The 72,089-nt window shown below is 46.7% G+C and overlaps 1 protein-coding gene across 1 annotated transcript; it reads left to right on the top strand.

Moving 5' to 3' along the window:
• Nucleotides 1-34,107: 34,107 nt before the first annotated feature.
• On the top strand, nt 34,108-67,205 carry TBC1D14 (TBC1 domain family member 14). Its single transcript, XM_075332620.1, has 4 exons — nt 34,108-34,150; nt 40,130-40,273; nt 63,545-64,259; nt 66,959-67,205. The coding sequence occupies exons 2-4, from the start codon at nt 40,228-40,230 to the stop codon at nt 67,203-67,205; spliced, it is 1,008 nt and encodes a 335-aa protein (XP_075188735.1). The 5' UTR covers nt 34,108-34,150; nt 40,130-40,227.
• The last annotated feature ends 4,884 nt before the right edge of the window (nt 67,206-72,089 follow it).

Below are 72,089 nucleotides of genomic sequence, written 5' to 3'. Positions count from 1 at the left end.
TGTTCTCTCTCTTTCTCTCTCTTTCTCTCGTTCTCTCTCTTTCTCTCGTTCTCTCTCGTTCTCATCCTTTCTCTCTCTTTCTCTCTCTGTCTCTCTTCCTCTCTCTCTCTCTCTGTCTCTCTTCCTCTCTCTCTCTCTCTCTCTCTCTGTCTCTCTTCCTCTCTCTCTCTCTGTCTCTCTTCCTCTCTCTCTCTCTGTCTCTCTTCCTCTCTCTCTCTCTGTCTCTCTTCCTTTCTCTCGCTCTTCCTCTCTTTCTCTCTCTCCTCTTTTTTTCCCCAGCAGCATCTGAATTTCCAGTCTATCACGTTCAGTTACACTGACTCCCGATCACATGACTCGAATGCCCGCCCATAAACTTCAAGTGGCAGGATCCTGTAAAGTAACACTTGCGTTTGCATGCGTTTTTCTTTAGAAAAACAGGATCCAGTTTTGCAGCAACAAAATATGTTCATAATGCATGTTAAAAAAAGTAGTGTGAAAGCAGCCTAAGAAAAATTCCAGAAAATCACATTGTATGATTATTAAATAATTTGCATGACATAAGTATTTGATACAATAGGAAAGAAGAACTTAATATTTGGTAGAAACCTTTGTTTGCAATTACAGAGGTCAGGCATTTCCTGTAGTTCTTGACCAGATTTGCACAGACTGCTGCAAGGATTTTGGCCCACTCCTCTATACAGATCTTCTCCAGATTTTTCAGGTCATTCCTCCATACAGATCTTCTCTAGATCTTTCAGGTTTCGGGGCTGTCACTGAGTAACATTGAGTTTAAGCTCACTCCAAAGATTTTCTATTGGGTTCAGGTCTGGAGACTGGCTAACTTTCTCCAGTGAAAAACTTGAAATGCGTCTTACAGAACCACTGCTTAGTTGCCCTGGCTGTGTGTTTTGTGTCGAAGTCATGCTGGAAGACTCAGCCACGGCCCATCTTCAATGCTCTTAATGAGGGAAGGAGGTTGTTGGTCAAAATCTTGGGATACATGACCCCATCCAACCTCCTTTTAATAAGGTGCAGTTGTCCTGTTCCCTTTGCAGAAAAGCACCCCCAAAGTATGAGGTTTCCACCCCCATGCTTCACGGTTGAGACGGTGTTCTTGAGGTTGTACTCATTCTTCTTTCTCCAAACACAGCGAGTGGAGTTGATACCAAAAAGCACTGTTTTTGTCTCATCTGACCACCTGCCTTCTCTGGATCATCCAGATGGTCACTGGTGAACTTCAAATGGGCTTGGACATGTGCTGGAATGAGCAGGGGAACCTTATGTGCCCTGCAGGGTTTTAAACCAGAACGGCGTAGTTTGTTACTAACGTTAATCTTTGAGACTGTGGTCTTAACTCTCTTCAGGTCATTGAACAGGTTCTCACATGTACTTCTAGGCTGATTCCTGATCTTTCTCGGAATCATCTTTACCCCATGAGGCGAGATCTTGCACCGAGCCCCAGTCCGAGTAAGATTGAAAGTCCTCTTGTGTTTCTTCCATTTTCTAATAATTGTACAACAGTTGTTGTCTTCTCACCAAGCTTCTTGCCTATTGTCCTATAACCTATCCCAGCCTTGTGCAGGTCTACAAGTTTGTTCCTAGTGTCCTTAGACACAGCTCTTTGGTCTTGGCCATGGTGGAGAGTTGGCGTGTGATTGTTGACTGAATGTATGGACAGGTGTCTTTTATATATGTAACGAGTTCAAACAGATGCAGTTAATACAGGTAATGAGAGCAGAGTAGGAGCTTCTTAACAAAAAAATATCATGTCTGTGAGAGCCATTACACTTGCTGGTTGGTAGGTGTTTAAATACTTATTTCATGCAATAAATTGCAAATTAATTATTTAAAAATCAATGTCATTTTCTGGATTTTTTTTATTCTGTCTGTTACAGTTGAAGTGAAACTACGATAAAAATTACAGACCTCTCCATTCTTTGTAGGTGGGAAAACTCACAAAATTGGCCATGTATCAAATATATTATTATTCAGATTATAAAACGCACTTTTCCTACCAAAAATTTAGGAGGAAAATGAGTAGTGCATCTTATAATCCGAATTTAGTTTACTGGTGGAGATGGAGAGGAGTCACAAGAGACTCGGGCGTGGGCTCTGTGCTCCAGGCTTACTGCAGGCGGCTGTGCTGCGGCTGCGGGCTGTGCTGCTTCAGGCTGTGATACAGGGCCCACCATTCTAAAAATGTCGACGGTGCAGGCTTCAATTAATGGCGCCCAGAGTCGGCACGTGCGCAGCTGGAACTGTAGGCTCAAGATATCATCTGCGCACGTGCCGCCTCTGGTCTATTGATCTCTCTGAAGCTTAAGTTAAATGGCGCCCGTAGGTGGGGCGTGCGCAGATGAGATCTTGGCTTGTCTTTGAGCTGAGAGCTCCACCTGCGCATGCGCCGTCTCCAGGCACCATTTCTTTGAAACCCGCAGTGCCAACAGTTTCTGGATGCTCCTCCTTCCTCAGAGTGCCTACAGTGAGCATCCGGGACACCCGCCACACCGCCCTGAGCATCGTCTTATTCCAGCACCACTCCTGCTTCCTGTGACCCTGCTCCATCACGCTGCCGCCCCCCCCTCAGGTAAAACATCACCCCTTTTTTCCCCACTAAATTTGGGGTGCGTTTTATAATCCGGTGAGTCTTATAAAATGAAAAATACAGTACTTATTTTCCCAACTGTATATAGATAATTTTATAAAGAATGAAAAGCTCCGAAACTTTGAAAATCACTTTATTAGGGTGTGACGACATGGTCTCTGAGTGCCTTGCATGGGTTAACTTTCTTAACATTCAGCCAGACATGAAGACAGTTTGTTTATAGATGGGGGATAATTCCTCATTGTTCTACAAGACTCTTGGGAGTTTAGTATTGAAGTTTTTGTTGACTCATGTAATTGTTTTGGCCACTGAAGGCCAGACACCCAGATAACTCAATTATGCAAACTTCCCATTGTATTACTAAGTGAATTGCTAGATGTGATGTAATTTACCTGTCTTACCCTTGTCTCTGGATATTTGAATATAGCTTGAAATTCATCTAATAAGAGAAGCAACCTTGTACAACCAATCCGATAAGGGCACAGTATATCCGAAGGGAAGGCTATGGCTATATAAAGGGACTTCTTTAAAGGTCCAGTCACACTAAGCAACTTACCAGCGATCCCAACAACGATAGGGATCGCTGGTAAGTTGCTAGGAGGTTGCTGGTGAGATGTCACACTGCGACGCTCCAGCGATCCCACCAGCAACCTGACCTGGCAGGGATCGCTGGAGCATCGCTACACGAGTTGCTGGTGAGCTCACCAGCAACCAGTGACCAGTCCCCAGCGCCTTGTGGAAGATGCTGTGCTTGGTAACTAAGGTAAATATCGGGTAACCAACCCAATATTTAGCTTGGTTACCAGCGCACGGAGCTACACGTGCAGAGAGCAGGGAGCAGCGCACACTGAGCGCTGGCTCCCTGCTCTCCTAGTTACAGCACACATCGGGTTAATTACCCGATGTGTGCTGCAGCTACATGTGCACAGAGCAGGGAGCAGCGCACACCGCTTAGCGCTGGCTCCCTGCTCTCTTAGCTACAGCACACATCGGGTCAATTAACCCGATGTGTCCTGCAGCTACATGTGCACAGAGCAGGAGCCGGCACTGACAGTGAGAGCGGCGGAGGCTGGTAACAAAGGTAAATATCGGGTAACCAAGGACAGGGCTTCTTGGTTACCCGATGTTTACTGTGGTTACCAGCCTCTGCAGAAGCCGGCTCCTGCTGCCTGCACATTTAGTTGTTGCTGTCTCGCTGTCACACACAGCGATCTGTGCTTCACAGCGGGAGAGCAACAACTAAAAAATGGCCCAGGACATTCAGCAACAACCAACGACCTCACAGCAGGGGCCAGGTTGTTGCTGGATGTCACACACAGCAACATCGCTAGCAACGTCACAAAAGTTGTTCGTTAGCAGCAATGTTGCTAGCGATGTTGCTTAGTGTGACGGGGCCTTTAGTCACCAGTTGTTGTTGGTTGTTGCATGATCCAGTCTAAGCTCTTAGGAGCTGGCTCCCTGTTCAGAACCAGGATGCCTTGTGGACTCGGTCTAGGGACTTTGGCTCCGACTACAGGATCACTTGGCTACATGGCTTCAATCTAGGGACTTCAATTCCGATTGGAGACCATATCCACAGTCTGGGGATTTCGACTCCAGCTTCCAGGATTATATCACATCATCACACCAGAGACTACTTAAGGAAGAAACCCAGGTTGGGACAATTTGCTCACCTGGCTACAGACTTTGCAGACCTCAGCCAGCTTCCTAAATCTGGCGTTATTCCAGTCTCGGTGGGTGCCCGCTGAAAGCAGGGTGCTGCTGGATTGGAGTAAGTAGCCCTCGAAGCTCTGAGGCACGGACATTCTAATCCCTGGTGAGCCAGCGGAAGGGTGAGACTCTGTTGCCTGTTACATTTGTGTGTTTTGCTGGTTATGTGTTATGTGCCGTTAATTGTTTGGGGATCCAATAAAGTCTTAATATTGAAATTCCCTCATCCTGTGTTGTCTGAGTAGTGTTCCGCCCATGGTTAAGGAGGTCGGCGTTCAGTTGGGATGAGCCCTGGGCCATACTGTCTTTCTAAAGGCGGCCGGGCCAGCGGACGAGAGCACCCACTGATCCCCGTGTCTCTAATAGGGGATTTGTCTTCATTCCTTAAAAAAATTGCAAACAAGTGGCTTCCAAACGTCGGCTTTTCTTCAGTTTCTTCCTACCTTCAGCTGCATTGATGTCAGAACTTATTCATTTGGAGTACAGATGATGGCAGTGATGGGTCAGCTCATCATTTAAGTTTTCCTAAGGACTCATTCCAATGTCTGTGCACATCGTTCTCATCTCAGACCGCAATGCACAATCTGGCGGTGACTCTTTTAACCTGAGCGAGACAGCCTCATTGAAATATATGAAGCTTTTATGTTCCTGTCTGGAGACCTGCGGCCAGTCCACATATTGTGGTTCGAGACAGGTTTCACATGTCACTTTTTCATATGTTATGGAGTAGGAGAAGCTGACAAGTTGATTCATAGTTTTAGGGAAAAAGTTTTAGCATTGAAATCCCAGCTCATTTTGGGTTTAGTAGTCAAGTGAGCGGTCCTAATATATAATTGATGTCTTCCCCATATACATTTACATAAAGATCTGTCATTCACTGGTTAGGACTGCCCACTTCACTCCAAAGCCCAGAATAAATAGGAATTTCAATAATTAAGTACAGGTTGGGCCTCCTTTCCTTCTGCAACTTTCTCCAACATGTTCTCATTATAATTATGGGTTTTTTCAGGTGTCATTTATTTTTTGACCGACTGCAAAAAAAAAATTGATTTGTGGATTTCAAATCACCCACTCAAGTAATTAGATCCACGTATAAAAGGGAAATAACATGGATTAAATCTGAGCATCATCCGAGTGCTAATAGTTGGGTTTTTTTTACATTAAATGGGAATTTGTCACCCATTTGAGGTTTTTGAGTTATTAACATGGGCATACAGGTTGTCCAAAGCTGAAATTAGTCATACCTGACTCCTGGATGATGGCTTGTTTGATAAAAGTAATCTTTTATAGTTTTGAACTTCCAGGCTATGGGACCCTCGCTGCCCGGAAAGTAAGACTGCCTCCAGTCTTCATAATACAAGATTTCACAATTTATCCTCCCTTTCTCTTCGTTAGTGTCCTTGTGACTTCAGGTGCACGGGAGGAAATTATGCGCCTGCGCATTCTACTCACCACCTCTCCTCTGCACTGTTTCTTCCCACTAAAAGTATACAGTTAGGTCCAGAAATATTTGGACAGTGACACAATTTTCGCGAGTTGGGCTCTGCATGCCACCACATTGGATTTGAAATGAAACCTCTACAACAGAATTCAAGTGCAGATTGTAACGTTTAATTTGAAGGTTTGAACAAAAATATCTGATAGAAATTGTAGGAATTGTACACATTTCTTTACAAACACTCCACATTTTAGGAGGTCAAAAGTAATTGGACAAATAAACCAAACCCAAACAAAATATTTTTATTTTCAATATTTTGTTGCGAATCCTTTGGAGGCAATCACTGCCTTAAGTCTGGAACCCATGGACATCACCAAACGCTGGGTTTCCTCCTTCTTAATGCTTTGCCAGGCCTTTACAGCCGCAGCCTTCAGGTCTTGCTTGTTTGTGGGTCTTTCCGTCTTAAGTCTGGATTTGAGCAAGTGAAATGCATGCTCAATTGGGTTAAGATCTGGTGATTGACTTGGCCATTGCAGAATGTTCCACTTTTTTGCACTCATGAACTCCTGGGTAGCTTTGGCTGTATGCTTGGGGTCATTGTCCATCTGTACTATGAAGCGCCGTCCGATCAACTTTGCGGCATTTGGCTGAATCTGGGCTGAAAGTATATCCCTGTACACTTCAGAATTCATCCGGCTACTCTTGTCTGCTGTTATGTCATCAATAAACACAAGTGACCCAGTGCCATTGAAAGCCATGCATGCCCATGCCATCACGTTGCCTCCACCATGTTTTACAGAGGATGTGGTGTGCCTTGGATCATGTGCCGTTCCCTTTCTTCTCCAAACTTTTTTCTTCCCATCATTCTGGTACAGGTTGATCTTTGTCTCATCTGTCCATAGAATACTTTTCCAGAACTGAGCTGGCTTCATGAGGTGTTTTTCAGAAAATTTAACTCTGGCCTGTCTATTTTTGGAATTGATGAATGGTTTGCATCTAGATGTGAACCCTTTGTATTTACTTTCATGGAGTCTTCTCTTTACTGTTGACTTAGAGACAGATACACCCACTTCACTGAGAGTGTTCTGGACTTCAGTTGATGTTGTGAACGGGTTCTTCTTCACCAAAGAAAGTATGCGGCGATCATCCACAACTGTTGTCATCCGTGGACGCCCAGGCCTTTTTGAGTTCCCAAGCTCACCAGTCAATTCCTTTTTTCTCAGAATATACCCGACTGTTGATTTTGCTACTCCAAGCATGTCTGCTATCTCTCTGATGGATTTTTTCTTTTTTTTCAGCCTCAGGATGTTCTGCTTCACCTCAATTGAGAGTTCCTTAGACCGCATGTTGTCTGGTCACAGCAACAGCTTCCAAATGCAAAACCACACACCTGTAATCAACCCCAGACCTTTTAACTACTTCATTGATTACAGGTTAACGAGGGAGACGCCTTCAGAGTTAATTGCAGCCCTTAGAGTCCCTTGTCCAATTACTTTTGGTCCCTTGAAAAAGAGGAGGCTATGCATTACAGAGCTATGATTCCTAAACCCTTTCTCCGATTTGGATGTGAAAACTCTCATATTGCAGCTGGGAGTGTGCACTTTCAGCCCATATTATATATATAATTGTATTTCTGAACATGTTTTTGTAAACAGCTAAAATAACAAAACTTGTGTCACTGTCCAAATATTTCTGGCCCTGACTGTAAGTTTGCTAAGAGAAATACTGTACAAACAGGCTGTAATTTCAAGTAAAGTCCACTTCAGAAATATTACAAGCAAAGAATAGAAGAGAGGCTTTAAATAGTTACACCCACCGGGTGATAGGGCAGACCAAATACATTATAGGAAACACTTGTTGATAAAAAGGCAATGAATACAAAACGTGTAAACACAGAAGACAAATTGTTCAGAACCTGGACAGCAACCAAACCTGACTGTGGTCCAGTGGAGAGGGAAACAGACCACAGTAGAGGAGGCAGCTGAATCAAATCTGAGGCATGACAGGATGCTACACTGAGGGTAAAAACAGATCCTGTGTGTTGCATGGATCATACTTCCCTAGTGTGCCAACACACAATGGAGAGGGGGGGGGGGGCAATTGATGCCACTGTCCTGCTTCCTGCCTGAATGGTTTTTAAATACCAAGACTCCAAGATGGCTCTCTAGGTTGTGTCTTGCCTGTAATGCCAGGGTTCTGGGAGCAAGAGGCCTATGCCTGTCACTCATGCATCTCTTGATTGTTAACATGAAAATGCCAGTCCACATCCTGTGTGTTGCATGGACCATACTTCCCTTCTGTGCAAACACACTATTAGGAAATGGGGGGGAGGTGCAATTGATGCCACTATCCTGCTGTCTGCCTGAAAGGTTTTTAAACTTCAGACTTCCCAAAATAAGTCTCCAAATTGTCTTTTGTATGTATTGCCAAGGTTCTGCGACCAAGTGGGACCAAAAATTAAAGTAAAAACACTGATGAACAGATTAACTTTTCTCTCATGCAACCCACCTAAGGGTATGTTCACTTGTCGCCTTTTTCACAGTGACAAAGTCGCCGAGTTTTTCTGCTTTATGAGAATGTTGGTGGTCTTTTTCCTCAAGTGACGTAGGCTAGTTTCACACTTGCGTTGAACGGTATCCGTTGCATTGCGTTGTGTAACGGATGCAACAGATGTGTTGCATATAGTAGCACAACGGATGCAACGGATGCTGCAAAACAACGCAATTCGTTTTGATTTTTTTTTTTTTACAGTTTTACCAGCGGCAGACTATTGTGAACGATCAGCTGATCGCTCCCTGCAGCCGGCCCCCGGGTGATCAGCTGATCGCTCCCAGTAGCCGGCCGCAGGGTGATCAGCTGATCGCTCCCTGCAGCCGGCCGCAGGGTGATCAGCTGATCGCTCCCAGTAGCCGGCCGCCGGGTGATCAGCTGATCGCTCCCGGCGGCTGGGTGATCAGCTGATCGCTCCCTGCAGCCGACCGCCGGGTGATCAGCTGAGCGCTGTCACTTGCCGGCGGCCGGGCGCTCAGCTGAATGTTCGGCCACCGCGAGCCAAAATAAAGTTTGATGTAAAAAAAAAAAAAAAATAAAAAGAGCATGCGCAGTGAAATCCAGGGGATTCCGCTGCTCAAAACAACGTTACATGCTGCGTTCCTCCCGCTGGGCGGAAGCAACGGAGCGTCGCCCAGCGGAAGCAACGCAGGTCCTTTTGGTACAATTTGTCATCCATACAAGTCTATGGGAATCAGCGGAATCCGTTAACGGATTCCGCTGTTTTCCAAAAGGGAGGATTGTAACGGAAGGAAAACAACGCAAGTGTGAAAGTACCCTTAGCTGGCGGTTTTGCAGCCGATTTTAGCGGCAAGCGGCTTACTAAAAGAAACCCCATAAAGAAAGGGCATGATACTTCTTTTAAAAATTCATGATTTCCTAACCCTGGAGTTGTAAAATTAGAGAAGATGTAAATAGTAATGTCATTTTTACATTACTGTGCATTATGCTCATTTTTAGCTGCACTTTTTCAGACAATTTCCAAATAGAATCTGCCTGAAAAAGACATAACATACACATAGCCTAACACCAAACATTTTCCCTCTAAATCATGGTATATAGCAGTCTATTCAGCTTTTCCTGTGGATCAGACTGCAGGTTTCGGGTTAGGAAAACCTGGCTACTTTATTTCAAAAACAGCTATACCTTTCCCCTGGTTTTTATTATCCAGTTTGAGGCATGGCACCTCACTCACTTTAAAGGGGGCTTTACACGCAGCGATATCACTAGCGATGTCGCTCGTGAAAGCACCCGCCCCCGTCGTTTGTGCATCACGGGCAAATCGCTGCCTGTGGCGCAAAATATCGCTAGTCCCCGTCACACATACTTACCTTCCTAACGACGTTGCTGTGGCCGGCGAACTGCCTCTTTTCTAAGGTTGCGGTTCGTGCGGCATCACAGTGACGTCGCACGGCAGGCGTCCAATTGAAGTGGAGGGGCAGAGAGCTGCCGCAGGAAAGTGACGCCCTCCTCGTTGCCGGAGGATGCAGGTACAGTGTTGTTCGTCGTTCCTGGGGTGTCACACGTAGCGATGTGTGCTGCCTCAGGAACGACGAACAACCTGCGTCCAGCACCAGCAACGATATTTGGGAAATGGACGACAACGATTAGGTACTTGTGATCGTTAGCGGACGCTCGTAGGTGTCACACGCAACAATGTCACTAACGAGGCCGGATGTGCGTCACGAATTCAGTGACCCCAACAACATCTCGTTAGCGATGTTGTTGCGTGTAACAGGGCCTTAACCCCTTTATGTGCCACAGTCATGGTGAACTTGCATGAAGCAGGATAAAAATAACATAAAAAAATATTTGGTACCGTCGTGTCCATAAAAGTCTGATATAGTAAAATATAAAATTATTTAACCGTACGACAAACATTGTGAATGAGAAAAAAAAAATGGAAAAGTCAGAACTGATGTATTCTGGTAGCAAAACTTCTCTTAAAAAAAATAACAAAAAGCGATCAAAATATAGCAAATAGCAAAAAATGCTATGCGTAGAAAAAGGGAAGTTGGCAAACAAAAAATAAGCTCCATTAATAGAAAAACAAAAAGTTCCGTGTCTCGGAAAATGGCGACAAATTTGTTTAACTACTAAAATATAAAAAAGGATAAGTTTGGTATCAACGTAATTGTACTGTAGAATCAAAGTATTGAAGCAAAACTTCAAAAACAAAAAAATACGTATTTTTCGGATTATAAAACGCACTTTTCCGCCTAAAAATTTGGGAGGAAAATGAGGGGTGCATCTTATAATCCGAATGTTGCTTACTGGGGATGGTGGAGAGGGGTTGCAGGAGCAATGCCGTGGGCGCTGTGCTGGGGTTACAGGCTGATGGTGCTTTGCTGAGCTGAAGCTGCGTGCGATGTGCTGGTGCTGTGCTGGGGCTGCAGGTGCCATCCTGAAAATGTCAGTGGTGCGGACTTGAAAATAATGGCGCCCGTAGTATCCACGTGCGCAAATGGAGCTCTCAAGTCACCACCTCCGGGTGTAATTTTCCTTAAGTCTGCTGCTCGGAGAGCAATGGGCCAGAAGCGGTGCGTGCACAGATGAGATCTTGAGCCGAGAGCTCCATCTGTGCATGTGCTGAGTCCAGGCGCCATTATTTGAAGACCGCACTGCCAACATTTTCAGGATGGCTCCGCAGCCCCAGCACACCACAGCGCTCTTGGCCTGCAGCTCCAGCACAGCGCAGCTCCAGCACATTGCCCGCAGCATCGCCCTATTCCACCACCGCCCCTGCCTCCTGTGACCCCTCTCTGCCACCGCTGCCGCCCACTCCTGGTAAGACACCACCGGATTGGAAGACGGACCCCATTTTTTTTTCTTTTTAACTTTTTTTTCTTCTAAATTTGGTGTGCGTCTTATAATCCGATGCGTCTTATAAACCGAACAATCCAGTACTTTTTTTTTTTACCATCATTATAATTACTATTGCATTATTTCACTATATTATATGGTATAATAATAACATATTTTGAATGGTGACATTCAATATTACAACTCGTCTCGCAGAAAAAAAAGCCATGTGTATGTGTCGCGGGCAGAGGGGACGCGCTCGCCACGCTCGGGTGCGGGGCTTCTGCTGCTGCTCGGTGGCTCGAACGGTGGACCGGACCCGGGGACTCGAGCAGCGCTCCTCGTCCACGAGTGAAAAGGGGGTGGTTTGTTTAGGGAGATAGTTCGTGACGCCACCCACGGGTCGTGGTGATTATTAGCACCACCGCTGCTGGTGACGGGGATCCCGGGAAGGATGGTAGGGATCAGCTAGGATGTTGTCCCCTCCGTGGGTAGGGGTTGGTGATCCCGGGGCCCGGTGGTGTAACGGGGAGGCTGGATGGCTGGGATGCAGGGTTGCAGGGGCAGCGCGGCGCGATGCCGGATGGCACTGGTGTACTCACTCAGGCAGTCAATGACAGAGTCTCTGGTAAACCAAACGGCTGGATGGACGGGTCCTGCAGCCGGCTGCAGTGTCTTTGCTCTCCCTGGACGGCTGATGGTGGCTGTCTTTCCCTGCACCTGTTAGAATGTTCTGACTCCTGTGGTTGCCCACCGGTAGTCCGCTCCCCGGCGTATAGGTGCCGTAGGAGCCCGTTTTGCCCGCAGGCGCTGGCCCTTGGATCTCTAGCCTATGGCGGTGGCTGTATATCCTCTCGGTGTGGACTGTTGCCTTCTATTGGGTCTTGGTTGTTAGGAAACCCCTGGGGTTCCTGTCACACTCGGATTTGACTATTGTCGGCGGCTCCAAGCTTGGTCGGGGTCCGATGGACCTGCCTGTGTGCTTAGCTTCACTCCGCTCCCCGGTTCAGTACTGGCGGGCCAACGCCCGACCCCGGTCCTACGGCTCTGCAGAGATTCACTAACTCCTGCAGACGGCCACCACCGTCTGCCAACCTTGCTGTTTGTGTCTGGGCCCCTACCCAGACACCGACAGTTTCTGTCTCCTCACTTTCACCTCCAAAACTAAGCTGTCTGTTTTCCCGCCTCCAGACCTGTGAACTCCTCGGTGGGTGGGGCCAACCCCCTGGCTCCGCCCCACCTGGTGTGGACATCAGACCCTGGAGGGAGGCAACAAGAGTTTTTGTTTGACTGTTGTGACTGTCTAGGGAAGGGGGTGTGTATGGTGTTATGTCTGTGACTACCTGACTAGTCCAGGGCGTCACATTCCCCCTTGGTAAAATGCAGACCGTCCGCAGGCTGCCCATCCATCACCGATTTTGTTTTTTTTCTGAAAAAGATAATTTAACATGTAAACCATTTAACACAAGCATATTTTTAGTTCTTCCCTTACGAGAGACTTTTATTACTAACGGACGGGTTCTTGGTCATCCGCTCCCCCACCCAAGCAACCTAAACCTTGATGCTGCCCCTAAGAAACGGGCAGCACCCCTTTACCCCAGTCCTGGTCCAGGTTACCCGAGTGGGAACGGGTACGGTATCTCGCACCCGGCTGTCACTGCAGGGGACCCCACGTCCTGGGGGACCCCTGACTCCCGGAGGATGGCCACCAATCCTGGTGGTGGCCGGGCCCCAGACTACTCTGCTGCGGGCCCTTCCTCCAATCTGCCTCTCCGGAGGCGGCATGGAACGGAAAACGGCCCACAAACTATTTACAAGCCCACAAGTTCGTGGGTGTCCTGCAAGTTCTCGGCCATGTTCATGAGAAGTTCCTCATGTGGGCGGTGACACGGGGACAACTTGCCGGCAACGGCCGGGATAATCAACTGGTTGATGATCAGGTGATAAACTCATGTGATTAGTGTTCATTTATTCATTGGAAACACGGTGCTGGGGGTCCCAACGTGGACAACTAGGTTGCAACGGAGGACTGCTGCCATCATTTGAGGTCGCCATCGTACGCTTCCTCCGGATCCATCTTGGGACTGTACGGCGGAGGAGGCAACTGAGGCTGCTCGGAATCACTGCAACTCACCCTTCTCTGGACATCCAGGGCGAACCAGCCTCTCTCTCCCAGGTGGCAGGTGTAGGTGACAAACTCACCCGCACGTAGGTCACGCTCCGGATGTCCTAGGGGCAGCTGGCTGTGCACGTCTCGCCGTGAGAAGAACCCCTCGACCTCCAGGCTTGGCTCATAAATAAACCCCCATCCACGCCACCGGGGGTAGAACTGCCGGACTTGGCCTTCAAAGGTCAGGCCCCGTGCTTTTGGAGGGGATTTTCGGAGGGCGTCCTTGGCCTCGATGGTGCGTGCCAACTTAGCAGCCTTTTCTCTCTCCCGGCCCATCGGGTGCCGCTCCCAACATGGTGGCTCCTTTAGTGCGGGGGTCAAGCCCAGCAGGTACCCCTCCGATGCGGGCCACGACCGGGACCATCTGGGTTGGGGAGCACCGCTGTGTCGCGGCCTGCATTGCTGCCCTGCAGCGGCAACCCTCCGCAGCCTCAGCCGAGGCCTGGAGCTTGGGGGCGGTCAGCGTCACCTTCCGGGCCGGAGGCGGGCCATCCTCCACCTCTGTACTGGCCGGGTGGACTGCCGGGGCCTCCTCGGGTATGGCCGCCTCTGAGTCGGGTGGCTCCCTTCGGGGAGTGGGCACCCTCCATGGGAGCGGGGTCGGTGCTGGCCAGGCAAGCTGTTGTTCGCGGGCAGCGCCCGCGGGTGGATCTTCGCGGGCGGGAGCGATGTCATCTGGGTTCGGGAGCAACGGGTCGACCGGCGGGGTGGCGACGACCAATGCGGGCAGCGGGGGACGCAGCAGGCTGAGCGAAGGCAGACCGGGCCCCTCAGCCGCAGCGACCGGTCCATCCGGGACACAGGGGTGTGGGTCACTCACCCGCTCCTCCAACTCTGCTTCCGCCTCATGGGCCCACACAGCCACCACCACTTCCACCATTCCAGCCTCCCATTCTTGCTCGAGGAGTTGGAGCCGGGTCTGCAGTCTGCGGCTTAACTGTGCCACCCGAACTTCCACCCACGCCGCTGTTCCGGGCGTGGGCCTGCTGTACGGAATGGACATCCTGCTTGCTCGGCCTCCAGGAACGGAAAGGTTTCAGGGTCCTGGCGTCCCTGCTTCTTATGCCCTCGGCTACATCAGGCAGGCCTTCACTCGCCCCCCCTTGGTTCTTTCTAGCACTTCCTCTTTGGGGGCGGGGCTTCACTTTCGCGCCTTCCCTGCTCGGGGAAGATGCTCTAGCGGGAAATATTCGCGCCAAAGATGGCGGCACTTCAAATTTTTCGGCCGAACGCCGCCGGCGGGGACTGCAAGGCACACTTCTACCGGTAGGTAGATTGGTTCTATCCTGTTCGTGACGCCAAGTTGTCGCGGGCGGAGGGTTTTTGTTTGACTGTTGTGACTGTCTAGGGAAGGGGGTGTGTATGGTGTTATGTCTGTGACTACCTGGCTAGTCCAGGGCATCACATATGGAGAAATAATAATGGTATGGCTCTTCTTGGAACAAAGGGAAGAGAAAATAAAAAAAATTACAAAACCATAATTGTATCTAAGAATAAATCGTTATGTTTTTCTTTTATCGTCCACCTAAACAAAAGCCGCGCTGTGAAAACATGGCCGTGTAAGAACGTCTCTGCAGGAGCACACAGCAGGACGGGAACATTATTTACCCTGAGCCCTTTGTGTATTATTGTCTTTGTTTCTTCCTTCTGTTTTTATAACCATGAAAAAGCCAGTCCGGGGATAGTAATTATGGATTAATTTCCATGACTACGTTTAATGATGACCTAATCTCATTTTATTCTTTATCCGACTTTCATGACTCATTAGGGATGAAGCTGGAAGTCATGACCCACCGGCATCTGAATGACATTAGATTACACTCATACATTGTAGAGCTCTCGTGGACAGCTGTGATCAGCTACTGTTATTCAATACAGCTATATAGAAATATATATATATATATATATATATATATATATATATATATATATATATACATATGTCCTATATATATATATATATATACAGTTAGGTCCAGAAATATTTGGACAGTGACACAATTTTCGCGAGTTGGGCTCTGCATGCCACCACATTGGATTTGAAATGAAACCTCTACAACAGAATTCAAGTGCAGATTGTAACGTTTAATTTGAAGGTTTGAACAAAAATATCTGATAGAAATTGTAGGAATTGTACACATTTCTTTACAAACACTCCACATTTTAGGAGGTCAAAAGTAATTGGACAAATAAACCAAGCCCAAACAAAATATTTTTATTTTCAATATTTTGTTGCGAATCCTTTGGAGGCAATCACTGCCTTAAGTCTGGAACCCATGGACATCACCAAACACTGGGTTTCCTCCTTCTTAATGCTTTGCCAGGCCTTTACAGCCGCAGCCTTCAGGTCTTGCTTGTTTGTGGGTCTTTCCGTCTTAAGTGTGGATTTGAGCAAGTGAAATGCATGCTCAATTGGGTTAAGATCTGGTGATTGACTTGGCCATTGCAGAATGTTCCACTTTTTTGCACTCATGAACTCTTGGGTAGCTTTGGCTGTATGCTTGGGGTCATTGTCCATCTGTACTATGAAGCGCCGTCCGATCAACTTTGCGGCATTTGGCTGAATCTGGGCTGAAAGTATATCCCGGTACACTTCAGAATTCATCCGGCTACTCTTGTCTGCTGTTATGTCATCAATAAACACAAGTGACCCAGTGCCATTGAAAGCCATGCATGCCCATGCCATCACGTTGCCTCCACCATGTTTTACAGAGGATGTGGTGTGCCTTGGATCATGTGCCGTTCCCTTTCTTCTCCAAACTTTTTTCTTCCCATCATTCTGGTACAGGTTGATCTTTGTCTCATCTGTCCATAGAATACTTTTCCAGAACTGAGCTGGCTTCATGAGGTGTTTTTCAGCAAATTTAACTCTGGCCTGTCTATTTTTGGAATTGCTGAATGGTTTGCATCTAGATGTGAACCCTTTGTATTTACTTTCATGGAGTCTTCTCTTTACTGTTGACTTAGAGACAGATACACCTACTTCACTGAGAGTGTTCTGGACTTCAGTTGATGTTGTGAACGGGTTCTTCTTCACCAAAGAAAGTATGCGGTGATCATCCACCACTGTTGTCATCCGTGGACGCCCAGGCCTTTTTGAGTTCCCAAGCTCACCAGTCAATTCCTTTTTTCTCAGAATGTACCCGACTGTTGATTTTACTACTCCAAGCATGTCTGCTATCTCTCTGATGGATTTTTTCTTTTTTTTCAGCCTCAGGATGTTCTGCTTCACCTCAATTGAGAGTTCCTTAGACCGTATGATGTCTGGTCACAGCAACAGCTTTCGAATGCAAAACCACACACCTCTAATCAACCCCAGACCTTTTATCTACTTCATTGATTACAGGTTAACGAGGGAGACGCCTTCAGAGTTAATTGCAGCCCTTAGAGTCCCTTGTCCAATTTCTTTTGGTCCCTTTAAAAAGAGGAGGCTATGCATTACAGAGCTATGATTCCTAAACCCTTTCTCCGATTTGGATGTGAAAACTCTCATATTGCAGCTGGGAGTGTGCACTTTCAGCCCATATTATATATATAATTGTATTTCTGAACATGTTTTTCTAAACAGCTAAAATAACAAAACTTGTGTCACTGTCCAAATATTTCTGGATCTAACTGTATATATATATATATATATATATGTATATATCTTTTTGTTGTGTTTTTTTAGGGAATTTTCGTAAATCCTTTTATCCTGAACAACTACGTTCACCATAAAGAAGAACAAGGAGCCCTGGAAGTGATGATCTGGCCCTTAGGCCTCCTTCACACCTCTGTGTCCCTTTACGTGCAGTGTCTGTTTTCGCACGTACGTGAGAGACTTTTCATACAGACAGCGTAATCCACCTGTGTGTCCCTGTGATCCACCGAGAGACATGTCCATTTTTTTCAGCAGCACAGATGAAATATGCAAAAAGGAGGGGAGCCAGCACTGCTTATGAGTGGCATGCAACAATGAGAAAGTAAAAAGTGTAATATTCACAAATTCATTCCTACTGTGACAATTCAATGAGATTTTTGGCAAATAATTGATCAATGATTTGAGCCCCCCTGCCCCATCACGGCAAATCTCTATAAGGGGGGTCCCTACACTATATTTATAATTTATATACGTACCATAAGGTCTCGTGTAATGCGCAGGACTGTATAAGAACATCACCTACCTGAGAAGTGTCAGAACCGCTCCCATGCTGCAAGGGCTGACAACTGCGAGTAAACGGGCAGTCCAGGTGCCAGCGTGTGCGGCAGAACCACACACACCAGCACAATGTCAGAACTGGCCCCCACAGTGCCAGACCAGCAAACATGGATGAAGGGCGGAATAGCCCCAGGCAGGTGGTGCTTAAGTAATCATGCCTATGGAACAGGAGGCGGCGGCTGTGTGTGAACAGGCACCAACATAAATTTTGATGGCAATAGAAGGAATTTGCAAACCACACTGGGCGTACACGGCAAGGTGGCGGTCAACCACCAACCAGCTAAACGCAAAAAGGAGAGGAGCCAGCACTGCTTATGAGTAGCATGCAACAATGAGATAGTAGTAAAAAGTGTAATTTTCACAGATTCATTCCTACTGTGACAATTCAATGAGATTTTTGGCAAATAATTGATCAATGATTTGAGCCCTCCTGCCCCGTCACGGCAAATCTCTATAAGGGGGGTCCCTATGTGGCGCCCTGGACAAGCCAGGGGCCACAGAGAACAACACCAACACACCCCACACTCCCGGTCAGGCACACCGAAGTCAGACAAAACCCTTGTTGACTCCCTCCAGGGGCTGATGTCCACACCAGGGGGTGGGCCAGGCAGTTGGTCCTGCCCACCGAGGAGTTCACAGTCCTGGAGGCGGGAAAAGGAGACAGTTAGATCAGTTTAGGAAGCGAAAGTGAGAGGAGTAAAGTGGCAGCTGAGCAGACTGAAGTGCACCTTGTGTGACCGCCGGAGGTGTCCGGCCGAAAAATTTGTGAAGCCGTCTTGGGCGCAAAAAATTCCCGCTCGAGCATCTCCTCGAGTAGTGGAGGCGCGAAGGCCAAAACCCCGCCCCTGTAGAGGAGGAGCCGGAAAGAGACTAAGGGGGACTGATGGCGTCTGACCGCATGTAGCCCGCGGCTATAAAAGCAGGGACACCAGGACCCTGCGGCCATCTTGTTCCTGGGAGAGGCCGCCAGCAAGATGTATATGCCGTCCCGTGGCACCGTGGCCCCCGCGCCTGGAGCCGCGGCGTGGGTGGAGATCCAGACCGCGCATCTCCAACAACGGCTGCAGGTCAAGATGCAGCTCCTCTTGGAGGAGTGGGAGGCCGACATGGCGGAGGTTATAGCGACCGTACGGAGACGCGAAGAGGAGGGAGCTTCGGAAGGGAGGGTGAGTGACCCACGCCCCGGTACCCCTAGCGGGTTGGTCATCATGGCTGTGGGACCCGGTCTGAACCCGCTCGCCCTGCTACCTCCCGGCTGCCGTGACCCCGCCACTAGGCCCGCTACCCCCGCAACCGGTAGCGGTACCCTGCATGTCCGGCCAGGCGGATCGACCTGTAGCCGGAGCCCGTGACCGACCGGAAGTGCTACCATGGAAGGTGCAGAAGCCTGAGTCGGAGGCATTCCCCGAGAAACTTCCCGAGCCGGAGCCGACAGACCGCTCCGTGCCGAAAGCCCAGAGGAGGAAGGCCCCTGTGCCCGTCCCCCACACCTTGGCTGAGGTTGCGCCAGGTTGCCACTGCAAAGCAGCACCCCAGGCCAAGTCACCGCGGGACCTTCCACCCAGATTGCCAGTGGTGGGCAGTGTCCAGAAGGTCTCGCGGGGCCCGACCCGTGCGCCGGAGCTCGCAGCAGCACCGTATTGGGACAGGGAGCCGACACCGCTGGGCCCGGAGATCGCGGAAAGGGAAAGGAAGAGGGCGGAGTTGGTGGCCCATACGATCCGGGAGAAAGAGAGCCTCCGCCAAGAGACCTTTCGTGTCCGGGGCCCCCTGTATGAAGGGCAGGTGAGGCGATTTGATGTCCGCTGGGGCTATGGCTTCATATATGAGCCGGGTCTGCAGGCCGAAGTCTTCATAGCTCGGCGGGATGTTAATGCCCACCTGCCGGAGGAGCACCCAGGCCGCAACCTGATGCCGGGCGACCTGGTACAGTACACCCGCCACTGTGGGGAGAGGGGGTGGTTTGCGCTGGATGCCAAGCTGAGGGGCAGCCAAGAGGCCCGGGTGTCCACCGCGTCCCCTCCCCCAGCCGACACCGAAGAGTCGGAATAATGGCAGCGGAGTACTGTTGCAAGTTGTCCCCCGTTGGGACCACCAGTGTTGGAAGTACCATTTAAAATGAATAAAAAGAATGATTAACCGAAGATTCACCTGATTTACACCTGATTGTCAGCTTGGTTGAAACCGGTCGTTGCCGGCAACTGGTCCCCGCTGGGACCCCTCTATTGCGTAGAAACTACTACAAACAGGCCCGAAAACTAGCAGGGCAACCACAAAATTGTGGCTTGTAAATAAAAATCTTTTATGGCTTTCACCGTTACCGCCTCCGGAGAGGCAGATTGGAGGAAGGGCCCGCAGTGGAGCAGGCTGGGGCCCAGCCACCACCGGAACCGGTGGCGATCCTCTGGGGGTTTCAACGGTTCCCCATGGACGTGGGTCCCCTGAAAAGGACAGAACCCGCTCGGGCAACTTGTGCTGGACTGGGGTCAAGGGGTGCTGCCTGTTTGCTTAGGGGCAGCATCAGGGCCAGGTTGCTTGGGTGGGAGAGAGCGGAAGCCGTAACCGTTACGCAACGTTTAAATAAGAGTACCTCCCGATGTGGGAAGATGTTATTTTACTTGTAATGTGTTTACCGTTTTATCCTGTTTTCCAGTTGTGAAAATAAAACCGTTGATGGACGGGCAGCCCGCGGACGGTCTGCATTTAACTAAGGGGGAATGTGGCGCCCTGGACAAGCCAGAGGCCACAGAGAACAACACCAACACACCCCACACTCCCGGTCAGGCACACCGAAGTCAGACAAAACCCTTGTTGCCTCCCTCCAGGGGCTGATGTCCACACCAGGGGGTGGGCCAGGCGGTTGGTCCCGCCCACCGAGGAGTTCACAGTCCTGGAGGCGGGAAAAGGAGACAGTTAGATCAGTTTAGGAAGCAAAAGTGAGAGGAGTAAAGTGGCAGCTGAGCAGACTGAAATTGGTTCGGGTGTGTGGCCCGGACGGATCAGCAAGGTTGGCAGACGGTGGTGACCGTCTGCAGGAGTGGCCTATCGGAGTTTACCGTAAGGACCGTGGACGGGCGGTGGCCCGGCGGTACCGAACCGGTACGCAAAGAGAAGCCAGCACCATCCGGCAGGGGCTTACGGACCCCGGCAAGGCTAGGAGTCGCCGTGAATTTGCCAAATCCGTTAGCGAAGGGAACCTCCTGGGTTTCCCAGCAGCCAAGTCCCGACAGAAGGCAACAGTCCAACCAAGAGAGGGAAACACAGTCACCGCCAAGGCTAAAGTTCCCAGGGCCAGAGCCTGCGGGCAAAAGGGGCTCCTCCAGCCCATATCCAAGCCGGGGAGCGGGTTACCGGTGGGAACCAATTGGAACCGTTTACAGTACATAGGTGCAGGGAAAGGCAGTCATCACCAACCTGCCGGGAGGAACAACACCGCAGCCGTCTGTGGGACCCATCCATCCAGCCGTGTGTTTTACCGAGAACTGTGTCCTCATCATTGGCTGAGTGAGTACCACCGTGCCGTACGGCACAGCGCTGCCCCCGCGACCCTGCACCTCATCAGGCCCCGTAACCCGCCTGCCATCCATCCCTACCCCATCACCGGGCCCCGGGACAACCAACCACCTACCCACGGAGGGGAGAACTAACATCAAAGCTGCTCCCTGTCATCGCTCCCGGGATCCCCGTCCAGAGCAGCGGTGGTGTCACAATCTCACCACAACCGTGGGTGGCGTCACTGACAATAACCAAATCCCCACAATCAAATCCCCACCCTTTTCACTCACGGGCGAGGAGCGCCGCTCGAGTCCCCGGGATCCGGCCCACCGCTCGAGCCACCACCGAGCAGCCGCAGCAGCCGGACCCGAGCAGTGGGAGAGCGCAGCATCCCCTCCTCCGCCCGCGACACCTACACTATATTTATAATTTATATACGTACCATAAGGTCTCGTGTAATGCGCAGGACCGTATAAGAACATCACCTACCTGAGAAGTGGTTGACCGCCACCTTGCCGTGCACGCCCAGTGTGGTTTGCAAATTCCTTCTGTCGCCATCAAAATTCAGTTTGGTGCTTGTTCACACACAGCCACCGCCTCCTGCTCCAAGGCATCATTATTTAAACACCACCTGCCTGAACCTTGTTCCGCCCTCATCCATGTTTGCTGGTCTGGCACTGTGAGGGCCAGTCCTGACATTGTGCTGGTGTGTGTGGTTCTGCCACACACACTGGCACCTGGGCTGCCTTTATTCGCGGTTGTCAGTCCTGGCAGCATGGGAGCGGTTCATACATGTCTCAGGTAAGTGGTGTTTTCATATGGTCCTGCTCATTATATGAGACCTTATGGTACATAATAATTTATAATATAGCGTTAGGGACCCCCCTATAGAGATTTGCCGTGACGGGGCAGGGGGGCTCAAATTATTGATCAATCATTTGCAAAAAATCTCATTGAATTGTTACAGTAGGAATGAATTTGTGAAAATTACACTTTTTATTTCTTCATTGTTGCATGCCATTCATAAGCAGTGCTGGCTCCCCTCCTTTTTTCACAGATGAAATATGGGCAGCATATGGATGGCATCCTTGTGACACGTACCAGAAAAAAATGGATGATATTGAAATGAATGGTTTATTATGTGTAAAAGAAGATAGATAAATAAATAGATAGATATAGATAGATAAATAGATAGATACAGAACAGGTACATAGATATAGATAGCTAGATAGTTAGCTTATACAGCTATTTAGCCAAATAAATAAATAAAGGGAAAAAAATGGTGTGTGCTCCCCCTATTTTTGATAACCAGCACAGGTTAAGCAGACAGCTGAGAGTTGCAGCCCACAGCTACTGCTTAACCTGTGTTGCTTAAGCGGTCACACCACTTTCTCTGCTGGAGAAGGAGCAAGCACCATATGATCCAGTGACAGCAGCCCAGGCGATGACGTCATCGAGAGCCGCGGAGGAGGCTGCCATCAGTGCTGACGACTGTCCCCAGGTACTGTGCCCAGTCGCTGTTGGGGTTCTGGCAGCAAGCTACCATGATCCAGGTAGCAGGAAAGCAGCGGTCGTCACCTGGGAGTGGGCCCGTGTCGAGGAGGACACCCGTGGAGGCTGCCAGGCCATCATCACCCAGTTGGCCCGGAAGCGGTAGGAGTGGGAGGCGCGGCAAGCGCAGGCGGAGGCCAGAGACCTCCAGGAGAAGCAGCACCTGCGGCTTGCCACCTACCGCGCCTAGGCCTGATGCACCAGGGTGTTGTTGAACGGTTCAGTATCAAAAGGGGATGGGGGTTCATTGCGGAGCCTGGCCTGAAGAAGGGAGTGTTCATCTCCCGCCGGGATGTGAGACCCCATCTCCCCAGAGGACAACCTGATTGAGACTATGGAGAGCGGGGCTGGTTTGCCCTTAATGTGGAGGTGCTTGCTGAAAAGCCAGTCCCCGGTCCCACTTCAGCACCCACTTCAGCACCAGTCCCTCAGCTGCCGCCAGGAGGCAGTGCAAGTGCACGGAACCAGTGCACTCAGACTCTAAGTGCTGATCCCAGGAGGCCAAGTGAACGTGATAGCCCCTACCCCGCACCATGGTAGCCATGACCTGATATGCCACCAGTTAAATAGAAAATTGTTTGTTGTTTAAACATTGGACTGTTCCAGATTAAAAAGTTACCAGTTTAATGTGTTTATATAAAAATGGACCCAGGCTGCAGGACTGTCAGCAGCCAACACAAACTTGTGTCTTTGTAAAAAGTTGCAATAGTTGTGCCCCACCAGGGTACACCAATCCAGCGGACATTGCTGTGAGCACCGCCACCAGGAGAGGCCGGGTGCAGAAAAGGTCTGGGACAGAGATGGCCTGGACTTGGTCACTAGTGAAACCGGTGACTTGCTTCCTCAGAAGGGTTCTGGGATCAGGATCTTTGGGTGGTGGGTGCAGGGAGGGATACCCCAGGTTGAAACGTTTAAAGTAATGAACCTCCCCTGCGTGATATGACCAGTTATGTTTACATGAAAAATAAAAAATTTAACCAGTTTTACCTTGCAGCACGAGGACGTGCTGGAATTAACCAAGGGGGAATGTAGCGCCCCTGAAACCATCAGGGTGCTACAAGGTTCTGCATCCCCAGAAGGATGCAGGGCCTTCCCCCTTAGGGACCCAGAACCCCAGTGCCGGTACCACCAAAAAGGGAACATTATCATATTCTCCCCTGTAAATATCCCCATTACAAAAAGGGCCCAGGGCATGGAACCGGGTAATGGCCACCACCGTGATATTCCCAATAGAGACTCTGCCCAGAACCGAGTACCCCATATCCCTGGGTGCTACACATCCATCTATCTACCTTTTATCTATCTGTGCGCTATCTATTTATCTATCTATCTCTGTTATCTCTCTATTTACCTTCTATCTATCTATCTATCTATCTTTCTATTAATCTATCTATCTATCTATCTATCTATCTATCTATCTATCTTTCTATTAATCTATCTATCTATCTATCTTTCTATTTATCTATTATCTATCTACCTAAATATTGATGTTATTATAAATATTGATGTTATTTAGATTTCTCTTTTGTTCATTCACGTTGCATTTTTTTAATTGATAAAAAAATAAATGACAAAACCTTCTATTTTTTTTTTTTAAATCATTCTTAATTTGTATAATGCATGCCAGTGGTGAGGTGACGAGCAGGAGTGGATTCACTGGACTATGGGGGGACTCGGACTTACCTTGACGTGGGAAGGGGTAGGTGCCAGGTGCCACTCCCAGGGCAGTGTCCGGGACTGTGGCAGCTGACCCTCAGGACAGGAATGGGCTCATATACGGACTGGCAGAGTCTCTAGTGCAGACAGGTGTAGGCAGGACGGCTGAGACAGACAGGACAGCAAGGTACATATGGCATGGCAGATACTGACAGATAATAATAATAATAATAATAATAGTAATATTTATTCACTTATATAGCGCCATTAATTCCACAGCGTTTTACATACATCAGCAACACTGTCCCAATTGTGGCTCAGAATCTAAATTCCCTATTTGTATGTCTTTGGACAGATATGAGAAGGCACAGGTTAGTGGGCATGGGTGAAGGTAATGCACAGTGGACAGACGGGACCTGACAACTAGCTAGCTAGACGGACAATAACTGACTAACTGATCACCATATTGCTCAGGCACCTCCCCTAGTGGGAGGATGCCTTAAGTACCTGGTGCCTCTCAGCCATAAGTTGAGAGGCACTTCCGGAAGTAGGTACACTCCCAAAGAATGTGTACGGGGTGCCTCGGGTCAAGGAGCAGGAGGCAGGGGAGACACATGTGGAGGACCGCGTTGCAGTAAAGAAGGGCGCAGTCCTGCCATGGCGGTGAGTGAGTCGGCACCCCCTGTTGGGGAGAGGCAGAGCACTGGAGGGACATCGGCGCTACACTTTGCAACATTTTTTCCACACCTGCCTAAACCTTTTGCACAGTACTGTATATGGGAGAGAGAGAGAGAGAAAGAGAGAGAGAGAGAAAAAACGGATCCGGATCGTGCACCCCGAATCCCGGGTACTGGTCGGACTCGGATTGGAATCTCAAACTGTGCAGATCCGGATTTTGCGGATCCGGGTCCACTCAACACTAATGACAGGTTTCCAAAGGATCCAAAAAATCCTGTGAAGACTCCAAATGCTCCAATCTAAAAGGCCTTGCTCTGTATGTAGGCAAGTTACCTTCAGCTTAAAGGGTAGGTGATACTGTGATACCTCCTGTTCTCCGAACTGTACCATGGTTGGGTTATTACCATATAAATTCACATAATTTTATGAGTGAAAGCCCAGATTTCAATGTACATATTCCTATTATACACCCAAACTCCAGAGTTGACTATAGGTACAATCCTACTATTCATACAGGTGTATCTGGTCCTAATTCTCTGTATATCAGGCATTGTAAGACTAGCTGCAAACGGCCATATATTCTCTCATCCCATAGCATCGGGCCGATTATACAGTGTGTCCACCCATATCCTGTCCACCGTCATTAACTTGAGAACGGTGGCAGCTATAGACATAGAAGTGGTGTCTAGGTATAGTAAAGTAGCCATGCGCTAAGCAATAAAACCACCTATTGCGCCACCTGGTGGAAAACAACGGAGTTAGCATTTTTATCTCGAAAACGGAACGAGATAGAGAAAAAAAGTGAGTGCTGCGCTGACTTCCTGCTCAAATATCTGAAGTTGGGGAGACAGATGCTATGCACTGACTGGTCGCGGGGCCCAGGTGTCATAACAATGTCACCTGGGCCCCGTGAATGCGATTTCAGACATCACTAGAACCCCGGCTGAACGGGAGGTGAGTATATGCGTATTTATTTTTCTGGAGTGAACAAGGAGGAAGAAAAGGGGTTGTCCAAGTGGTGGACAACCCCTTTAATCCCCATTTTGCTTCCTTTTTATTTATTTTTATTTTTATCTGGGCTTCCAAACCCGAACAGTAACACGGACTTCCCTGAAAACTCCATTTTCGGGGTCCGTGCACGGATACTAGCTCATCACTACTTGCAACCATTTCTCAGAGCTGAATGTGGCAAGAAAGATTGGGGATCACAGTTCTAGAGTGACCCCACCACTATCTCCAGAACCCCTTTAGGTGCTGAGTGAGCGCTGGGCGTCCGTGCATTACATTAATGTTTCCCACTCCGAGCTTCACTGGCAATAGCAGCTGATTGTGCAGGGATGGGTTGTCTTCCACATACCACAATAGTATGTTACAGCAGACGAGCCTCCCATCTACCAGCAGCAATCTAATTAACATGGAGATGAAAAAATGACAGGAAGTGTTGCCAAAAGTACACTGGTGACATCACTGTGGCTCGTTCTGCAGGGAGGACTGGATGGTTAAATCTTGCAACATAGAAAAAAGCAAAGCCCTGACCTGAGGCTTTCACAATCAGGATATTACAACTGCTGCTTACAGTCCCAATGAAACTTTTCATGAATTTACTGACACCGTCACAACACTTTTATATTTCCATCTTTTACTACATGATCTTTGTATTATTGGTATGTTTAGGCTGAGGCCACACAGAGATTAGTGCGAGTCCTCGCATGACACTCGGCTCACACTCACAGCACAGTGCGAGCCGAGTGTCATGCGACTGTGGTCCGATCGTTTGATCAGACCACAGCTGCGGAAGGGAGGGCTGCTGCTGAGGAGGGGAGGGCCGGCGCTGTGGAGGGGAGGGCTGCTGCTGAGGAGGGGAAGGCCGGCGCTGCGTAGGGGAGATCTGCTGCTGAGGAGGGGAGGGCCGGCGCTGCAGAAGGGAGGGAGGGATTTATCTCCTTATCTCCTCCGTTGCCGGCTGATGCAATTCTCGCACTGCACTTGCGTTACACGGGTGTAATGCGAGTTTAATGCGATGTTTCTTTCGCACCCATAGACTTGTATAGATGTGAGTGAAACAGGATCGCATTCCACCCGCAGCATGCTGCGACTGTTTTCTCGATCCGATTAGGGCTGAGAAAATAATCGCTCATGGGAGCTTCCCCATAGAGTAATATTGGTCCGAGTGGAATGTGATTTTTTTTTATCGCATTCCACTCGCTCCGTATTACTCGCCATGTGTGCTGACCCTTACTAGTTCAATAGCTGAGCCAGCCACCTTCTCTCGGGAACAGAAAAGGGGCCTTACCTGCAACAAGAAACACTGTTCTGAGTCATACACAAGGATTTTCTGCCTGTACCACATGCACAAACTGTGCTTTACTCACCCTCCCTGGGTCGAGTGCTCAGTCTTGTGGACAGCGCTGCAGTCAATCAGTGACGTCAGCTCCTATGAGCGGCTGGTGGTGTAAACTCTGGCAGTGTTCAGCGTTCTGAAAAGCTAAAATATCTAAACATATAACAAAGGATTTTGGCACTGCATTACTGCTATTGGAAAAAATGAGACACTTGGTTTACAAATTGGCCAATTCGTGTAAGCTTTTTAGAGTGCTGCTGTACATATTTTTGTAGCTTTGCTGAATTTTCAGCGTGCACCTATTCACACCTAATGGATGTGCCGGTCAGTCTTTTTATATTAGCATTGCATTCCTTTCTAACTGAGCACTCCGCCCTTCAGCAGCCAGAGCGTTTTCATTTAGCTGGATCCTACCTCCCCTTTACTTATTTTTTTTTAACCCTGATAGAAGCATGTTAGCATAGGGTCCCGAGTGGAATGTGACAGCCTTGTTGGTGGCTGTCGGGCTTACATAAATTGGCCAATTTGTATACCAAGTATCTCATTCCTTCCAATAGCAATAATGTAGGGCCAAAATTGCTATATTTCATGTTTACATACTTTAGCTTTTCAGAGTGCTGCTGTACATATTTTTGTAACTTTGCTGAATTTTCAGTGTGCACCTGTAGACACCTAGTGGATGTGCTGGTCAGTTTATATATATATGTATACATATATATATATATATATATATATATATATATTAGAAGGTGGCTCGATTCTAACGCATCGGGTATTCTAGAATGTATTGTGTGGTTAATGTATGATTTTTGTTACATATATAGATGTTGTTATCTGGGTGTTGTCTGGGTGTGGGGGGGGGGTGAGAGCGGTGTTGTTTGTGTGCTGCGTTGTGTGTGTTGCAGTTTGTGGAGCGCTGTGTGTCTGCAGCGTCGTGTGTGTGTGGTGCTGTGTGTGTTGCGTGGTTTGTGTGGGTGTGCGTGTGTGGCGGTGTGTGTGTATGTTTTGGGGGGAGGTGTGTACCCCCATCGTGCTCCATCCCCCATGCTGCGCACCCCCATCATGCTCCATCCCCCATGCTGCACACCCCCCATCGTGCTTCATCCCCCCATGCTGCGAACCCCCGATCGTGCTTCATCCCAAGTTGTGCACCCTGCATCGTGCTTCATCCCCCCATGCTGCGCACCCCCCATCGTGCTCCATCCCTCATGCTGCGCACCCTTCAGAGAGGAGTATAATAGGAGGAGTAGTCCTGGGGGTAGAGGAGTATAATAAGAGGAGTAGTCCTGGAGGTGAGGAGTATAATAGGAGGAGTAGTCCTGGGGAGAAAGGAGTATAATAGGAGGAGTAGTCCTGGGGGGAGAGGAGGATAATAGGAGGAGTAGTCCTGGGGGGTGAGGAGGATAATAGGAGGAGTAGTCCTGGGGGGAGAGGAGGATAATAGGAGGAGTACTCCTGGGGGGAGAGGAGGATAATAGGAGGAGTAGTCCTGGGGGGAGAGGAGGATAATAGGAGGAGTAGTCCTGGGGGGAGAGGAGGATAATAGGAGTAGTCCTGGGGAGAGAGAAGTATAATAGGAGGAGGAGTCCTGGGGGGTGAGGAGTATAATAGGAGGAGTAGTCCTGAGGGGTGAGGAGTATAATAGGAGGAGTAGTCCTGGGGGAGAGGAGTATAATAGGAGGAGTAGTCCTGGGGGGTGAGGAGTATAATAGGAGGAGTAGTCCTGGGGAGAAAGGAGTATAATAGGAGGAGTAGTTCTGGGGGGAGAGGAGTATAATAGGAGGAGTAGTCCTGGGGGTAGAGGAGGATAATAGGAGTAGTCCTGGAGAGAGAGGAGTATAATAGGAGGAGTAGTCCTGGGGGGTGAGGAGTATAATAGGAGAAGTAGTCCTGGGGGGTGAGGAGTATAATAGGAGGAGTAGTCCTGGGGGAGAGGAGTATAATAGGAGGAGTAGTCCTCGGGAGAGAGGAGTATAATAGGAGGAGTAGTCCTGGGGAGAGAGGAGTATAATAGGAGGAGTAGTCCTGGGGAGAGAGGAGTATAATAGGAGGAGTAGTCCTGGGGGAGAGGAGTATAATAGGAGGAGTAGTCCTCGGGAGAGAGGAGTATAATAGGAGGAGTAGTCCTGGGGAGAGAGGAGTATAATAGGAGGAGTAGTCCTGGGGAGAGAGGAGTATAATAGGAGGAGTAGTCCTGGGGGAGAGGAGTATAATAGGAGGAGTAGTCCTCGGGAGAGAGGAGTATAATAGGAGGAGTAGTCCTGGGGAAAGAGGAGTCTAATAGGAGGAGTAGTCGTTGGGGGAGGTGTCATATAGGTGTAGTCCTGGGGGGAGGTGTATAGGTGCCCAATGTGTGCGGGGGGCGGGGCCGAGCGGCCAACATGTGCGGGGAGGAGTGGCCAACGTGTGCGGGGGGCGGGGCCGAGTGGCCAACATGTGCAAGGGGCGGGGCCGATCCGAGCGGCCAATGTGTGCGGGGGGTGGGGCTGGGCGGCCAATGTGTGCGGGGGCGGGTCAAGCGGCCAATGAGTGCGGGGGGCGGGTCCGGGCCGAGCTCAGCGACCAATGCAACGGTTGTCACTGTAATGACGTCATTTTGGAGCAAGACAGACAGACAGAATAAGGCAATTATATATATATATAGATACATATAGTGTAGTGATGAGCAAGCACTACCATGCTTGGGGGCTCATAACCCCATAGCGAGCAGTCGGACGCTCGGACGGGTGCGATTCATGTACCCGAGTATAATGGAAATCAATGGGGGACTCAAGCATTTTTCAGGGAAACGTGCTGGAGTACCTGATTGACTTCTATCATATTTGGGTACTCGAGTTGAGCCTGTCCGACCAGTAACTGCGCTATAGGAGTACCGAGCACCTGAGCACGGCAGCAAACGTTCATCACTAGTTACGAGTACCAAGCACCTGAGCATGGTAGTGCCCACTCATCACTAGTTACGAGCACCTGAGCATGGTAGTGCTCGCTCATCACTAGTTATTTGATGGAAAGGGCCCTGACTGCCCAGGGACTCAGATTCCTGTCAGTGCACTCCAGCAAGAACATTATATCGGGGAATTGCTATCATGCGAAACTTTCTGCACCCTAAAGGGGAATTACTAATGTTTCTGATGACCTCGGGGGACAAATGCAATCTGTCTGTTCCAGCCAAATCGTTATATTAGGAAATTGCTATTTATGCAAACTTTACACCACCTGGCACTTCTGTATACAGTTGAAACCAGAAGTTTGCATACACTATCTAAAAAGACACATCTGCATGTTTTTTTAACATGCTTTGGCCAGACGTGCATATTCACCCACGAACAAAAGCAAAAGACCTTGTGAAGATGCTGGCGGAAGCTGGTAAAGGCCACGTCTCACTAAGCAACATCGCTAGCAACATCGCTGCTGAGGCACGACTTTTGTGACGTAGCAGCGATGTTGCTAGTGATGTTGCTGTGTGTGACATCCAGCAACAACCCGGCCCCTGCTGTGAGGTCGCTGGTTGTTGCTGAATGTCCTGGACCATTTTTTAGTTGTTGCTCTCCCGCTGTGAAGCACAGATCGCTGTGTGTGACAGCGACAGAGCAACCACTGAATGTACAGTGAGCAGGGAGCCGGCTTCTGCGGACGCTGGTAACCAATGTAAATATCGGGTAACCAAGAAGCCCTTTCCTTGGTTACCCGATATTTACCTTGGTTACCAGCGTCGGCCGCTCTCACGCTGCCACTGCCGGTTCCCTGCTCCCTGCACACATAGCCAGACTACACATTGGGTAATTAACCCGATGTGTACTCTGGCTAGGAGTGCAGGGAGCCAGCGCTAAGCGGTGTGCGCTGGTAACCAAGGTAAATATCGGGTTGGTTACCCGATATTTACCTTAGTTACCAAGCGCAGCATTGCTTCCACGCGTCGCTGCTGGCTGGGGGCTGGTCACTGGTGAGATCTGCCTGTGTGACAGCTCACCAGCAACCCGTGTAGCGACGCTCCAGCGATCCCTGCCAGGTCAGGTTGCTGGTGGGATCGCTGGAGCGTCGCTTAGTGTGACAGTACCTTAAGACTGTGTCATTATCCACAGTGAAAGAAGTACTGTATCAACATGGGATGAAAGGCCACTCTGCTAGGAAGAAGCCATTACTCCAAAAGAAACATAAAAAGCCAGATTAATATTTGCAAATGCACACAGGAACAAAGACCTTACTCTTTGGAGACATGTCCTGTGGTTTGACAAAACTAAAATTGAACCTTTTGGCCATAATGACCATCGTTACATTTGTAGGAAGAAGGGTGAAGCTTTGAAGCCTAAGAAACCCATCCTAACTGTGAAACATGGGGGTGGGGGGTGGAAGCAACATTATTGCAGCAGGCGGGACTGGTGCACTTTACAAAATAGATGGCGTCATGAGGAAAGAAGATTATGTGGCAATACTGAAGCAACATCTCAAGACTTCAGCCAGAAACTTAAAGCTTGGGTAGAAATGGCTCTTCCAAATGGACAGTGACTCGATGCATACTGCCAAACTGGTTACAGAGTGGCTAAAGTATAACGAAGTCAATGAGTTGGAGTGGCCATCATAAAGCCCTGATCTCAATACTATTGAACATTTATGGGCAAAGCTGACAGGCCGGTGCGAGCAAGACGACCTACAAACATGGCTCAGTTACACCAGTTCTGTCTAGAGGAATGGGCTCAAAATCCTTCCAACTATTGTGAGAAGCTTGTGGAAGAAGATTCAAAATGGTTGAGCCAGGTCATACAGTGTAAGGGCAATGGTACCAAATACTAATGAAATGTATGGAAACTTTAGACTTTGCAGAAAGTAATAAAAATACCTTATAACATTCTCTCTCTCATTATTCTGGCATTTGGCAAGTATAAATAATTTTGGTTCCTAATTGACCTAAAACGGGAAAGGTTTATTCTGATTTCATGTCAGATAGTAAGAAAAAACTGCAGATGTGTCTTTATAGAGAGCAGAGGGAAAAACATGCAGATGTGTCTTTATAGAGAGCGGAGGGAAAAACCTGCAGATGTGTTTTTATAGAGAGCGGAGGGAAAAACCTGCAGATGTGTCTTTATAGAGAGCGGAGGGAAAAACCTGCAGATGTGTCTTTATAGAGAGCGGAGGGAAAAACCTGCAGATGTGTCTTTATAGAGAGCGGAGGGAAAAACCTGCAGATGTGACTTTATAGAGAGCGAAGGGATAAACCTGCAGATGTGTCTTTATAGAGAGCGGAGGGAAAAACCTGCAGATGTGTTTTATACAGAGCGGAGGGAAAAACCTGCAGATGCGTCTTTATAGACAGCGGAGGAAAAACCTGCAGATGTGTCTTTATAGAGAGCGGAGGGAAAAACCTGCAGATGTGTCTTTATAGAGAGCGGAAGGAAAAACCTGCAGATGTGTCTTTATAGAGAGCGGAGGGAAAAACCTGCAGATGTGTCTTTATAGAGAGCTGAAGGAAAAACCTGCAGATGTGTCTTTATAGAGAGCGGAGGAAAAAACCTGCAGATGTGTCTTTATAGAGAGCGGAGGGAAAAACCTGCAGATGTGTCTTTATAGAGAGCAGAGGGAAAAACCTGCAGATGTGTTTTATAGAGAGCGGAGGGAAAAACCTGCAGATGCGTCTTTATAGACAGCGGAGGAAAAACCTGCAGATGCGTCTTTATAGACAGCGGAGGAAAAACCTGCAGATGCGTCTTTATAGAGAGCGGAGGGAAAAACCTGCAGATGTGTCTTTATAGAGAGCGGAGGGAAAAACCTGCAGATGTGTCTTTATAGAGAGCGGAGGGAAAAACCTGCAGATGTGTCTTTATAGAGAGCGGAGGGAAAAACCTGCAGATGTGTCTTTATAGAGAGCGGAGGGAAACTTCTGGTTTCAACACTGTTATATATATATATATACACACACACACACACACACACTAAATACATCTGTTCATGGGTTCGGGGGTATAGCTAACATTATATTAAGGAATTGTATTGACTGCACTTCCACAAGTTGAGTTTGGGAAGCCATGGGCCCACCGGTACCGTTTACTCGGGGCCCACTGTTTAGCTACATCCAAATATTATATTACCCTTGTTCACAAATTTACTTCTACTTCTATATAGTAATAATCTGAGTAGTTTGTTAAATAAATGATGAGCTGTTGTCTTGTCTGTACATAGTAAATCAAGTGCATTGTGCCAACTGCAGCTCATATTTTGGGTTGGGGCCCATTTCTGCACAGGGGCCCACCAGGGGATTCCCCGGTTCTCCTGTGGGCCAGTCTGAGCCTGCAGTAAATACTTCTATAAATTATGTGGGGGAAGGTGACGGTATGGGCCCTAGGCACGGTCAGTGTGCTCCAGCAATATCTTATTAGGGAATTGCTATTTAAGTAGTATTTACAGCATCACCACCACCCACAGGAAGTCTTTATTGTACCTATGTGGGGGTCCTAAGTATGGAAACTGTGCCCCAACAATATCAATTTAGAAGGGAATTGCTATTTAGGCAACACTGCCTAGGAGGTGAGGGCTCCTTTCTGCACGGTCTGGTCCCAGCACCTGGATTCACATGTTATGGAATTGCTATGCATGCAATTTTCCATCACACCTTTTATGAAGCACAAACATAAGCTGCCAGCCTGGAAGATGTCCTGTATACAGTGCAGGCCTATGGCTATGAGGAGACTCTGCCTGCTGCCTGCATCCTTGCTGCCTGCATCCTTGCTGCCTGCTGCCTGCATCCTTGCTGCCTGCTGCCTGCATCCTTGCTGCCTGCCTGTGAATGGAGGGAGTCAGTGCACATTACCATGAGGCAGGCATAATACAGAGGAGGAGGCAGAGAGGTGGAAGCACAAGGAAGGAGGGAGGAGGCCGGAGCTCAGGAGGAGGCGCCTCCCCAACAGGAACAAGAGCAGCACCTGCAGCGCCTGCCGGGCTCACAGGCTGCGGAGGGGACCCTGCCTCACACCCCCTGACAGGTCAGTGTGGTGTCTCCTGCCCTAATGTCTAACCTGGGAGGGGTCCACTCTACTCCTGTGGAATGGGGGTGGTCGGGCTATGTATGGGGGGGTCAGCCGGCGGAGGTGTGTGTCTGGGGGGAGCCGTCTGCGCTGTGTCACCAGGGGCTGCAAGGTGCTCACACTGCACAAGTTGGGGCCTGTGTGGACAACTTTTTACCTGGGCTGCAGTAATGTCCGTCCAGCTCCAATAGGTGGGATTAGGGAAGACAGAAACTCAGCTGCTGGCTGCTTGTTTTGTTGTTGTTTTTGTATTGTCTTTTTTTTTTTGTTTAGAATTTTGCAAATATTATTATTATTATTTTTTATTATTATATGTATTTTTTGTATTAATTTTGCAAGACCTGTCCTAGGTGACATATATGTCTATAGCAGGGTCTTATCTTTATAAAGCTTACCTGTCCAGGGGGGTAACTTGAAGCTCATGGGGGGGCCCTCAATTATTGCAGCTTTTCAATAGCCTATAGGTCAAAAGGACTTTTTGGGGGCCCCCTAGGCTCCAGGGTTGAGGTGCAATTGCAGCCCCTGCCCCTATTGTAGTTCAGCCCCTGTGTTTGTTTATTTCAGGGACCCACAGGCCAGGAAGGGGGCTTATATACGGCTAGGTGGGGTGACTGCCCTATATGAGGGTTTGTGACCTGCCATAAAGATCTGCTAGGAGTTGGGGGTAGGGGGGGTCCCTCCTTCTCCCATCTATCGCCCCAATTGGGAGTACGGGGGCAGCCGAGCATTTTTTGATTTCTCATAGGAGCAGGGTGGGATGTCCAGAATTTAAAGTTTCCATTTGTGCCCATCATGGATAATCAAAACCAACTTGTACGGACACTGTGTGCACTCGAGGTCCTTTACTGAGGTGGCCAGAAATTACACGTGCAGAAACCACTTTGGGACACCCTTTTCTGTTGTTGTTGGAAGGGGGGGGAAACGGAAGAGTTGTGGTTTTTGAGGTTTTTTTTTAAGACTTTTTTTTTTTTTTTTTTTTTTATTTTGCAGCCTTTTGACTAAGGCTTTAATCAGTTATTTGAGTTTTTATTGTCATTTATTATTTTATTTTTTAACATCTGCATCAAAATCCTCCTTTAAACTTGTCGTAGTCTTGAGAGATTCACTTTTCTGTTTTTGTGATGACTTTAGTTTTTGTTGTTTTTTTTTTTTTTTTAAGCGGTTTTTGACAAATAAGTGCATTTAATTTCTTTGCTGCAAATGCTGATAGAATCTGCTCCAAACTAGGCACTGTCCAATGAAAAGACAAAGATTGCAAAATAAAAAAAAAACTGTTTCAGGAAAATAAAAAACTCCCTATAAAAAAAAAAGCCTAAATGTGTCAAGCAAAGCCATACATGTGATGGATGTAGGTCCGAGCACCTGGATCTAGAAAACAGGGTCCTACGTTGCGTCTTTAATTTACTTCTATAAGGCTACTTTCACACATCAGGTTTTTTTTCCATCAGGTACAATCCGGAAAAAAACGGGTTAAACGGATCCGGTACCGCATCCGTTTTATCCCCATAGATTGCATTGTTACCGGATTGTACCTGATGGCTTTGCGTTGCATCCGTTTTTTTCCGGATGCGGCAAAATTAATTAAAGCGGCGGCCGGAGGCAACGTGTCTTGCAACGTTTTTTTTACGGCAAAAAAAAAACGCATTGTGCTGGATCTGGCGCGATACGGCGTGTTTTACAATGAAAGCCTATGGACGCCGGATCCGGCACAATGCGGTAAAAAATGGATGCGGCTGCCGGATCCGTTTTTGGTGACTGCGCATGCACCAAATTAATTAAAAAAAACTGATCCATCAAAAAAACGGACAAACCGGATGCAAAACGGATCCAACGGATCCGTTTTTTTACGCATCCGGCATAACGGATCCGTTAAAAACCAGATCCGGTGGATACGGTTTTACATTTTTTTGCCGGATCCTTTGGATCAGGAAAAAAAAGGATTGTGCCTGAATGCAGAAAACTGATGTGTGAAAGTAGCCTGAGGCTATGTGCCCACGCTGCGGATTTCGCGCGGATTTTGCCGTGGATTTATCGCGGATTTACCGCGGATTTCCTGAAAATCTGCAGCAGCGGCACTTCCAAGCCATTTCAATGGCATTTTGGAAATGCTGTGTCCATGCTGCGGATTTTTCCGCGGCGGATTTGCCGCGGATTTTGATAATGAAAAATCTGCAGCATGTCAATTATTGTTGCGGATTTTGGTGCGGATTTTGGGTATAGAATGGGGAAAAAAAAAAAAAATCCGCGGTAAATCCGCGGCAAAAAAAAGGTGCGGATTTGCCGCGAAAGTCGCGGATTTTCATGCAGAAAAATCTGCAGGTACATTCTACCGTGGACACATAGCCTAAGGCTATGTGCCCACGCTGCGGAAAATGCGCGGATTTTGCCGCGGATTTCTCGCGGAAAAGCCGCGGATTTCCCGAAAATCTGCAGCTCAGGCACTTCCCAGCCATTTCTATGGCATTTTGGAAATGCTGTGCCCACGCTGCGGATTTTTCCGCAGCGGATTTCGTGCGGATTTTGATCCGGAAAAATCTGCAACATGTCAATTATTGTTGCGGATTTTCATCCGGATTTTGGCTTTAAAATTGGGGGAAAAAAAAAAAAACGCACCAAAATCCGCATCAATTCCGCGGCAAATCCGCACCTTTGAAAAGGTACGGATTTTGAGGGAAAGCTGCGGATTTTGATGCAGAAAAATCCGCAGCTACATTCTCCCGTGGACACATAACCTAAGAGTTCCAAAAATATCCGTGCACACTGGCCGGCAGCACCAGAGACGTTTGTGGGGTATAGTGTGGATGAAAATTGCCATTGTTCGTTGCTTTGTGCCTTTTTGGTTTTCATTATTTTTTACATAGCAGTAGCGATCCTGTGATTATTTTTGGTGATCCATGTCTGTGTGTAGCTCCTGGTCATACCTGATGTTGAGATTTGGGATTCCTGCACTTCTACTAGTCATGTATTGTGCAGGCACTGAGGTTCGGGCATAGACAGGAAGGAAAGTACCATGTTTGATGCCAAATAGTCCAATGTATTTAATTCTTGTAATCGAAAATTTCAGTTATTCCTGAACAATTGCGGGTATTTGACTATGGAATATTAAATTATGAAGCTTAGGCTATAAGTGGAAAGTTTTTAAATGGGTTTTCTGCCTTCTCAAATTATTGCATACTTAGAACCATCTGTGTTTGTAATTTTATTTCACCCTCACCGGGTCCAGTGTTGGTTTTCTGCTTCTGTCCCTGTGTTTTGACTGCTGTGGTGCTAGCTGGTGATGAGTGGGCAGTACTGTGCTTGGTACTCGTAACTAGTGATGAGCGGGCACTACCATGCTCGGGTGCTCAGTACTCGTAACTAGTGATGAGCGGGCACTACCATGCTCAGGTGCTCTGTACTCGTAACTAGTGATGAGCGGGCACTACCATGCTCAGGTGCTCTGTACTGGTAACTAGTGGTGAGCGAGCACTACCATGCTCGGTACTGGTAACTAGTGATGAGTGAGTACTACCATGCTCGGGTGCTCGGTACTGGTAACTAGTGATGAGCGAGCACTACCATGCTCAGGTACTGAGTACTGATAACTAGTAATGAGCGAGCACTACCATGCTCGGGTACTGAGTACTCGTAACTAGTGATGAGCGGGCACTACCATGCTCGGGTGCTCGGTACTGGTAACTAGTGATGAGCGGGCACTACCATGCTCGGGTACTGAGTACTCGTAACTAGTGATGAGCGGGCACTACCATGCTCGGGTGCTCGGTACTGGTAACGAGCACTTGCACGGGCTCGAGTCCTCCTAGTATAATGGAAGTTGATGAACATTTTTCTGGAAGAGTTCTCCATTGACTTTCATTATACTAGGTATACAATTCAAGCCCATCCAAGTGCTTGTTAGGAGTACTGAGCACCCGAGCATGGTAGTGCTCGCTCATCACTAATGATGGCACAACTACAGTGCATATCACTGCTGCAGCCAGTCTCTGAGCTCCATTTACATCAGGCAAGTTGCAGAGGTGTTGAGTGCTGCAGTTAGAGCAGCCCTGCGGTAGGAAACTATTCACAACTTTTGTGAATGTGGAAACGCAATTTACAGGAGTCTCCTACTATTCCTATGCATGGAAAAGAGAGTGAATGGAGCAAACTAATAGTGCAGGTCTGCCTTGGAGCATCAGGGTATGTGTACACGACCACGCTGCGTCCTGGATGGATGTCAACCCTCCTGCGGGGCTGTAAAGTGCTGTCCACTGTAGTCCACAGCGACTCGTGCCCACGATCAGGGTTTGGGCTGCTGTGGACTTTATCTCTGTTCTCCTTGCAGAGAACACTCGCGTCTCTACAGCATAAATTGACAAGTTGGGATTCAAAGATCTGCACCGCATGTCTATTTATGCTGCGGAGAAAAAAGCACAGTGGACAGGAGATTTCTATATATCCCATCCACTGTGCTTGTACTGCACAACGCAGCGTTTTGGACGCAGCGAAAACACACAGCCTCCAAAACACTGATTGTGTGGAATCACCTTTATGCACAAAGCTCTAGGAAATTGTTGACCAAAACTATTGCAAAATGAAGCAAGTTTTCATTTTTTTTTTATTTTTTTTTTATTTTACGCTATGTTCACATGGTGCTTTTTTTTTTTTTTTTTTTTTTTAAATTCTTCTTTAAAAGCAAATTCTACTCTATTGGCAATACAAAAAGCTGCTTGCAAAAATCTGGTTTTGCTGCATTTTTGCAGCTTTTTTTTTTTTTGAAGATTGTCATTTGCCTAGAGTACTTGTTTATTAAAGTTAATTTTATTCACCAAACTACATGGTTGCATTTTTGCAGTGTTTTTGCTTTCTATGGTTAAAGAAAGACGCTGAAAGAATTTTAAATGCTGCAGTTTGCAAGAAACACAGCAGTGTTCCAATTCAGCCAGGAAAAAAAAAGCCATTTTTTTTTTTTTTTTTTTTTTTTTTTGCATGAGATTTCTGAAATTTCTCTTAACCTTTTGCTGATGCTGTAAAAAGCAATAAAAAAAAAATCAGCTTTTACTTTGCATGCAAAAAAAACGCAACCTATGAACATAGCCTTAGGCTGCATGCCCACGATCAGTGTTCACAGCGTTTTGGAGGCAGTGCGTTTTCACTGCTTTGTACAGTGCAAGTACAGTGGATGGGATTTATAGAAATCAGATACCCACTGTGCTGGTTTTTACCACTGTGAAATCTGACCTGTGATGCGGTTTTCCGAAACGCAGCATGTCAATTGTTTACTGCAGAGATGCAAGGGAGAACAGAAGAGCGAGACCACAACTACCCAAGCCCGGATTGTGGGCACGAGCAGCTGCGGTCTCCTGCGGAGGAGACTCATGGCCGTGCAGGTCAGGACCCGCCGTGTCCTTGCCGCAGCTGGTCCTGATCGTGCACATGTACCCTTAGATGTGTTCAAGCTACAGGGCTGGATCCACAGGGAAAGGATTTGGTACATACAGGAAAATCTGCATCAAATTTGTGAATATTGTCACAGGTATGCCATCACGGACTGCAAACATTATAGACTAACAAGTGGAAAAAAGAAAAATTGTACAATGACCCCCTGGAGCAGTTTTATGATTAGAAATGTATGGAATATGTTGCAGATAAAAAAAAAAAAAAAAAAGCATTCGCTTTGCAAGTTAATTTTTGTGGATAACATTGGTTAAAATCTTCTGCTGTGGATTTGGATTTTAGCAATTCTGTCGCTAAAATACGCAACATTTGTGTCCCACGTGAGACTTCAAAAAGCATAAATACTTTAGTAATCTGAGCTATTTCACTTAAAATGCAGGTTGCGGACTATTTTTGTTCCCAGGAAGGGACTATCCAGCCCAAAGCTTCAGGCAAAATAGATATGTTTTGTTTGTGTGTATGTCTGTTGTTACTTTATATAATGATGGTTTTGTTTTTGTGCAGTAATTTACGATGTGGTGAAGAAATGGCCTAGACTGTCATGCCCGGATCCCGGTACAGCTGTGCCACGCTTCCTTTTAACGGCGTTACTTTGGCTGGCAATGTCACAGCATGAGCTGCAGAGGAATGGAGGTCACCACTGCCAAGGTAATACCAGATTACTGCTTTTTCAGTTCGCCCGCCGGGCACAACAGCAGCAGCCAGAACGTGTTTTATATTAAGTGAAAATAAACTCCTTTTTTGCATTTGGTAAAAGTTTACAGGATCACGCTCGACGACACACAGGACGTATTTGCTTCTCCAGCCGTTTAGCGCTGCATCCTGTTAGTTCTGCAAGGTCACGGTCTCTTTGCGAAAATCTTCCCCCTTTTAAGACGCCTTTGTCTTTATCCGTAACCTTCATCACGCTGCTGACTAATTCCTGCTGCCAAGATTAGTCTGTAAGGTTGCATGCCAGTGTTCTGTGCTCTTGGTTCTGGTCATGCGGAAAGTGTGTGTGTGTGTGTGTGTGTGTGTCCTAACAGTTTTAATGAACACTTTGCTTTCGGCATAGAATGCTCCTTTGCAGCAATTCCAGCTTTGCAGACCTTTGACATTCTAGCTGTTATTCTGATGAGGTAACTGGAGATATTTCATCCCATGCTTCTGTGGCGCCCCTGACCTGGTCAGGCACCGCTGAGTACTGCACCCATGCTGGGACAGTACTTCCAGGTAATCCTGAAGGCCAGAATAGGGTGTGTATGCACAGACACATAGCAACCAGGTCTCCCAAACCTTAGAGGGGACCCTTGGGCAGACCTAAGAGGGGGCTTTCCTCCACATCTCATCTAGGGGTGTAGGGGAGGGGCTGGAAGCTAAGGTTGTAGGGCCTGTCAGGAAAGTAGAAGGAGCTAGTCAGTCTGGTAGTGAAGAAGTGCAAAAGGTGGCAAGAAGAGGGACGTGCGCTGACACGCTAGTCAGACCCTGCACGTGTAGTAGCCGTTAGCGGGGGAGAACGGTTACCATCAAGTCGGTCAGAAAGACGCTGAGGAAGTCAGCTGGTCAAGTACAGAGACTCCTGGTAACTAGGCACGCACGGGGAACAGGTCCCTAGAGTAGATGTCCATTTATTTGATCTGCTAAACCTGCCAGTGAGGGGAACTAAAAGTCCCTCACCAACCAACTAGAGTCCGAGCCTCAGCAGCAACGAGGGGGCCCATAAGGAGGATCGAGCCTGGAGCCATCTTCCTTGGTCCACGCTGCTGGCAAACATGCCAAAAAAAGAGGAGAAAAGGCAGTAGCGACTTCCCTGGATGAATCCCATGGAACTTCAAGTCAGGGGTTATCCGAAACCAGAAGTGCTAGGAAGGCGAGTTAACGGTTACCCTTAGACTGGTCTAAAGGATACCTGGTTTCTCCTGGTTTAATCTCAGCATCGCCCGAGTTCCTCACAGAACAACTGAAAGTGAGTAAAGCAAGTTGAAAGACATCTTGGACTGAGACTGAGTTATTCTGGAACCTGTTGTTCTACACACCCGAGCCCCTGGGGCCAGCCTCACTCAAGGGAGGCCACACCACCCGACTGCAGACTCCATCAGCCCCAGACGCTTGTTAAACCTGCAGTGGCAGTCACCCATAACCCTGACCGCAAACCGTGAGTGGCGTTACGACTCCTATATAAATAAATCTGACTTACCTGTAGCCAGATATACCCAAAGTGAAGACCCTGTGGCGTCCCCAAGGGTGGAGTGGTGTCCCTCCAGGGCTGTGGAGTCGGTAAGCCAAACCTTCGACTCCGACTCCGACTCCTCAAATTCTCTTGCTCCGGCTCCGACTCCGACTCCGGCTCCGACTCCGACTCCTACATATATTGCTTATAGTTAGGTGAAAAATTTATTGTAGTACATGAATATGTGTATGTGAACATCAGACATTTAATAATTTTTATGATACAATAATCAAGATATTTGGATAGAACATAAAATATATTTATTGGAATACAACTTTAGAACACAAAAAACTGTAATAAATTGTAAATATGTAATACACTATGTAATATACAGTAGATTACATATATATCTTGTGTGTGTGTATATACACTGTATATATATATATATTATATATATATTACATATTTACAATTTATTAGTTTTTTTGTGTTCTAAAGTTGTATTCCAATAAATATTTTATGTTCTATCCAAATATCTTGATTATTGTATCATAAAAACAATTAAATGTCTGATGTTCACATTGTACTACAATAAATTTTTCACTTAAATATAAGCATTATACTAAATGTTGTTATTTAGTAAAATATTCAGCACATTCTGCATTGCACTCCTGTCCCCAATTTATTATATATTTTAGGAGTCGGAGTCGGTGCATTTTATACCGACTCCGACTCCGACTCCGACTCCACCAAAATGAGCTCCGACTCCGACTCCGACTCCACGACTCCGACTCCGACTCCACAGCCCTGCCTAGGGCGACCGCTGCAGGTGGGCGACACACTCCCCTCTCCCCCCTCCCACACGTTGGGATAGAATACCAGCTGCCTGCTTCTTCCCTAAATAGTTCATGCATAATTTGGAGGTGTGCTTTGGGTCATTGTCCTGTTGTAGGATGAAATTGTCTCCAATCAAGCGCTGTCCACAGGGTATTGCATGGCGTTACAAAATGGAGTGACAGCCTTCCTTATTCAAAATTCCTTTTACATTGTACAAATCTCCCACTTAACCAGCACCAAAGAAACCCCAGACCATCACGTTACCTCCACCATGCTTGACAGATGGCGTCAGGCACTCTTCCAGCATCTTTTCAGTAGTTCTGCGTCTCACAAATGTTCTTCTGTGTGATCCAAACACCAACTTTGATTCGTCTGTCCATAACTTTTTTTCAATCTTCCTCTGTCCAATGTCTGTGTTCTTTTGCCCATATTAATATTTTCCTTTTTATTAGCCAGTCTCAGATATGGCTTTTTCTTTGGCACTCTGCCCTGAAGGCCAGCATCCCGGAGTCACCTCTTCACTGTAGACGTTGATACTGGCGTTTTGCGGGTACTATTTAATGAAGCTGCCAGTTGAAGACCTGTGAGGCGTCAATTTCTCAAACTAGAGACTCTAATGTACTTGTCTTGTTGCTCAGTTGTGCAGCGCGGCCTCCCACATCTTTCTACTCTGGTTAGAGCCTGTTTCTGCTCTCCTCTGAAGGGAGTAGTACACACCATTGTAGGAAATCTTCAGTTTCTTGGCAATTTCTTGCATGGAATATCCTTCATTTCTAAGAACAAGAATAGACTGTCGATGACAGTTCTCTTTTTCTGGCAATTTTGAGAGTTTAATGGAACCAACAAATGTAATGCTCCAGATTCTCAACTAGCTCAAAGGAAGGTCAGTTTTATAGCTTCTCTAATCAGCAAAACTATTTTCAGCTGTGCTGACATACTTGCATAAGGGTTTTCAAGGGATATCTAAACATCCATTAGCCTTCTAACACAGTTAACAAACACAATGTACCATTAGAACACTGGAGTGGTGGTTGTTGGAAATGGGCCTCTATACACCTATGTAGATATTACATTAAAAACCAGACGTTTGCAGCTAGAATAGTCATTTACCACATTAACAATGTATAGAGGGGATTTCTGTTTAATTTAATGTTAGCTTCATTGAGAAGAAGAAAAAAAAGTGCTTTTCTTTTCCAAATTAAGGAGATATCTAAGTGACCCTAAACTTTTGAACTGTAGTGTAGGTAAAAAAAAAATACCGGGGCATCTTTTCCCATTAGGTGTTAACCACAAAACTGCACCCTGTAGCCCAAAAAACGCTGGCGGTTATGGACTGTGTTTGTGTTTGTGTGTGTGTGTGTTGTGTTTTTTTGTTTTCCCCTCTAATGGTTAAAAACGCAGGGGAAAAAACGCAAAAACAATTGACATGCTGCAGTTTCGTGGTCAGCACAAAACTGCAGTCATAAAATAAAAAGCAACGTGTGAACAGCAAAACTGAAATCTCAGACTTTGCTGCGGAAGGAATTGCATGCTTGTGCTACAAATTGCACCCAAAAACGCAGCGTGCGCATGGGGTCTTACCATGCATTGTACTGTTCCTCTGTTCTATCTACTAGACATTTCTGATTTGAGGGATCCTTTCTAAAGTTGTTTACCCATAAACGGCATTTATTATCTGGGATAGAATTGTCTGACCGTTGGGGCTCCCACTTATCAAGGTCCCCCGAGTCTCCTGTGTAAATGGAGTGTTGGTGCACATGTGCAAATGCCGCTGCTCTGAATCTTGAGTAGTTTCTTACTTTTTTTTTTTTTGTTCCTACTAGTGATGAGCTCGATTTTGAGTAATGAGCTTAATGAAAGTCAATGGGGAATTCGAGCATTTTTCCAGCAGACCCCCCCCCCCCCCCACCCCCCACCCCCCCATGAGGGCTGGGGGGCTGGAAAATCTTTGAAATGGAGGAAAACTGCACTCAATGTAATGGCAACAGCATGGGGAAGATGCCTGTACGCATCTTGACTTTCATGTCGCTGCTGGTAAATAAATAAATAAACTGTGTGGGATCCCCTCCATTTTTGATAACCAGACAAGGTAAAGCAGACAGCTAGGAGCTGGCATAATCAGGCTGGGAAGGTCCATGGATATTTATACCTCATCCCAGCCTAAAAGTACCTGCCCGCAGCCACCTGAAAATTGGCGCATCACATTAGATGCAGCAATTCTGGGACATTACCTTGGTGTGGTGGCAACCGGGGAAATATATTTTAAGATTGATGGCAGCTGTCCTCAAACCCAGGGGTTAGTAATGGAGATTCGTCTATCAGACGCCTCCATTACTAGGCTAATAAATGTTAAGTTTTTCATTAAAGGTTCCACCACACTATCTCTTGTTCACCATTTAATTATCAAAAATATTCCCACAAATTTCAGTTGTAGTCCGCGATCCTCAAATGCAGCTGCAGTGACTGAATAGCAGTAAATTACTGCTATTCCTAGGAGCGCAGAGCTGGCAGCTCCGAGAAGAGTTGTCACTACCTGGCGTGTGTGAATAGCTGTACTTTACTGTTATTCACAGTCACCAGAGCTGCATTTATGGATCGTGGATTACAACGAAGCTTTGTGGGAACATTTCTTGAATAAAACGGTGAATAAGGGATAGTGTGGGGGAGTATTTAAAAAAAAAAGTGTTTTTTTTTTTTTTTTTTTTTTTTTTGGTTTTTTTTTTTTTCCCATTTTAAACTTACTGGGTTAGTGATGTAGGTGTCTGGTAGATGCCTCTCCATTACTAACCCTTGGCCTTGATGTCAGCTGACACTACACAGCTTGCATCAAACATAAAATATATTACCCCATTACCAGCACACCAGGGCATTCGGAAAGAGCCGGGTAAAGCGCTAGAATTGCCGCATCTAATGTGATGCCCCAATTCTGAGGTGGCTGCGGGCTGCAATTTTAGGCTGAGAAGGACCCAATAACCACGGGCCCTCCCAGCCTGATACGAGCCCCCACCTGTCTGCTTTACCTTAGCTGGTTATGAAAAAATAGGTGGGGACTTCGCCGTTTTTTTCTTAAGTTAAGCCAGGCTAAAAACATCATTAGTGCCACATCAAAGGCACTAATGGGTGCAAGTGTATAATATGCCTACTCTAATCTAGGCTCACTCCTACATGAACTCTCCATGATCTGTTTCTGGAGTGCGGAGAGCATCGTGCCCCTAGGTCTCATATAAGACCTGATGACGCAGCTGCCTAATTGCAGTAATGCCTTTAGCCAACATGCCGTATTATGGCCTCTATAGGTGTACATGACCCCCTGTTGCATTTTCCGTCCCTCGGTGTGAAGGCATGAAAAACCTGCTCCATTTTATACAGAAGCAATTCCTATAAGTTCTCCTGGCCTGGATACTTTGCAGACTTCTCCTGTAGTGATTGGTGTAATCTTGCTGCTTCCGTGCTCCTCTTCTTGCCTATGATCTCGCTCGCAGCACTTGGCCCGTGTGTCTGCACCTGCACTGATTTACACGTGTGAACATGTCGGAGCTGTTGCTGGCGAGATCTGAGCCGTTTGCTTCCAGCTTCTTGGCTTTGAGATTGGAGACTCCAGTCCCTTGCAGGCGTTTACTTTGGAGTCCTGTGCACCCCTGAGTCTTTCTAGTGATGTTTGCTTGCTTTATGTCTGAAAAGATACAAGTAACCCTTGCGGTGCCGTGTTTGTCAGGAGCCTTCAATGTAAACATGCCACTGGGAAAACCCGTAAAATTGGCATGTGGTTTTAATAACCTTGCAGCTATTCCGCCAATTTTTTTTTTTCTTCTCTATAAATAAAGCATATACACTATATTAAAGCGTAATCAAAAATCAGAAAAAATTGGGGAAAATGCCATAAACCAAAAGAAGCATTACTTGCCTCTGTCAATCGTGAGCAGACTTTTACTGGTATGTGTAGCATCCCACCACTCTCCTTCTTAGTCAAATAGCCCTTACACAGCCTGGAGGTGTGTTTGGGTCATTGTCCTGTTGAAAAATAAATGATGGTCCAACTAAAGGCAAACCGGATGGAATAGCACGCCACTGCAAGATGCTGTGGTAGCCATGCTGGTTCTGTATGCCTTCAATTTTGAATAAATCCCTAACAGTGTCACCAGCAAAGCACCCCCACACCATCACACCTCCTCCTCCATGCTTCACGGTGGGAACCAGCCATGTAGAGTCCATCCGTTCACCTTTTCTGCTTCGTACAAAGACACGGTGGTTGGATCCAAAGATCTCAAATTTGGACTCATCAGACCAAAGCACAGATTTCCACTGGTCTAATGTCCATTCCTTGTGTTCTTTAGCCCAAACAAGTCTCTTCTGCTTGTTGCCTGTCCTTAGCAGTGGTTTCCTAGCAGCTATTTTACCATGAAGGCCTGCTGCACAAAGTATCCTCTTAAGGCTGGAAACACATCTATGCGAGTAAAATCGGTCCGACTGGGCTGAAAAAAACTCGGCTGATTTTAGTTCCCGTTAGGTCCGAGTGCAACGCAAGTGAGATGCTTTTTCTGAATAAATTAATGATTTTACTAGCGTGTGTAATGCGTGTGTAATGCGTATTTTTTACTATGTCATCTGCCATTCAGCACTGCTACATGGCCGCTGACAGCAGACACAGACAGTCCTGATTAGCGGTCACCTGTGAAGGACTCACCGGTGACCGCTAATCCCCCGAGTGACTGAAGTGTCCCCCCCCCCCCTCTCTCATACTCACCGATCACCGGCGCGGCACTGCACAGCGTTCACACTGCTGCGGCGGCTTTTACTATTTTGAAAAAGCCGGACGCTCATTAAACAATCTCGTATTCCCTGCTTTCCCCGCCCACAGGCGCCTATGATTGGTTGCAGTGAGACACGCCTCCACGCTGAGTGACAGGTGTCTCACTGCAACCAATCACAGCAGCCGGTGGGCGGGTCTATACTGTGCAGTGAAATAAATAAAATTATAAAAAAAAATGCCGTGCGGTCCCCCCCAATTTTAATACCAGCCAGATAAAGCCATACGGCTGAAGGTTGGTATTCTCAGGATGGGGAGCTCCACGTTATGGGGAGCCCCCCACCCTAACTATCAGTCAGCAGCCGCCCAGAATTGCCGCATACATTAGATGCGACAGTTCTGGGGCTGTACCCGGCTCTTCCCGATTTACCCTGGTGCGTTGGCAAATCGGGGTAATAAGGAGTTAATGGCAGCCCATAGCTGCCACTAAATCCTAGATTAATCATGTCAGGCGTCTATGAGACACCCTCCATGATTAATCTGTAAGTTACAGTAAATAAACACACACACCTGAAAAAATCATTTATTAGAAATAAAAAACACAAATTCCCTCATTACCAATTTAATAAGCCCCAGAAAGCCCTCCATGTCCGGCGTAATCCACGGACCTCCAGCGTCGCTTCCAGCATGAAGGTGACAGGAGCTGCAGCAGACACCGCCGCTCCGGTCACCTCCACGCAGCAACTGAGGTGAGTAGCGCGATCAGCTAAGCTGTCACTGAGGTTACCCGCTGTCACTGGATCCTGCGATGGCCGCGATTAACCTCAGTGACACCTCAGCAGATCGCGCTACTCACCTCAGTTGCTGCGTGGAGGTGACCGGGGAGGTGACCGGAGCGGCGGTGTCTGCTGCAGCTCCTGTCACCTTCATGCTGGAAGTGACGCTGGAGGGCTGTGGATTACGCTGGACATGGAGGGCTTTTTGGGGCTTATTAAATTGGTAATGAGGGAATTTGTTTGTGTTTTTTATTTGTAATGATTTTTTCGGGTGTGTGTGTTTTATTTACTGTAATTTACAGATTAATCATGGAGGGTGTCTCATAGACTCCTGACATGATTAATCTAGGATTTAGTGGCAGCTATGGGCTGCCATTAAGGCCAGAATCACACTTGCTAGTGCCTCGCGTGTTTCTCGCACGAGTCTCTCATGGTAGAACCCGGCTTGGCCGCACACTCCCCTGACAGGAGCGGGTCAGTTGCATGTATCTCTATGCAGCTCAGACGCTCCTGTATGCATAGTGTGCGGCCATGCCGGGTTCTACCATGAGAGACTCGCGCGAGAAACACGCGAGGCACTAGCAAGTGTGATTCTGGCCTAACTCATTACCCCCGATTTGCCAACGCACCAGGGTAAATCGGGAAGAGCCGGGTACAGCCCCAGAACTGTCGCATCTAATGTATGCGGCAATTCTGGGCGGCTGCTGACTGATATTGTTAGGGTGGGGGGCTCCCCATAACGTGGGGCTCCCCATCCTGAGAATACCAGCCTTCAGCCGTATGGCTTTATCTGGCTGGTATTAAAATTGGGGGGGACCGCACGCCATTTTTTTTAATTATTTATTTATTTATTTCACTGCACAGTATAGACCCGCCCACCGGCTGCTGTGATTGGGTGCAGTGAGACACCTGTCACTCAGCGTGGGGGCGTGTCTCACTTCAACCAATCATAGGCGCTGGTGGGCGGGGAAAGCAGGGAATACGAGATTGTTTTAGGAGCGGCCGGCTTTTTCAAAATAGTAAAAGCCGCCGCAGCAGTGTGAACGCCGTGCAGCGCCGCGCCGGAGATCGGGAAACGGTGAGTATGAGAGAGGAGGGGAAAATGACCGACAGACTGTGAGAGAGGGACAGAGATAATGGCCGACCGACAGAGAATAGAGACCGAGAGGGAGAGATCGACTGACAGAGAATAGTGGTTGACAGACATTGGGAGACATCACTCGTTTCCAGTGTTTTAGGAAACATGCGAGAATTGTATTTAGAAAATCGGATGTCACTAGGATGGTGAGTGCCGTCCCGTGACATCAGTTTTTTTTTTTGTTTTTTTTACACGCTCCCATAGACTTGCATTCGAGAGACTCGCAGTAGAAACTCGCAAAAAAGCAGCATGCTGCGATTTTTTTTTTTTTTTATTTTTTTTTTTTTTTCCTCCGATTTGGACTGAGAAAAAAAAATCGCAGATGAGAGCTGAATCATTCACTGACATGTGTCCGATTCCAATGCGATTCCAATTTTCTCGAATTGCTCTACTGCGAGAAACTCGCAAGTGAGAAGCAGCCCTAATAGTTGTTCTAGAGATGTCTGCTGTTAGAACTCTGTGTGGCATTGACCTAGTCTCTAATTTGAGTTGCTGTTAACCTGCGATTTCTGAGGCTGGTGACTCGGATAAACTTATCCTCCACAGCAGAGGTGACTCTTGGTCTTCCTTTCCTGGGGCGATCCTCATGTGAGTCAGTTTCTTTGAAGCGTTTGATGGTTTTTGCCTCTGCACTTGGGGACACAAGTTTTCTCAATTTTTTTTGGACTGACTGACCTTAATTTCTTAAAAGTAATGATGGCCACTCGTTTTTATTTACTTAGCTTCTCTTTTCTGGTCATAATACAAATTCTAACAGTCTATTCAGTAGGACTATCAGCTGTGTATCCACCAGACTTCTGCACAACACAACTGATGGTCCCAACCCCATTTATAAGACAAGAAATCCCACTTATTAAACCTGACAGGGCACACCTGTGAAGTGAAAACCAATTCCGGTGACTACCTCTTGAAGCTCATCAAGAGAATGCTAAGAGTGTGCAAAGCAGTAATCAAAGCAAAAGGTGGCTATTTTGAAGAACCTAGAATATAAGGCATATTTTCAGTTGTTTCACACTTTATTAAGTATTTCATTCCACATGTGTTAATTCATATTTTGGTGCCTTCAATGTGAAACTACAATTTTCAGAGTCCTGAAAATAAAGAAAACTGTGTGTGTGTGTTTTATATTATATTCGCTCTAGCATAATATAAAGACACCACTTCCAAACTCAGAAAAACTGATTGATTTTTTTTTTTTTCTTTTTATATTTTTGAGTAAAAATGTAAATTCTTTTAAACTACTGTCAACGTCTCCAAATTTCCAAACAATAAATTTTGTATTTATTTTCTGAAAATGAGAAATGGTCAAAATAACAAAACAATGCATTGCTTTCAGACCTCAAATAATGCAAAGAAAACAAGTTCATAATCATTTAGAAACAACAATAATGCTTTACCTCAGGAAGAGTTCAGAATTCTATATTTTGAGGAATAACTATGATTTTTAATCCCAGCTTTCATGTGTCTTGGCATGCTTTCCACCAGTCTTTCACACTGCTTTTGGGTGACCTTATGCCACTCCTGGTGCAAAAATATAAGCAGTTCTTTGTTTGGTGGCTTGTGATTATCCATCTTTTTCTTGATTACATTTCAGAGGTTTTCAATGGGATTCGGGTCTGGAGATTGGATTGGCCATGACAGGGTTTTGATGTGGTGGTCCTTCATCTACACATTGACCGAGCTGTGTGGCATGGCGCGTTGTCCTGCTGGAAAAAAACAGTCCTCAGAGATGGGGAGCATTGCCTGAGCAGAAGGAAGCAACTGTTTTTCCAGGATAACCTTGTATATGGCTTGATTCATACGTCCTTCGCAAAGTTTAATTTACCCAATTAGACTGGAGTAAGGTAATCTTCTGAGTCTAATATTCAGCTTTTCCCAACACCTGGTCGTTTAATCGTTAGACTGATACCTGGAGAGGCGTACAAGCCAGTGTCTTGCACCCACTGTGAAATTTGGTGAAGGTTCAGTGATCTGGGGATGCTTCAGCAAGGCTGGAATTGGACAGAAGGCAAAAAAAGCATAAAACAAAAAAGGCTGCAAAAAAAAGTTTGCTGTAGCATTTTTCCTGCCAAGAGATGCTGTTTTTGGTGCAAGAAGATTTGCACCCAAATCTGCAATGTGGGAGCATACCCTACCTGCAGATTTTCTTTGAGATCAAAATGGCTTGTCATCAAACTTTTTTTTTTTATTTTATTTATTTTTTGACCCCCCCCCCCCAAAAAACAAACTCCTTTTGCATTTCTTATTTGTAATTTTTTTTTCTAGATTTTGTAATGTTTTGGGGTGGTCTTTTGTGCAAAATTCTTTAAAATGGCATAATTGGTCCATGATCTTTGTGCATAATCAGAAAAGCTTTATATTTTTGTCTTTTTTAATCTGACTTTTTAGAACAAAAAAAAAAAGTTTCAGGTTCCACTAAAAATTACTCAAAATTTGCTTTAAAAATATGTGGCAACTTCAACATTTTGCACCTTTTATTAAATAAGTTAAAGATTACATAATTTGAAAACTCCAAACTTTGCCCATAATAACGAACATTGAAAGAAAAAAAAAACCAGATTAACAAATATAAAATGGTGTTTTTTTTAAAAGAGAAAATTTTAATAAGATGCAAATAGAAACACACCCAAAAAACTAGAAGGAAAAACCAAAAAGGTGCAAATCCAATAGAGAATCAGGTTATTGCTGCAGTTGTCTGGTCAGAGCCTGTATTTTTCATGCAGGGGGTGGAAAAAGCTTCATGTGAACATGCCCTTTCTGTGAGGTAGGAGTTGTAGCTCTCTATACAAAAAAAACCTCCATCCCTTATGCAACCTATAGAAAATTTTGGATTTATTTGGAAAGGTTTTTCTAGTTTTGACCCTGCCCCATTCACAAGTCCTATCAAAGGTGATGGTGAATACATTGTTTATGGATGGAGATGATTGATGCATTTCCTTTTAGTCGGACTCTTCGTATTCTAAAGAGAGATGTCATAGGCCAAGTTCACATTGGTGCAAACCCTGTGATACCACAATGCTGCCATTGAACCTGGCGGACCCCAGTGTAAGTCCGTGGGGTCATTCTCTGGTCTGATGGTATCAATTGTACTACGAATCTGGAAAGAACTGTGATTTCTGTAATGGGCGGAGGGTATGACCCCCTGTGTCCCCAGCCTTCCTTTGTAGTTTTCCTGTGACTACTGTGTGAACAGTGCCTACTTGCAGTAATCTATTCCAGTGTCTGTATCCCCCCTCCTTTTGTCTCCCCCTTTAACAATGTGAATCTTCCACTTTGAGTAAAATAATTTCCTGGAGCAAAAAGGACTTAAGGCTACATGCACACGCTGCAGTTTTGTTGTCACAAAAAAACTGCACCTTGCCTCAGAGCATGGGTCCCCAACTCCAGTCCTCGAGGGCCGCCAACAGTGCATGTTTTCAGGATTTCCTTAGTATTGCACATGTGATAATTTAATCACCTGCACAGTTGATGATTCCAACCCTCATGTAATGCTAAGGAAATCCTGAAAACATGCACTGTTGGCGGCCCTCGGACTGGAGTTGGGGAACCCTGCCTCAAAGCCTGGAAATGTAAAAAAAAAAAACAAAAACAAAAAACAAAAAAACCCACTTGTAATGACCCCCATGAGTTCAAAGGCACCCAAGTGCTGGGCCCGGGCCGAAATTTCTCAGGGAATTCCGGGTATTGGTCCAGAACAGGCACTCGGGAATTAAAAATATATGAAAAAAAATGAAGCAAGCATGCTCTACTGATCCCGAGTCTCCAGCGCGGCTCTAACTGCTCCCACAGCCGCTCATTCTTCTTCCGGGGCCGCTCAGTAGGCTCATGCATATTCACTGCTTACCTTGTCCATTGGCATCTGTGATTGGTTGCAGTCAGAGCCCCCAGCTTGTGTGACAACCTGTGTGATTCTTCCACTCACAGACCCGGTCTGCGGGACCTGTAGCGTACAGTAAAAAAATGGCATATGGTTTCTCTCCTGACCCCCCCCCCCCCCCCCCCCCCCAATATTATGAAACCCAGCACAGATAAAGCATAGGGCACAGTGAATACATTTTCCAGTTTAAGGCTCCCTCTTGTGGTCAGTGCTGGTGATGCAGTTGACTTGTGGAATGAGAGACACACCTGTGGAGGACTGTCAATCAGGTCTTTCAGATCGGGCCTATATAACTGAGTAGTTTTCTCCGATTACTTGCCGGTGCTCAATGGATCTCCTGTGTGCTAAGAACATTCTGAAACCAGACCTTTTCTCTACCAGAACTCCTCTCAGATAAGTTGGTCTTGTATGTACCTCTGCTTATTGTTTCTACTTTCTTGATGTTTTTTCTGTTTTGATACTAATGCTTGATTTCTATTTTGCCTGTGTGGAGTTCTTGGTGGAATTGGATCATTATCTGCTGGGAGTGTCTGTATACTTAGCTCCATGATAATGCTATGTATTGTGTTTTGTCATGCTTGGAATTAATTTAGTCCCTCATCTATATTTGTGTTTTTGGATCCCAGTAACATTAGAGTACTGATATAGTGGGGGAGGTGTGGGCTCAGGGTCTTTCCATATCAGGCGTGCTGAGATTTATTAGGGTTTTAACGGCTGCAGACAGTGCTCTTTCCTATAAAGATAGTTTGCGCCTCATCTTTGCTGAATCTGTTTTCTGGCTTTGTATTTGTTTTTCCAGATCACCGTAGTCTTTACATGTGGGAGGCTATCTATATCTTTGGTGATTGCTCTGAGGCAGATTAGCTTTTCTCATATTTCTATCTGTAAGAATATTTAATTTTCCGGCTGTGTCGAGACTAGCTGGGAGCTGCCATTAATCACTTATTACCCCGATTGCCCTGGTGCGATGGCAATCAGGAAGAGCCAAGTAAAGTGCTGGGGTTGTCGCATCTAATGGCTGCGACAGTCATCGGTGGCTGCAGGCTGCTATATTTAGGCCGGGGGGCCAATAAGCATGGTCTCCCCAGCCTTAGAAATAATCATCCAGCTGTCTGACTTTATGTAGGCTGGGTATCAAAATTGGAAAGGGGGGGGGGGGGGGGGGGGCGGGGGGTTCACCGCACACGGATCACAGCTGTTTGTGTGAACACTGGCTCTGTATGATGCCAAACCGTTGTCATTGTAGCTTATATAAACCATGGCACTTTTCAGTATCCTAATTACCAGTCGTTGCTTTTTTTTTTTTTGCTTGTAGTTTAAGGCTATGTTCACACACTGCATCTTTTCTTAGGCCGCTTTCACACTACGTTTATTTAACATCCGTCCATAACGTTTTTTTAGCGGAAAAACTGATCCAGTGCAAATGCGTTTTCACTTCAATGCATTTGCAATGGACTCGCGTCCACCTGCGTTCGCATGCGTTTGCGTGCGTTAGACACAGGATCCGTACTTTTGCGTTATTTTAACATGTTTCAAAAACGCTACTTGTAGCGTTTTTTACCTTTGTCAAAATAACGCATCTCACAGGATCCTTCACATTGCGCCGCGAGCTGCAATGCATTTCAATGAGCGCTGGATCCTGCCTAGCAGAATGCGTTGAGTTGCGTTGTAACAGGATCCTGCTTTTGTACTGAGCATGCCCAGAAAGTACTGAGCATGCCCAGAACCAGTCTCGCGTGATCTGTCTCTCTCTCCTCCTCCCTCCCTCACCCTCTCTCTGTCTTTCCCCCTTCCTCTCCTCCCTCTCTCTCCCACCTGAGAGCTGCGGACACTCGTAACCAAGGTAAATATTGGGTAACCACTTAGTTACCCGATGTTTACGTTGGTTACGTGTGCAGGCAGCCCTGCTCCTAGCAGCTGCAGACACTCGTAACCAAGATAAATATCGGGTATCCAAGCCCGATGTTTACCTTGGTTGCGAGCGTCTGCAGCTGTCAGATGCCGGCTCCCAGTCTGGCACGTTTAGTTCCCCTCACTCCCGATCACATGACTCCAATGCCCGCCCCTAAACATCCAGTGACAGGATCCTGCAAAATAACAGATGCGTTAGCATGCGTTTTTTGCTGTAAAAGCAGGATCCGCTTTTGCAGCAAAAAAACGTTCCTGACGCATGTTAAAAAAAGTAGTGTGAAAGCAGCCTAAACCACGAAGATGCAGCATTTTTTGGCCCCCCAAAAAAAAAACCACCCGCTGCAAAAACGCATAAAAAGCATTTATTTATTTATTTTTTTGTGCATTTTTGCCTAACTGTATTTTTTTTTTTTTTTAAAGTCAAATCTATTGACTTGAAGGGCTCAAATGCTGGAAAAAAATGCAAAAAGAAGTGACATGCTGCATCTTCAAAAACACAGCCAAAATGCTGCCAAAAAAATGCTCTGTGTACACAGCAAAATAAAAATCTCATAGACTTTCCTGGGAGAAGGAAATGCATGCATTTAGGTGCATCTTTGTGACCATACTTAGACTTGATGAGCATGCAGAGCTGCAGTGTAAAGTATGGGAGAAAGAATAGCAGCCCAAGCTTCTGATGAGACCAGATGTGGGTTGAGAGGATGCGAGACAGATACACAATGTGTCCAAGTTTAAAGTGAACCTGTGATCAGAAATTTAGCTATAAACCTAAAAGTTTCCCCCCTCTGCAGCTCCTGGGCTGCATTCTAGAAAGCTTCCTATAGTTTTTGTGGGCCCTTTTATTCCAAAATAAATACTTTATAAACTTGTACCTTTTCGTATGCAAATTTCTTAAATCTTCGATGGGGGCGGGCTGCCTGATGTACGTTGCTGTCCTCCTGCCGATTTACGCCGCCCCCGAACGCTGAATTTCAAACCTCAGGACGCCGCCCCTGGGCGACCGTGGTCCCGCGCATGCGCTGTGCAACTGTAGCGGTGCCGTGCACGTGTGACCGCTAGTGACGCTTTGCGCGGGCACGAGATTATGGGCGGCGCTGTGAGTGTCATCAGCAAGTGCCGCCCATAACCTCGTGACCGCACTTTCGCCTATTCCTTCAGCGTTCTGCGCAAGCTCTCGCTGGCCAGATGACCGGACGTCACCTCCTTCCCATCCTGCTCAGCAGCAGGAAATAGATGGGAGGAGCGGACGGAGCAGTCGGTGCCCGCGCAAAGCGTCACCAGCGGTCACACGTGCACGCAGTGCACGGCACCGCTACAGTAGCATAGCGCATGCGCGGGACCACGGGCGCCCAGGGGCGGCGTCCTGAGGTTTGAAATTCAGCGTTCGGGGGAGGATAATCTGCAGGAGGACAGCAACGTACATCAGGCAGCCCGCCCCCGTGGAAGATTTAAGAAATTTGCATACGAAAAGGTACAAGTTTATAAAGTATTTATTTTGCAATAAAAGGGGCCACAAAAACTATAGGAAGCTTCCTAGAATGCAGCCCAGGAGCTGCAGAGGGGGAAACTTTTAGGTTTATAGCTAAATTTCTGATGACAGGTTCCCTTTAAGTCACTGACTATAGCTGAGATACAGTGTAGCAAGGCTAAAAAGCCATGAAGAAAAAAGCCAGCTCAACTCAAAATGGCATGTATTATAAGATGTGCACTGCACTAAAAATTCCAAACTGTATTTTATATTTTGAGATTTTTGGCAAAAAATAGCAATTTCTAGAGCTACCCCACCACGTCACGGCAAATCTTTTATTTTTAGTTAAATGTGCCATACGGCCTCACATATGAAAAAGTAGAACTGTTTATAGCAGCACTCGCCTGGTGCTTTTCAATCCCGCACCCATGACTAAATCCATGGCATCCAAATGCATCTCAAGGTTCTCGCCAACTGGTCCAGGCAGCCATCATCTATCCCACACTTCCCTGAAATGGCTGGATTGTCATTGTAAATAAGCACTTGTACCTTGCCCCCCCCATCACATTGTAGATTGTAAGCTCTCACGAGCAGGGTTGTCTTTCTCTTTTTTTTTTTTTTTTTTTTTTTTTTCCCTCTGAGTATTGTATTTTATATAACCGTTATTTGTTTGTATATGAGCCTCCTGAATTGTAAAGCGCTGCGGAGTATGTTGGCGCAATAAAAATAAAAATTATTATTTAATAATAATATTATTATTATTAATAATAATTATTATTAATAATATTATTATTAACAAAAATATTAATAGCTGTGGGCGGGACAGGGCCAAGCAAATGCTTCAAATGTTTTTATTATATATTGTGATGGGGACAATATCTGAGTTTTGGCTTCACATAATTGCATGGGTAGCTTCCCTGCTGTTGGGAATTCTTCCTACTCTTTAGGGCTCAGTCACATGACCAGTCCGTTTGTCCTGTTCAGTTCCTGTTGTGGTTTTTTCTTTTTTTTTTTTTTGTTTTGTTTGCAGACCTACGGACAGGACCATAATTTCAATGTCTTTTGTGTAGGATTGGATGGTTCACGGCAGCGCTTCCATATGCATCCGTTCCTACAAAAAAACCGTAATAACGGACCGTGACTCAATACAAGTCAATGGGCCCACAAAATCCCCGGAAGCAACACGGAAGCACTTCCATGTGACTTTCATCGGGTGCCCCTGTAGTTTGTGCCCTGCTCCCTGCCAGCCCCGCGGCTGCCCGCAGTGTCGGCAGCTTCTCACACTGCAGTGCGGGCAGCCGCGGGGATGATGAGCGCTGCCGTCAGGAAGTTAGATGAGATCATTACCTGCTATGACTATTTCCGCTTCACTCCTGACGTCAGCGCTCGTCACTGACTTCCATATCCGCCGCGTTCTCAGATGACCTCTCGCGGGCAGTCCGAGACTGTGACTAGCGGTGACGTCACGCGCTCCAGCGATACTTCGCTGTGAACACGACGGACAGTGGAAGTCAGTGACAGCGCTGACGTCAGGACTGGTGGAGATCGTCACAGCAGGTAATGATCTCATCTAACCTCCTGAAGTCAGCGCTTGTTATGCCCTGCGGTGACCTGGTCTGACTTATTGATGTTAGCTCAGGTCACCGCACTACTCTCGCAGCCAATGGGCAACATTCTGATCTTCATTGACTAGGACTGTTAGTATGGTATAGATCATCATGGGGACCCCCTTATTGGATTATGCCAGACCTGGATTTGATTTTTCTTTCCAATAACTTGTTGAAAGAGGGAATGTTTTGGGGTGTCTTTTTTTTTTTTTTTTTTCCTTCAATTTTACTGGCTTAGTGATGTCACGGCATCTAATGCCAGGTGACTTTACACATCTGGTATCAACCCCATATATTGCCCTGTTTGCCACCGCACCAGGGCAACGGGATGAGTTGTGGCAAAGCGCCAGGATTAGCGCATCTAATGGATGCGCCACTTCTGGGGCAGCTGCGGCCTACTATTTTTAGGCTGGGGAGCGTCCAATAATGGTGGACCTCCCTAGTCTGAGAATACCAGACCACAGCAGACCGTAAAAAACGGGACAGTCATGTCAATATAGCCTTAGTCTGTGTTCACATGGAGCCTTTTATTTTCTGCAAGGGAAATACAGAATATATCCATTAAACTGCAATGGAAAATACATGAGGTTTTTGATGCATTTTTTTTTTTTTGTGTGCAGCTATTGCATAAAAATAAAATGGACATTAGAGCAAAGAGCACAAGGAAATGAGCTGAACTCGGCAGAGATCAGGAGACTCGTCCGGTCCTCACAGTCACAGTCCCTACTCGCACTGAGTGGTGGATGTACAAGATGATTATTGCCAAAATGTATTTAGGTGTACCCCTTTTAGTGATGTAAGTGCCATTATACCCTGTACCATGTGTTCGTGTTGCAGGGTGAATGACTACATAATGATGCTATATACACCATAGGTGTCAGCTGTCTAATCTGTAGGTGCAATCACCGTCCTCACGCTCCACTATTTTTAGACTGGAAAAAGCTATATTTAGTAATAGGAGTTATATATAGTATAATCTCTAATGACAATTGCCTTCCTAAGATGAACAGTGTAATTCAGGAGCAGATGGAGAATGTCAAAGAAAGCAGAGTCTGGGTCCATACTCGCACATGGGGACCACGGGACGGGACCGCACATGGGGACCACGGGACGGGACCGCACATGGGGACCACGGGACGGGACCGCACATGGGGACCACGGGACGGGACCGCACATGGGGACCACGGGACGGGACCGCACATGGGGACCACGGGACGGGACCGCACATGGGGACCACGGGACTGGGACAAAGGGACAAACCTCTGCACGGGGAGACCGGGGACCACGGGACTGGACCGCACATGGGGACCACGGGACTGGGACAGAGAGACAAACCACTGCACGGGGGGACCACGGGACGGGACCACACATGGGGACCACTGCACGGGACGGGGACAGAGACTGGGATCACACATGGGGACCTCTGGACGGGACCACACATGGGGATTACCGGGACATGGGGACCACTGCACGGGATAGGACAACAAATGGGGACGGGACTGCACAGGACAAGGAGATGGGACCCCATAGGCAGTTTTTTCTATGTCTGCCATGCTGCATAGGGTTCAGTGTGCATAAATTTCACAGCCCATAATACTGTTCCGGTTAAACAGATAACGTTTGAACAACTCTCCTCTCATGTACTCGCTGCTATAAATGTCTGTGCAGACTTAATCATGAATTTCACCCTTTGCAATGGAGAGGGTGAAATTTCCAGCAAATCTGGATGAAAATCCAAATGTACCGCGTGCAGATTATGCTGCAGAAAAATCCATAGCAAATCTATTATCATATACGATATATCTAACTTATGCCGCAGAATGTAAGATATTGCTCCTGTGTGTGTGTGTGATAGGTTCTATCTGCATGATACTGCTCCATAAAACTATTACATCTGCAAATGATACTGCTATACAGCACCCACATATTGCCATATAGTGCCCCTGCCTTACTCAGCTACATGACGCTTGGTCGTTTGAGTTAAACTCATTCCGCCACCGAATATAATTATCATAAAAAAAAAAAAAAAAAAATGTCTCTAAGGTCATTGGTAAATTCCCCTGGTGGTCAATGATTAATTACGTTGTTCTAGTGGTCACTTGCCTCCTGGAGCTGTGCACTGCAAGATTACACTATGCACATTTGTAATTTAGGGACATAAGTGATTTTACACTGGTTTGGGAGTGGATTCTGCTCTCTTAGGCCTCGTTGACACTGGGGTATAAATCAGATATGTGCTATTCCATGTTTTATTAGGTAGCCCTCGCTAAAATGTTATACAGTGCAGCACTTTTATTCTCCTGCCGATTTAACATTGGAAAAAATTGCCGCATGCTGCGATTGGTAGCGTATGCTGGATGGCGCGCGTGCGTTCAAGTCTATGGGTGTGTCTGCAAAAACATCGGACTGCGCTTAGATGAATGAAACATGTACCGTAGCACTTCTGCAGATTGTGGTGCTCAAGTTGGATCCTCTCCCGTAATCAGCAAAATCCAAACTTGGCATTCAAAATCTGCACGTCTTTATCAGCGGTGGATGCTGCGCCTCTACTGTAGCAATCCGTACTGATGAAGGTCCAAGGCAGACAAAATGTCCATTGTTTAGATTGCAAACTCCTCATTAAATATAATTCTGTTTCACTGAGATTTTTAGTGGCAGGTTTTGATTTAGTTGCACTCAGATGTCATCAGAGTGCAGTCCAATATACGCCGACATAGAAAATGGAGAAGATGGAGAAATTTATCTTTCTCCACACCTGAGCTCCGATTTTTCTCATATGTGAGACTCTGATCTGTGAGTGACACTCGGCTCAAACTCTGATCAGAACTGAATGTCATTACTATAATGAACCTGATTCTCTAGCATGAGAATGTACGTCATTGTGAATCCAGATGCCATATTTACCAAGAGCATGGTTTTTGTAAGCTCAACGGACTGCACACCGATCCAATAATGGCCCCTGAGCACATCAGTGGTTTCTAATTTTTCATTTTTCTAATCCCAGTGTGAACGAAATACTCCTATGCCACTGGAACTTCAAATTAGTAAGATTTGTTTTACGAGCGCTCGGGAAATCAATACAGCACACACACTTTGTGGTGTAATGAAAGTTTCTGCTTTTACATCATGTAATCAATTAATATAGTATCTCAAACAAAGAAATAACTTCTCAGAACTATGCACCGATAAGAGCCGCAGGGTTGTGTATATAAATGTGAAACTTCCCCACCCATCAGTGTTAGCTGAGCCTTATTAAATCAGTTAGTTAAAAGACAAGATGGTTTCTATAAGAAAACAACTGATTGTATTCTCTCACAGCAGCATACATTAATCTGGTCAGTCTTCCAGAACAGACTAGTCCATGTAAATTCAGGCCCCTTCTGCACCTCTCCAATGTGCGAGAACAGAGCAATTATGTCTAAAATTTGCAGACCTAAATACAATTTTTATTTTTAGGCGTATGAACATGGGAGGCAGACTGATTTCCACAACCCCATTTGCTTGTATCTGAAAATTTGGAGAAGAGTCCAGACCATAAACATAAAGCAACTTAGTGTCTCACACCAAGTACAGGCACTCGGTGCATCCTTGCACTTTCCTAGCTCTGTAAAGCCAGAGCTGTCAATCAAAGAAGGGAGGGTGGTGATAGAGGAAAAACCAAGTAAGTTGGGTGGTGCACTTAAAGGGAACCTGTGACCAGATTTGGCCCCTATAAGCTACGGCCACTACCAGTGGGCTCTTATAGACAGCATTCTAACGTGTTGTATATAAGAGCCCAGGCCACTGTGTAGAACGTAAAAATTATTTTATAATATTCAAACGGTCAGTGCGGTGCAGACTGGTCGGATGGGTGTCTCCGTTCTCCAGGTCTGGTGTCTCCTCTTTCGGTCATCTTTGTCCTCCTTCTGAAGCCAGGGTGCATGATGCGTCCACAATAGCTGGCATTGAGGTTCCGCGCATGCACACTACAATACTTTGATCTGCCCTGCTTAGGGCAGATCAAAGTGCGCTTGAGCGGGACCTCAATGCCGGCCTGTGTGCATTACGTAGGACGCGTCATGCACTCTGGCTTCAGAAGGAGGACAAAGATGGCTGAAAGAGGAGGCGTCGGACCCGGAGAATGGAGACACCCATCCGACCAGTCTGCACCGACCGTTTAGGTGAGTATTATAAAGTGATTTTTATACACAGCGGCCTGGGTTCTTATGTACAGCATTCTAACATGCTGTACATAAGAGCCCACTGGTGATGGCCACAGCTTAGTCACCAAATCTGATGACAGGTTCCCTTTAAATGATAGACCTGCCATGTTGCACAGAGTGTTTTTAATTTTATTGAACATTTTTGCCAACAAACAAAATTCCAAGACAGTCAGCTGAATAAAGACCAATGAGGGTGGATACAATCAGATATGACCATAACAAAAAGGTGATGCTAAGACCAAAACAAAACATCTTATCTAGAAAGCAAGGCGTAACCAGACAAATCTTGCTTAATGCACCACAAGACCTATATCTGTCAACAAGAGAAATGTAGAAAGTGGAGGGCGCATAATAGAACGAGGAGGGACATCAAAGGACAAGAAGGTCAAGACATGAAGATAGAGAAGAGAAAGCGAGGGGAACGAGGAGAAAGAGGGGGAGAACAGGAAGGGAAGGAAATATGATGGTGGGAGACCAGAACATTTTGGCTAATTTTCCCTGACCAGAAAGCAAACTTGACACAAAGCGAGGGCAAAAGATGGATTACAGACGCCCAGACCAGGTCGGGGGGGACAGGTGCCTCAACCCCATTAAATAAGGTTCTAAAAGATGGGGAGTCCGAGAATAGAATCCAAGGGCTTCATATTTTTGAGGAATTTCTCAGTGGAGTCGTTTACATCACGGTGAGATCCTCCATCCTGTACATGTAGGCCCTCCTTAAACCATTCTTCCATACTAGGCGTCTGGAGAGATCTCCAGTGCCTGGGAATCTCCGTCCGGGCAGCCAACAGGCAGTATCTCAAGAGACCCATCTTCTGTGCTCTAATGTATCCTGGGAGGATCGAGTGAGGCTACCTGAGGAGATCCTGTCAGAGAATCCCCACTAATGTTGTTGTACGCCAAGAATACCCCATCCCAGAAAGGTCTGATAAGATCGCAACTCCATCAAATATGTAGCAGACTCTTCTTGATTTGAACAATCGTATGTTGGCAGAGTCCTTTTAAGACTTTCAGAGATGGTGGGCGGGGTACGCACCATTGAATAGGGCTGATTTTCGTATAGATCAATCTGCATATCCATAGCAGTAATACAAGTAAGTTCTGCTCTCGATTTCAAGGAAAACCTAAGCGTCTGATTTGCACGGTGTACATACAATGTGAGTATACCAAAATGGTGATTTTGATTATTTTTTTCTTTTCTACTTAGTTTCCTCTTGGTCGAATATGAATAAAGACTTGCCATCTAACATCAAGAGCCTTGGGTTTATTGAGGTCCATGACATTACTGTTGACGGTGATATTCAACCTCTTGGCAATTGGAATCGAAAAGATTCTCAGTCTCATGTTCTTCCAGACTTCAACCATGGCCATTTTGTTTCCTTGGGGGAAAGCAACAGTGTCACCTCGGTGGACTCTGGCATCCCAACCCTCGAGATCGCCAATCCGGAACCCGTGCATTGTAATGTCAGAGCAAACTGTTTGAATGGGGCCGCTGGGGACGAAAGAGTCTTTCAAAGCTCCAAAAATGTAACCAGTAGTGGTACTCCATCTCTGAGGAACTGTGAAAGTGATCACGTCATATGGAAGTCCTCCACTTTTCCCAGGTCTGGCTACGACACGGCCAAGCTTTACAGCCCAACTTCTCTGAACAGAAGTGATGACATCTCTGACTGTAGTGTTTCCAGCCTCAGCACGGACTTCTCCACCACCTTATCTGTGAGCAACGAGGACATTGTGGACTTCTTGGTGACCAGCAACTCAAGTGCAATTGTCAACTTGGAAAATGATGACACACATTTTTCAGATGTTACTTTGAACTCTGCTAAAGACAATGCAGAAGCAACTCTCAAGGGCTGTATGCCGGATGGGGCCGCCGACAATAAAATAAGAATATTGGGACCAATCAGTAACTTCTTCAACAGGTAAAAAATTTTCTTCTTTCTATGACCGCAAAAAACATGCCTGCTGTCTTCCAGCACCGCACTGACCATGTGTTATGAGTGATTACAGCTCAGCTCCACTCACATATGTTTTCTGAAACTGAGCTGCAAATTGGACACAACCCATGGACAAGAGCATAATGTTTTTGGAATAAAGGGGACATGGTTTTTTAATTCTGGGCAACTTTTTTAATCTTTATTTGATGTTTGGACCACCTACCGCATCCTTATGGCGTACATGGAGATGGTAGAGAGGCCTTCTAATCTGGATGCCCATTTATTATCCTGAGGAAAGACATTTATTTTTAAGGAGTTATTCGGCACCCACCGGAGTCGCTCACTTTCATATCCAATGACCACCCACATCTGCGGAGATGTGTGCACGATGGGCAGGTGTCATGCATGTGTCCAATGGTGTGCACGATGGGCAGGTGTCGTGCATGTGTCCAGAGGTGTGCACGATGGGCAGGTGTCGTGCATGTGTCCAGAGGTGTGCACGATGGGCAGGTGTCGTGCATGTGTCCAGAGGTGTGCACGATGGGCAGGTGTCGTGCATGTGTCCAGAGGTGTGCACGATGGGCAGGTGTCGTGCATGTGTCCAGAGGTGTGCACGATGGGCAGGTGTCGTGCATGTGTCCAGAGGTGTGCACGATGGGCAGGTGTCGTGCATGTGTCCAGAGGTGTGCACGATGGGCAGGTGTCGTGCATGTGTCCAGAGGTGTGTGCGATGGGCAGGTGTCGTGCATGTGTCCAGAGGTGTGCGATGGGCAGGTGTCGTGCATGTGTCCAGAGGTGTGCACGATGGGCAGGTTTCGTGCATGTGTGCAATTCTAATGAACAGTATGTGTTTTGATACCGGCCATATGTGCACACGTTGCAGCAGATTTGTGGAGTTGAAACTTCATATGCACCGTTCACTTATGATGCGCAAATAAGTGACTTTGTAGGGTGCCGGTTAAACCCTTTAAGTAGTTAAACACTAACACCCCCATCCAAAAGTGGACGTATGTTCATTAGTTGGATGCTTATTGATTTCCCTGGACTTCATGTAAGGCCTCTTTCACACGTCCGTGTTTCTGGTGCCTGTGACGTCCGTTGGCACACTTAGACCCATTACATTCAATGATTTTGCACATAAGCCTGTGTTTTCTCTCGAACAGTGTCTACATGGAGCACACAGCGACATGTCCATTTTTCTCCGACAGCACGGGTGCCACATGGGCTGCACACTGATGTCATCTGTGTGACACGTACTGGAGAAAAACAGGTTACCTAAAAATAAAGACATTTTATACTTGCCTGTCTCCAGCGCTGTTATTGCCTCTGCTGTTGCTTCCGGGTCCCGCTCATTATGCTCATGCATATTCACTGCACTGGCCATGGACCCGAAAGTAACAGCAGCGTTGGAGACAGGTAAGTTTACCGGCTCATGCTGTCTATGTGCTATCCAGATGTCACACATAAAACACAGATATATACTATACCACAGACTGTGAAACGCATGTGAGTTACTTGGATGTGTGAAAAAGGCGTACTGCAGAGCGTCACACCTTGTGATAACCGATGGCTTTTGGGGCCCTGGTGGCCGGATCTCCTCTTATGATCAGCTATGAGGGGTGGGTAGGTGGCACTTGTGTCTGCTTTTCTATTTCTTCTATTTTTATCTTGGTTCACCACTACAGGAGTCAGCGTTGATTTAGTAAAATTGCACTTCTGAGCCTGGAATGTCCTTGGGACACATTGCTTTGATTAGTTGGCGCAGTACCCAGTTCCGGATCCCATGTGAGCCCCTTTAAGGATCGTAAAATGTGTTGTGTGTAGAGTATACACACCGTTATTTGGCAGCTTTGAGATATTCTGCCTTCTTGTTTGATTCAGTGTTACTAAAATGTATTTTTAATATATTTTATATTGGCCCTGGTGTGTATGGGAAATAGGGAAATTTCATATTGAGCCCTGCTGGGGACGGAGACTGCAGAGCGCTCTTTATGTGCTGCTCTTGAATGAGTGGTATATACTGTGTGAGATGTAATAAGTGTGCGCGTCATGCGGACACCATTGAGTTTGAGGCAAGTATGTGGGGAGTATAGATTGCTGGAGTGCGGCGACGGAGGATTTAAAGGTAATGCGGCAGCGCTTCTTGTCAGATAGCCACAGCGACTGTCGGGGCTCAGGTACTGGGCGCTGCCTTCATAAGGTTGAGCACACTCGGAGGTACTAGTTTAAAAACACCAGTATCTCCTTTTGACTCCCTTTTGTATACTTGGTTTACTCTACTAAAAAAAAAAAAAGTATTTTAAAGTTTGGGGGTTTTTGGGCTTTTTTTTTTTTTATTTATTTTTTTTGCTTTTGGGTTTTTCTTTGTGTTTTTGTTATGTTGGCTTGTAGATCTATGGAACATTTGCTAAGGTCTCTTATAGCGGAGTTCTGTATCTCCTTACAATGATGCCCACGTCTACTATTGATTGAGTCCTGATTTAGGTTGTCTGTTTTCACCTTTGTTGGATCTGGGTGGTTTATTTTTCTCAAAGGCGGATATAGAGGGGAGAGGGGGGGGGGGGGGGGAGAGATGAGGCATGTCAAATGTCAACATGCCTCATCATTTTTGTCTGGGGAGATGAGCTGCAGTCCCGTCTACCCCACTGTGTCCTTTCATATTTCCAGTATGCTTGGTCCTAAAGGCACTGTGTTTGCCCAATAATCCATGCTGATCCCCGGCTACTGAGGGAGCTGGCAGTGGTTTGCTGCACACGATCAGCATTTCTGGAGGAACGGGAGGAGGAACGGGAGGAGGAACGGGAGGAGGAACGGGAGGAGGAACGGGAGGAGGAACGGGAGGAGGAACGGGAGGAGGAACGGGAGGAGGAACGGGAGGAGGAACGGGAGGAGGAACGGGAATTTGGTCTATATAGGGGAAATCCTATTTGATTTATTTTTGTTTTATATGCATTGATTGCAAAACCTGCATTCGGTTTTCCATGCAGAAGTTGGAGAGAGCTGTGTGTTGCTGATTTACATGGCTGCAACTTTTGTATTCATTCAGGAGGGAAAGGAGTGACGTGCAGAAAAAATGACTAGGACGACCCTCCTTTTTTAGCCACTGGGAAGATGCTATCGCTGCATCATGGTCACTGGGCCAGTGGGGTTAAACTGCAGCTGTACACAGGTGTCATCTGTACTGCACAGCTGTCATCTGCTGTCTATATCTCATGCAGGTTAGGGGTTAGCAGCCAGTCTACATAATTTGTACATTTCCCGACATGGACAGATTACTTTTTATCAAGGATTCTGCTGTATCCAATGATTATCTGGATTAAACGAATCTAATCTAGTGAGCGTAATATCAGACCTACCCCTAATCCATCCCGGCCCCTGACCATCCTGCCTGCCGTGTGTTCGCCGGAGTTTTTTATCATCGGAGACCCCATTATACCTTTCCACTCGGTCTTCAAATGTTTCTGTTGCTGCCGTCGTCTTGCACCTGGTTCTTTTTTTGCCCTGAACAAACCTATAAATTATAAATACCGCAAAACCTGATCTGTCACATTACTCTTGGTGCTCGGCGGTGGGCATTGTAGTCCGATGGTCAAGTCTATAAACTATTCATTAGTTGAGCTGCTATCTTGTTACTGGACTTTTCCCAAGGGGCCTCATAAGAGACTGTGACTGGGGAGGCCGAACCGACCGGCCAAACCGAATTCTGCTCAATAATGAGTGGTAAAAAGTAATGTAAAATAGCTCAGTCTGGTGACTATTGGGGTATATGTGCACCCTGCGATCTTTGGTTTGACAACAAAACTGCACTCTCTGGCAGAGTTGACAACTGTAAACACTGCGTTTGACAAAAAAAAGCAGTAAAAATGCATGTTTTTGCCGCGTTTTTATTAATGTATTTTTAAAGGAGGGGAAAAAAATGATAGAATATTTGATAGCTAGAATAGATAGAAACGAAAGCGAGAACATATAGCATAGAAAGAAATAACAAAAGAAATTAATTTATTTGAAGAAGAAAAAAAGACTTGGCGGTCCCCCCCCCTTCCTCATTTTTCTGATATTAGCTCGGGATGAGCCATCGGTATTTCGCCTTTTCAACCCTAGTTATAGTAGCCACAGCCGCCCCAGAAGTGGTCCAGCTCTTCCTGTTGCCCTAGTGCGGTGGCAATCTGGGTAATAAGGCGTTAATAACAGCCCACAGCTGCTACTGAGCCCTAGCTTGGTGATGGCAGGCGTCTAAGACACCCTCCCCCCCCCCCCCATCACTAATCTGTAAGTGAAAGCAAATAAACACGAACACCCAAAACATCCTTTACTTGAACTAGACAAAAAAAACACCCTCTTTCACCAAATTATCAACCCCCAAAACAGCCCCTGTTGGTCTGACGTAATACACACTAGGTCCCACGACTTCCAGCATTGCTGCATCCATGTGCTGTCAGTGAGCCTCAAAGAACATGACTGCCCGCTGTGAGCTCCACGCAGCAACTGAAATTAATTGCACTATCAGCGGTGCAGTCCCTTAGGTTGGCCACAGCTGGACTCCTCCACCTGTGACAGCAAGTCACCCGAGTGACTGAAGTGAGCCGCGCGATCAGCGGTGCCGTCACTCAAGTGATTTCAGGTCAAAACAGGAGTCCTTCACCTGTGACCGCAAACCAGGCCGCGACCCCAGCTTTGGCCACAGCTAACCTGAGTGAGGTCACCGCTGATAGCGCAACTTACTTCAGTTGCTGCATGGAGCTCACAGCAGGCAGTCATGTTCTATGGCACTCGCTGTAAGCGTCAGATGTAGCAATGCTAGAAGCGTTTTGGGACTGTGTGTAGTACCTGGAGGGGTATTTGGGGGATTAATAAAGTGAAAGAGGATGCTTTGTCTTTTTTTGAGTGTTTGTGTTTATTTACTTTCACTTACAGATTAGTAATGGGGGGTGTCTCATAGACGCCTGCCATCACTAATCTAGGACGTAGAGGCAGCTATGACCTGCCATTAACTCCTTATTACCCTGACTGCCACCGTACCAGGGAAAACGGGAAGTGCATACAAAACGCGACCAAGTTGATACCATGCGTTTTTAAACATGATTTTTTTTTTTTTTTTTTTTTTTTTTTTTTACATCCCGTCATTGAATTCAATGGGTGACAAAAACACACAGAATGAACATCATCATGCTGGGTTTTACATTTTTTTTTTTTTTTTTGTCAAAGATTTTGACATAGTTGACAAATATATAATGCTGACCAAAAAACTGCAACGTGCACATTGAAATTCTGACATCTCATAGACTTTGGGGAAACAAAAGCATGCAGTTTGTCATTGACACTGCAGTTAAATATGCGACGTGCGCATGAGGCCTAAATACATCTTACTATAGGGCTTATTGTCACTTGTAGACTTACCTGTACCTGAATCAAAACCATACACAATATATCACAAAAGTGAGTCCACCTGACAAATTTTGGTTATTTTATTATATCTTTTCATGGGACAACACTGGAGATTTGACCCTGTGATTGAATGTACAGTGTCAGTGTGCAGCTTGTATAAAAGAGTACAATTTGTGCCCTCTAAATAACTTATCACACAGCTGTTAATGTCCTAAACCGCTGGCTTCAAAAGTGAGTACACCCCTAAGTAAAAATGGCCAAATTGTGCACCAATTAGGCATTTCCCCTCCCTTGTGTCATGTGACTCATTAGTGTTACAAGGTCTTAGGTGTGAATGGGGAGCAGGGTGTTACATTTGGCGTCGTCGCGCACACATTCTCTCATACTGGTCACTGGAAGCTTAACATGGCTCATCATAGCAAAGAATTCTGAGGATCTGAGAAAAAGAATTGTTGCTCTACTTAAAGATGACTGAGGCTATAAGATTGCCAGTACACTGAAACTGAGCTGCAGTGGCCAAGACCATACAGCGGTATAACAAAACAGTTTCTACTCAGAACAAGCCTCACCATGATTGACTAGAGAAATTGAGTGCATGTGCTCAGCATCATATCCAGAGGTTGTCTTTTCAGAATAGACGTATGAGTGCTGCCAGCATTGCTGCAAAGGTTACAAGGGTGGGGTATTCCGCCTGTCAGTGCTCATATGCCGCACACTGCATCAAATTGGTCTACATGGCTGTTGTACCAGAAGGAAGCCTCTTGTAAAGATATACAAGAAAGCCACAAACAATTTGCTGAAGACTAGGTTCCAGTAATCCATGTCATATGTCCTATGATCTGATGATACCAAGAGAAACTTATTTGGTTCAGATGGTGTCAAGAGTGTGGCAGCAACCAGGTGAGAAGAATAAAGACAAGTGTGCCCTGCCTACAGTCAGGCATGGTGGTGGGAGTGTCATGGTTTGCAGTTGCGTGAGAGCTGCCGGACTCTGTGGGGAGCTACAGTTCATTGAGGAAACCATGAATGACACAACATGTTCTGGGACATACTGAAGCAGAGCACGATACCCTCCCTTCAGAAACTGGGTCGCATTCCAACAGAACAACCCCAAACACCTCCAAGATGACCACTTCCTTGCTAAAGAAACTGAGAGTAGAGATGCTGGACTGGCCAAGCGTGTCTCATGACATATACTCTACTGACCATCTGTGGGGGCCTCCTGAAATAGAAGGTGGAGGAGCGCAAAGGTCTCGAACATCCACCAGCTCCGTGATGTCACCATGGAGGATGAAAGAAGATCTGGCAGCTCTTGTGCAGCTTTAGTGAACTCCGTGATTAAGTAAGTTAAGGCAGTGCTTGAAAATGATTGCGGCCACACAAAATATTGACACTTTCGACACAATTTGGACATTTTCACTTAGGGGTGTACTCACGTTTGTTGCCAGTGGTTTACACATTAATGGCTGTGTGTTTGTTTTATTTAGAGGACCTCAAATATACACTGTTATACAAGCTGTACCACAGACTACTATACATTGCATCAGTGTCGGATCCTCCGTGTTGTCCTCATGAAAAGATATAATAAAGTATTTACAAAAATGAGGGGTGAAATCACTTTTATGATAACTTTAATTTGCTGCTTTTTATGACATTTTATAAATCTTACTGCTCCTGTTATTCAGCCATTGTACTTTGGTCAACTGCTTCCAACACAGTATGATGCCCCCTTGCAGTGTGTGATGCCCCCTTGCACTGTGTGATGCCCCCATACTCCCCCTTGCAGTGTATGATTCCTTCATAGTCCCCCTTGCACAGTATAATGCCACATAGTCTCCCTTGCACAGTGTGATGCCCCCATAGGCTCCCTTGCACAGTGTGATGCCCCATAGTCTCCCTTGCACAGTGTGATGCCCCCATAGGTTCCCTTGCACAGTGTGATGCCCCCATAGGCTCCCTTGCACAGTGTGATGCCCCCATAGGCTCCCTTGCACAGTGTGATGCCCCCATAGGCTCCCTTGCACAGTGTGATGCCCCCATAGGCTCCCCTTGCACAGTGTGATGCCCCCATAGGCTCCCTTGCACAGTGTGATGCCCCCATAGGCTCCCTTGCACAGTGTGATGCCCCCATAGGCTCCCTTGCACAGTGTGATGCCCCCATAGGCTCCCTTGCACAGTGTGATGCCCCCATAGGCTCCCTTGCACAGTGTGATGCCCCCATAGGCTCCCTTGCACAGTGTGATGCCCCCCATAGGCTCCCTTGCACAGTGTGATGCCCCCCATAGGCTCCCTTGCACAGTGTGATGCCCCCCATAGGCTCCCTTGCACAGTGTGATGCCCCCCATAGGCTCCCTTGCACAGTGTGATGCCCCCCATAGGCTCCCTTGCACAGTGTGATGCCCCCCATAGGCTCCCTTGCACAGTGTGATG

The sequence above is a fragment of the Anomaloglossus baeobatrachus genome, chromosome 1 (assembly GCF_048569485.1).
Source record: "Anomaloglossus baeobatrachus isolate aAnoBae1 chromosome 1, aAnoBae1.hap1, whole genome shotgun sequence".
NCBI classification, from domain to species: Eukaryota; Metazoa; Chordata; class Amphibia; order Anura; family Aromobatidae; genus Anomaloglossus; species Anomaloglossus baeobatrachus.
The sequence above is the reverse complement of the archived record's forward strand: the minus strand, read 5'-3'. Positions and strand labels throughout refer to the sequence as shown.

Coding starts and splice junctions, on each gene's coding strand:
- TBC1D14 (XM_075332620.1), top strand. CDS start 40,228: ATGTCACAGCATGAGCTGCAGAGGAATGGAGGTCACCACTGCCAAG. Junction 40,274..63,544: donor TGGAGGTCACCACTGCCAAG/GTAATACCAGAT, acceptor TTTTCTACTTAG/TTTCCTCTTGGTCGAATATG. Junction 64,260..66,958: donor ATCAGTAACTTCTTCAACAG/GTAAAAAATTTT, acceptor TTGGTCCTAAAG/GCACTGTGTTTGCCCAATAA.